Raw genomic sequence first — 72,089 nt, 5'->3', positions numbered from 1 at the left:
TTAAAAAAAATTAATATTTATTTTATCGTATTTTTATTTTAAACTCCATATTTAATCCAAAATCCTTATCATACAATTTCCAGTTGACTTTCATAGTTGCCTCCAAGTTTTATGACGTAGTATTCATAATTGTATATATATATATATATATATATATATATATATATATATATATATATATATATATATATATATTTATTTATTTATTTATTTATTTATTTTATTTTATCCTTATCATCCAATCATACAATTTCCAGTTGACTTTCATAGTTTTATAGATAATGCCGGTTGCTTTTGTATGTTCCCATTACTTTTATTTTATTACTTAGTAATCATTACTTTTACTTTATTTATTTATTTATTTATTAACAAAAGAAACCGTTTAATCACTCAGTCACTTACATATCACACATGTGAAAATCTGCATTTTTTTTTAAAAAATTTATATTTTCGTAGCTATTTATCAAGGGCATTATTTCAAGAGAAAATACACTTAAGCCGCGTGCACACGTGGCGGACTGTCTGGCCAACTTAGTCCGTCAGACAATCCGTCGGACAGTCCGTCATACTTTCGAATGAACGGACTTGCCCACACACGGCACTTTTTGAGCGGACTAATACGGCGGACTAAGTCCGCCATACTATCCGCCCTACTTTTGAAATGAACGGACTCGCCCACACACGCGGAGAAAAGTCCGCTCATTTCGAGCACGTCTCCAGGTAGGCGGGTCCCGCGAAGGAGACGTCGCTGACCCCGCCGCCTGGTATGGACTTAAAGGGGAACCCCAACGCCGAAAAAAAATCGGCGTGGGGGTCCCCCCCAAGTCCACAACAGACCCTTGTCCGAGCACGCTACCTGGCCGGCCAGGAAAGGGGGGCGAGCGAGCACCCCCCCTCCTGAGCCGTACCAGGCCGCGTGCCCTCAACATGGGGGGGGTGCCTTGGGGAAGGGGGGGCCGCGTGGCCCCCCCACCCCAAAGCACCTTGTCCCCATGTTGATGAGGACAAGGGCCTCTTCCTGACAACCCTGGCCGTTGGTTGTCGGGGTCTGCGGGCGGGGGGCTTATCGGAATCTGGGAGCCCCCTTTAATAAGGGGGCCCCCGGATACCGGCCCCCCACCCTATGTGAATGAGTATGGGGTACAATGTACCCCTACCCATTCACCTGTGAAAAAAAGTACAAAAAAAACACAACACAGGGTTAAAATATTTTATTGCACAGCTCCGGGGGTCTTCCGTCTTCGGGGGTCTTCTCGCCGGACTCCTCCGCTATCTTCTTGTAGCTCTTTTGCTAGCGGAGGAGTCCGGCTTTCTTCCTCGCCGCCGGCCTCTTCTCCCGACTTCGGGGGTCTTGTCCCCCTCTTCGGTTCTTCTGCCGGGCCACCGCGCCTTCTTATAGCTCTTTTACAGGCGGTGGCCCGGTCTTCTGTCGCTGCCGCTGCCTTCCGTTCTTCTGCCGGGCCACCGCGCCTTCTTATAGCTCTTTTACAGGCGGTGGCCCGGTCTTCTGTCGCTGCCGTCGCCGCCGCCCGTTCTTCTTCTTCTTCTTCTTCTTCTCCAGGAGATGTTGCCTCAACGCTCTCTCCGGCCGGAATGCCAGGGACGCGCTCCGCTGCCACTTATATAGGGACAATGGGGCAATGGGGCGGTGTCACATGGCTTCATGTCACATGGGTTGGTCACATGGTGACCCCGCCCCCTTACGATGTCATAGTCCCCATGTGACATCAACCCATGTGACCAACCCATGTGACATAAAGCCATGTGACACCGCCCCTTGTCCCTATATAAGTGGCAGCAGAGCGCGGTTCCAGCGGACAGTATTTCCAACATTCCGAAATACTTAGTCCGCCAGACTGCACGCTGAAAAAGTCCGCTGAAGCCCACACACGAGTGGACTGTCCGCTGAAATGTGTTTCGGCGGACTAAGTAGGCCAGACAGTCCGCCCGTGTGTACGTGGCTTTAAAGTAATTTTTTTTTATTTTTTTATTTTATCTTGTTTTATTTTACAATTCCATATTTAATCAAAAATCCTTGTCATCCAATCAAACCAGTTGACTTTCATAGCTACCCCCAAGTTTTCTACAGCTTAAAAAAGCTCTATGGATAATGCCAGTTGATTTTGTATGTTGCCATTACTTTTAAAATTAAAATATGAAAGATTGAGTTGTGTTGAGTAAATAGATACCAAACATGTCAAGTCTTACAATTGCTATTAATTACTGTAACCCCCCCCCCAAAAAAAAAATAATAATATTTTTTTTTGGGGGGGGGGGGGGTTAGAGTAATGTGTGTATATATATATATATATATATATATATATATATATATATATGTAAATAAATTAATAAATTAATAAAAAATAATAATAATAAAATATAAATAAATATATATATATATATATATATATATATATATATATATATATATATTTTTTTTTTTTTTTTTTTTTTAAAGCAGACACCCTGGGGAATAAAATGGTGGTAACTGCAGTTTTTTTATACGCTGCATAATATTTGCATAGCTATCAAATGCATATTTTCAGTAAAAAATATACTAAAATGAATTTTACTGCAAACAAACACAATATGATGCCCACATTTTTCGTAAAAAAAAAAAAAAAAAAATTAAATTAAGTATTTTTTGGAAAACAATTAAACATTTGCCCTCTCTATTTGTCCTGATGGCCAATTTTTCCTGGACCAAAAGTGAGGGAAAATCTCGAGTTGTCACCTCAACTGGAAACCTGTAGTGAAACCTTCCAAAGGGGACACCTAAGAGGGGAATTTTTCTCACTTTGCAAAAAAAAATTTTTAACCTCATTTCCTGTTATGTCTTTGACACAGGAAGTGAGGGAAATCTCCGCAAATGGACACAGGGAAAAAAAATATATGGGTGGTAACCAGGGCTGCTGTTAGAAACCACGGGGCCCCATACAGCACAGGGCTGCCCCCTCCCCCCCCCTCAATAAACACAGTTTACTATGCCTCAGTTATGAATGAATACCGCGATGACTGATGCTGATCACTCATTGTGTTCAGTCAGGAAAGGAAGGCGATGGTAAATATGACTCTGACCATATTAAAGGATCCTATTGTGTGCTTGCAGCTGCCAGCAGGAAGGAGAGAAGCCAGCACTGCGATCCAGTGATTCCCCCCCCCCCCCCCCGCCGCACCGATTCCCCTTCCTGTGCCCCATACATTTCCCCCTACTGCCAGCAGGAGGGAGAGGAGAAAAAGCCAGCTTCCAGCTGATGCAGAGAGATCCATACAGGGGTATCCATTTCAGTGATTGCCCCCCCCCCACCACACCGATTACCCTCCCTGTGCACCATACATTTCCCCCTACTGCCAGCGGGAGGGAAAGGAGAGGAAGCCAGCATTCTGCTGCTAAATCTGCCCGCGTTGCGAATGGAGCCGGCGTTCCTCCGATTCATCGAATTCCTTGCCGCAGGTGTTTATTTTATCCTAAAGAGTGCCTACTTCAAAGCGGTCATTGTGTGCCGTACGCCACCGGACTCCGCGGCCCATTCCAGTGCCCTCCCCTGCCCCCCACACCTGCCGCTTTACAGACACCATAAAAGCAGCAATAATCGCAGTTCCGGCTCATTTCATGTGTCGGTTATTTCATATTTTACAGCTCATTAGTCCTCATTACCGCCCGACAGCCATCGCGTAGCGCAGTCCCAGAATTTTCCGCCTCTCGCGCTGTTCCCACACCTCAATGTCTAGTTAACTATGGGGGGGGGAGTGGGGGGCCGGGGGGGGGGGTGTTTCCCATGCCTCTCCGCACCGTAATTCAGTTTTTAGTGGAATCCGGCGGCGCAGTCGGATTTTCTGGGAGCAGCCAGAGAATCTCGCTGTTTTGGAGATAAAGTGAGTTAACGTGTAATGAGTTTCAGCCGCCTCTCCTCCCCCTCCCCCTCCACCCCCCCCGGGATCCCCTTAATGAGGTTAAAAGTGAGCAGAAGTGGCTGCGGGCTGCAATCATGACGCAGCGTATTCATGTTATTAAAATGTAATGGGCGCGGCGACACGCCGGGGCTCCGCCAATAACCATATTAACGCCTTCGGGGGTGGCGGCAACACATTTGGAAGCGGTTAGAGGGGTTTAAGGGGCATTAAGGTGAAGTGATGTCAGGAAAATGTGTAATGCCTTCGTGTAACGCGGCTAAGAAGGGGGGTCGTGGGGGGGGGGGGGGGGTCCGACAGATCCCGACCCAGATAGGACCTTTATAAGCTCAGATATATTAATATTATACAATTGGATACATCGCAACATTTTCCTGTCTGAAAATGATACTTTATTTCCCCCCTGAAATCTCTCTTAAAGAGCTCCGGTCATGATATTTCCAGTGTCGGCTCTTCCCGTTAGCAGCCGATCAGACCAATCGGTCCATATACCGGGGTTCCCCATGGGACCCCTTCACATCTATTTATTTATTTTTTCAGCCGCTGCATTTTTATAAAGCGTCAGGGACTTTTTTAAACGCTCAACAGTGTGTTTTTGGTTCAATAGACTTTAATTGAAATGCTCCAGAAAAGCATGTAGTCCATTTTTTTTTTTTTTTTTTTTTTTTACATAGTGCAGTACAGCATTGTAATATAACTTATGTGGCAGTGATCAGGGACACTGAGTGGTGACAGTATGTAAAAAAAAAAAGTAAAATATTTAAATAATATTATTCAATTTTCTAAACATTTTTTTCTTAACTTTTTTTACTATTTTTTTAAATAATTTTTTTATTCAGTTTTCTAAAAAAAAAATTCAGTTTTCTTTATTTTTATGACATTTTTTGTGATTTTTTTTAAACACACTGTGATCAGAGTGATATAATAAATAGTAACAATGTACTACTCTGGTGAAGTTTTTTTTTTTTTTTCATATTATGATTGCTTATGCTAGTGAATTTTCAGTGGTATAAGCGACCTTTTTTTACTGAATGAGACTGCGAATTCGGGGTGTTATTTTACTATTTTTTTAACTCATTTTTTTATTCAGTTTTCCCCCCAAAAAAATCTGTTTCTTTATTTTATTACTTTTTTTGTGATTTTTTTTTTAAACACACTGTGATCAGCATGATAAAGTGTTATTGTAGTAAGAATGTACTACTCTGGTGAAGTTTTTTTTTTTTTTTAATTATGATTGCATATACTAGTGAATTTCGGTGTGTTATTTTACTATTTTTTTTTTTTACTATTTTTTTATTCAGTTTTCTAAACATGTTATTTTCAGTTTTCTTTATTTTAATATTTTTATAAAATGTTTACATTTTTGTGTGATCTTTTAACGCACTGTGACCAGAGTGATACAGTGTTACTATAGTAACAATGTACTACTCTGGGGAAGTTTTTTTTATATTATGATTGCTTATACTAGTGATGAATTTTCAGTGGTATAAGCGGCCTTTTTTTTACTGAATGAGACTGCGAATTCAGTGTGTTATTTTACTATTATTTTTAATCATTTTTTTATTCAGTTGTCTAAACATTTTTTCTCAGTTTTCTTTATTTTTATTACTTTTTTTGTGATTTTTTTTAACACACTGTGATCAGAGTGATAAAGTGTTATTTTAGTAACAATGTACTACTCTGGGGAAGTTTTTTTTTCATATTATGATTGCTTATATCAGTGGTATAAGTGACATTTTTTACTGAATGTATGTGTTATTTTACTATTTTAACTATTTTTTTAAAAATCTTTTTTATTCAGTTTTCTAAAGAAAATGTAATTTTATTACATTTTTTTGTGATTTTTTTAAACACACTGTGATCAGAGTGATAACGTGTTATAGTAACAATATACTACTCTGGTGAAGTTTTTTTTTTTTTCATATTATGATTGCTTATACTAGTGAATTTTCAGTGGTATAAGCAACCTTTTTTTACTGAATGAGGCTGCAAATTCGGTGTGTTATTTTACTACTTTTTTTTACTATTTTTTTATTCAGTTTTCTAAACATGTTATTTTCAGTTTTCTTTATTTTAATATTTTTATTACATTTTTAAATTTTTTTGTGATTTTTTAACACACTGTGACCAGAGTGATACAGTGCTACTATAGTAACAATGTACTACTCTGGGGAAGTTTTTTTTATATTATGATTACTTATACTAGTGATGAATTTGCAGTGGTATAAGCGGCCTTTTTTTTACTGAATGAGACTGCGAATTCAGTGTGTTATTTTACTGTTTTTTTTAATCATTTTTTTATTCAGTTTTCTAAACATTTTTTCTCAGTTTTCTTTATTTTTATTACTTTTTTGTGATTTTTTTTAACACACTGTGATCAGAGTGATAAAGTGTTATTTTAGTAACAATGTACTACTCTGGGGAAGATTTTTTTTTCATATTATGATTGCTTATATCAGTGGTATAAGTGACATTTTTTACTGAATTAAACTGTGAATTTGGTGTGTTATTTGACTATTTTTTTTAAAATCTTTTTTTATTCAGTTTTCTTTAATTTTATAAAAAATTTTGGTGATTTTTTTAACACACTGTGATCAGAGTGATAAAGTGTTATAGTAACAACATACTACTCTGGTGAAGTTTTTTTTTTTTTTCATATTATGATTGCTTATACTAGTGAATTTTCAGTGGTATAAGCAACCTTTTTTACTGAATCAGATCGCAAATTCAGTGTGTTATTTTTTATATTTTTTTTATTCAGTTTTCTAAACATTTTTTCAGTTTTCTTTATTTTTATTTTTTTATTAATTTTTTTAATTTTTTTGTGTTTTTTTTTAACACACTGTGACCAGAGTGATACAGTGTTACTATAGTAACAATGTGCTTCTCTGGGGATTTTTTTTTTTTATATTACGATTGCTTATACTAGTGAATTTCAGTGGTATAAGCAACCTTTTTTATTGATTGAGACTGTGAATTCAGTGTGTTTTGTTGTTTGTGATTAGCTGGGACCGGCCCTGTCTGTAACATGTGATCACTGTGACCAATCAGAGCTAGCAACACAAGTGTACACAATGGATGTTAACAAAGGAAACACAAGGTCCCCGGTTCCCGGACATAGCCAGGGACAGATCGCATCCTAGTGCGCCTCGAGAGAACGTCCACCCAGAAAATCATTAGAGTTTTTGCACACACGTTATTCATGCGTTTTTCATGCGTACTTTGGCACTTTTTGTGTTTTTTATGCTTTTTTTTTTAGTTGTTGGGCAGATAAACCAGTTCCACCCAGGCTTATAGTCACATGACAGCCGATTGGAAACTGGTTAATCTACCCAACAAATTGGCCAAAAAAAGCATAACAAAATACAGCCAATCAGATCGATCTGTGTCTGATTGGATGCACTGGAGACCAGAGGAGAGATATAATAGACCCCAGATCTCCCCATAAAGAGGACCATAAAGAGGGGGTGTCACCTTTACTCCAAGCTAAACCCAAACACTTTAGCGGCTTATGGCAGTTTTTTTTCCACATAGTATACAGTGGGTGTGGCCAAATTGCTTTTGCTGACATCATCCCCCACCAGTGATGGCGAACCTGCCCACAGACAGCTGCCCGCAGCTCCCAGACAGCAACAGATTTGTGTGTTAATCTCGGTTACTTGGGGAGCCACAGCCTGGTTTGAATAGTGTGTCTGGGCGGAAAACCGGACACGATTCAAAATCTGGACTGCGAATCCTGGACAGGTGGATACCCTAGCCACGGCCCATGCTGTCACTTATCCATTGTGATAGCAATAAAGTTAAAGCAATGTTCCACCCAAAAGTGGAATTTTGGCTTTAAGGACTCCTGACATTCCACATTTGGCATGCAATTGTTTTGGAGGGAGGGGGTACCTAGTTTTAACAGGAAGTGTCCTCTCCCCTCCTCCCTCCCTGTAATCTTTGGGGACACATCATAGGTCAGGACATGTAGCATGACTCGCACATGTGTAATGCGCACCCAGCTGGTGCTGCATCGCTGCAGCCTCACTATTGCCCATCGTTGCATCCTGATCAGTGCCCATCTGCAGTCTTGACATTGCCCGTCAATGCAGCCTGATCTGTGCACATCTGTAGCCTTGACATTGCCCATTAATGCAGCCTGATTGGTGCCCATCTGCAGCCCCTCCATTGCCTATTAATGCAGCCTGATCAGTGCCCATCTGCAGCCTGGCTATTGCCCACTAATGCAGCCTAATCAGTGCCCATCAGCAGCCTCTCCATTGCCCGATAATGCAGCCTGGTCAGTGCCCATCTGCGGCCTCTCCATTGCCCAACATTGCAGCCTGATCAGTGCCCATCTGCAGCCTTGACATTGCCTTAAATGCAGCCTGATCAGTGCCCATCTGCAGCCTTGCCATTGCCCATCATTGCAGCCTGATCAGTGCCCATCTGCAGCCTTGCATTTTTCCATCAATGCAGCCTCTTCATTGCCCATCAATTCAGCCTCTTCATTGCCCATCAATTCAGCCTCACCAGTGCCCATCATTGCAGCCTGATCAATGCCCATCTGCATCCTTGCCATTTCCCATCATTACAGCCTGATCAGTGCCCATCTGCAGCCTTGCCATTGCCCATCATTTCAGCCTGATCAGTGCCCCTCTGCAGCGTTGACATTGCCCTTCAATGCAGCCTGATCAGTGCCCATCTGCAGCCTCTTCATTGCTCATTAATGCAGTCTGATTTTTGCCCATCTGCAGCCTCGACATTGCCCATCATTGCAGTCTGATCAGTGCCCACCTGCAGCCTTGACATTGCCCATCATTACATCCTGATCAGTGCTCATCTGCAGCCTTAACATTGCCTATAAATGCAGCCTAATTAGCATCCATCTGCTGCCTTGACATTGCCCATCATTGCAGCCTGATCAGTACCTATCTGCAGTCGTGCCATTGCCCATCATTGCACCCTGATCAGTGCCCATCTGCAGCCTCTCCATTTACCATTAGTGCAGCCTGATTTGTCCCCAGTGGCAGCCTTGTCATTGCCCATCATTGCAGCCTGATCAGTGCCCACCTGCAGCCTTACCTTTGCCCATCATTGCAGCTTGATCAGTGCGCATATGAAGCCTCTCCATTGCCCATTAGTGCAGCCTGATTTGTGCCCATCTGCAGCCTTGACATGGCCCATCATTGCAGCCTGATCAGTGCCCACCTGCAGCCTTGTCATTGCCCATCATTGCAGCCTGATCAGCGCCCATCTGCATCCTTGCCATTGCCCATCATTACAGCCTGATCAGTGCCCATCTGCAGCCTTGCCATTGCCCATCAACGTAGCCTCTTCATTGCCCATCAATTCAGCCTCACCAGTGCCCATCAATGCAGCCTGATCAGTGCCCATCTGCAGCCTCACCAGTGCCCATCACTGCAGCCTGATCAGTGCCCATCTGCAGCCTTGCCATTGCCCATCATTTCAGCCTGATCAGTGCCCATCTGCAGCCTTGACATTGCCCTTTCCATGCAGCCTGATCAGTGCTCATCTGCAGCCTCTCCATTGTCCATTAATGCAGCCTGATTTGTGCCCATCTGCAGCCTCTTCATTGCTCATTAATGCAGTCTGATTTTTGCCCATCTGCAGCCTCGACATTGCCCATCATTGCAGTCTGATCAGTGCCCACCTGCAGCCTTGACATTGCCCATCATTACAGCCTGATCAGTGCTCATCTGCAGCCTTAACATTGCCTATAAATGCAGCATAATTAGCATCCATCTGCTGCCTTGACATTGCCCATCATTGCAGCCTGATCAGTACCTATCTGCAGTTGTGCCATTGCCCATCATTGCACCCTGATCAGTGCCCATCTGCAGCCTCTCCATTTCCCATTAGTGCAGCCTGATTTGTGCCCAGTGGCAGCCTTGACATTGCCCATCATTGCAGCCTGATCAGTGCCCACCTGCAGTCTTGTCATTGCCCATCATTGCAGCCTGATCAGTGCCCATCTGCAGCCTTACCTTTGACCATCATTGCAGCTTGATCAGTGCCCATATGCAGCCTCTCCATTGCCCATTAGTGCAGCCTGATTTGTGCCCATCTGCAGCCTTGACATGGCCCATCATTGCAGCCTGATCAGTGCCCACCTGCAGCCTTGTCATTGCCCATCATTGCAGCCTGATCAGCGCCTATCTGAATCCTTGCCATTGCCCATCATTGCAGCCTGATCAGTGCCCATCTGCAGCCTTGACATTGCCCTTTCCATGCAGACTGATCAGTGCCCATCTGCAGCCTCTCCATTGTCCATTAATGCAGCCTGATTTGTGCCCATCTGCAGCCTCAATATTGCCCATCATTGCAGCCTGATCAATGCCCACCTGCAGCCTTGACATTGCCCATCATTGCAGCTTGATCAGTACCCATCCGCAGCCTTGACATTGCCCATCATTGCAGCCTGATCATTGCCCATCTGCAGCCTTGATATTGCACATCAATACAGCCTGATCAGTATCTATCTGCAGTCTAGCCATTGCCCATCGTTGCTGCCTGATCAGTACCTATCTGCAGTCGTGCCATTGCCCATCATTGCACCCTGATCAGTGCCTATCTGCAGCCTCTCCATTTGCCATTAGTGCAGCCTGATTTGTTCCCAGTGGCAGCCTTGACATTGCCCATCATTGCAGCCTGATCAGTGCCCACCTGCAGCCTTGTCATTGCCCATCATTGCAGCCTGATCAGTGCCCATCTGCAGCCTTACCTTTGCCCATCATTGCAGCTTGATCAGTGCCCATATGCAGCCTCTCCATTGACCATTAGTGCAGCCTGATTTGTGCTCATCTGCAGCCTTGACATGGCCCATCATTGTAGCTTGATCAGTGCCCACCTGCAGCCTTGTCATTGCCCATCATTGCAGCCTGATCAGCGCCCATCTGCATCCTTGCCATTGCCCATCATTGCAGCCTGATCAGTGCCCATCTGCAGCCTTGCCATTGCCCATCAATGCAGCCTCTTAATTGCCCATCAATTCAGCCTCTCCAGTGCCCATCAATGCAGCCTGATCAGTGCCCATCTGCAGCCTCACCAGTGCCCATCACTGCAGCCTGATCAGTGCCCATCTGCATTCTTGCCATTGCCCATCATTGCAGCCTGATCAGTGCACATCTGCAGCCTTGACATTGCCCTTTCCATGCAGCCTGATCAGTGCCCATCTGCAGCCTCTCCATTGCCCATTAATGCAGCCTGATTTCTGCCCATCTGCAGCCTCAATATTGCCCATCATTGCAGACTGATCAATGCCCACCTGCAGCCTTGACATTGCCCATCATTGCAGCTTGATCAGTACCCATCTGCAGCCTTGACATTGCCCATCATTGCAGCCTGATCATTGCCCATCTGCAGCCTTGATATTGCCCATCAATACAGCCTGATCAGTATCTATCTGCAGTCTAGCCATTGCCCATCGTTGCTGCCTGATCAGTGCCCATCTGCAGCCACTGCATTGCCCATCATTGCAGGCTGATCAGTGCCCATCTGCAGCCTTGACATTGCCCTTCACTGCAACCTGATCAGTGCCCATCTGCAGCCTCTCCATTGCCCATTAATGCAGCCTGATTTGTGCCCATCTGCAGCCTGGACATTGCCCATCACTGCAGCCCGATCAGTGCCCATCTGCAGCCTTACCATTGCCCATAATTGCAGCCTGATCAGTACTTATCTGCAGCCTCACCAGTGCCCATCAATGCAGCCTGATCAGTGGCCATCTGCAGCCCCTCCATTGCCCATCACTGCAGTCTGATCAGTGCCCATCTGCAGCCTTACCATTGCCCATAATTGCAGCCTGATCAGTACTTATCTGCAGCCTCACCAGTGCCCATCAATGCAGCCTGATCAGTTCCTTTCTGCAGCCTTGACATTGCCCATCAATGCAGCCTGATCAGTGTCCATCTGCAGCCTCTCCGTTGCTCATTAATGCAGCCTCGACTTTGCCCATCATTGCAGCCTGATCAGTGCCAATCTGCAAGCTTGACATTGCCCATCAATGCAGCCTGATCAGTGCCCATCTGCAGCCTTGATATTGCCCATTAATGCAGCCTGATCAGTGCCCATCTACAGCCTCTCCATTGCCCATCATCGCAGCCTGATTGGTGCCCATCTGCAGCCTTTCCATTGCCCTTCATTGCAGCCTGATCAGTGCCCATTTGCAGCCTTGACATTGCCCATTAATGCAGCCTGATTAGAGCCCATGTGCAGCCTCGAATTTGCCCATCATTGCAGCCCGATCAGTGACCATCTGCAACCTTGACATTGCCCATCAATGCAGCCTGATCAGTGCCCATCTGCAGCCTTGACATTGCCCTTTAATGCAGCCTGATCAGTGCCCATCTACAGCCTCTCCATTGCCCATCATTGCAGCCTGATCGGTGCCCATCTGCAGCCTCTACATTGCACATCATTGCAGGCTGATCAGTGCCATTTGCAGCCTTGACATTGCCCATCTGCATCCTCTCCATTGCCCATTAATGTAGCCTGATTGGTGCCCACCTGCAGCCTTGATATTGCCTATAATTGCAGCCTGATCAGTGCCAATCTGTATCCTTGCCATTGCCCATCTTTGCAGCCGGATTAGTGACAATCTGCAGCCTTGCCATTGCCCATCATTGCAGCTTAATAAGTGCCCATCTATAGCATTTCCATTGCCCATTAATGCAGCCTCTCCATTGCCCATCAATGCAGCCTCACCAGTGCCCATCCATGCAGCCTGATCAGTGCCCATCTATAGCCTCTACATTGCCCATCATTACAGCCTGGTCAGTGCCCATCTGCAGCCTCTCTAATGCCCATTATTACAGCTTGATCAGTGCCCTTCTGCAGTCTTGCAGCCTGATCAGTGCCAATCTGCAGCCTCTTCATTACCCATTAATGCAGCCTGATTAGTAAACCAAAATGTTTTTTGTGTGTTGCGCTGCTGGGTTATATATGTCCAGGATGGGGGGAGGCTTGTGGGAAAATGGAGGGGAGAAAAATGGGATCGGGAAATAAGGGGTATATACTGTGGTTTTGGTGTATAACAGTATTAGGGTTTCAGATCTGCTGCTCCATAGAATTTTGCAGTTCTTAGTAAATATGGCAGATAATATAGCAGATAATAGTCAATAAGTAGCTGGCAGGTTTTGATGTAAAATCATAGGTTGTAGCCAATAGTCAATAGTTATAAGAATAGTTAGTTATAGCCATAGGGAAAGGAGGATTTTTTAGCACATTAGTGTCCATCTGCAGGCCATCTACAGCCTCTCCATTGCCCATCATTACAGCCTGATCAGTGCCCATCTGCAGCCTCTCTAATGCCCATTATTACAGCTTGATCAGTGCCCATCTGCAGTCTTGCAGCCTGATCAGTGCCCATCTTCAGCATCTTCATTACCCATTAATGCAGCCTGATTAGTGTCCATCTGCGGCCTTGACATTGCCCATCATTTTAGCCTGATTAGTGCCCATCTGCAGCCTTGACATTGCCCAGCATTGCAGCCTGATCAGTGCCCATTTGCATCCTTGCCATTGCCCATCATTACAGCCTGATCAGTGCCCAACTGCAGCCACTCCATTGCCCATCATTGCAGCCTTATCAGTGCCCATCTGCAGCCTCACCATAGCCCATTAATGCAGCCTGATCAGTGCCCATCTGCAGCCTCACTATTGCCCATCAATGAATCCTGATTAGTGCCAATCTGCAGCCTTGACAGTGCCCATCATTGCAGTCTTATCAGTGCCCTTATGTAGCCTCTCCATTGCCCATTAATGCAACCTGATCAGTGCCCATCTGTAGCCTTGACATTGCCCATGAATGCAGCCAGGTCAGTGCCCATCTGCAGCCTCACCATTGCCCATCAATGCAGCCTGATCAGTGCCCATCTGCAGCCTTGACATTTCCCATCAATGCAGCCTGATTAGTGCCCGTTTTTTTGACTGGCCAAGCATGTTTCCAGACCTAAACTCTATTGAGCATCTGTGGGACATCCTCAAATGGAAGGTGGAAATACGCAAGGTCTCCAACATCCACCAGCTCCGTGATGTCGTCATGGAGGAGTGGACGAGGACTCCAGTGCCAACCTGTGAAGCTTTGGTGACCTCCATGCCCAAGAGGGTTAAGGCAGTGCTGGAAAATAATGGGGGCCACACAAAATATTGACACTTTGGGCCCAATTTGGACATTTTCACTTAGGGGTGTACTGACTTTTGTTGAGTTATTTTGAGGGGACAGCAAATTTACACTGTTTTACAAGCTGTACACTCACTACTTTACATTGTAGACAAGTGTCATTTCTTCAGTGTTGTCACATGAAAAGATTCACAAAAATGTGAAGGGTGTACTTACTTTTCTGAAATACTGCATATTTATATATATATATATATATATATATATATATATATATATATAGAATGTATGGAGGGGGGTTTAAGTAATTTTCTAGCAAATAAATACAGATTTTTACTTGTAAACAAAAAGTGTCAGAATAGGGCTGGAGCTGAAGAGGAGGAAGGGGATCGTCGTTAACCCCCTGCTGTCCACACACCTCTAATAAAAGCCAGGACTGTGTGCCACTCCAGGGGGGGGGGGGGGAACAATCCCTTCAATTATCCTGATTGGATAATGACCTTGAAGCCTCACTCCTGTATGTGACCTTCACGGCATCCATAATGAGCGCGAAGAGACCACCTCAGCATGCCCAATGATTTCTAATGCAAAAAAGCTGCTTGGCTTTGTCGGTGAGCGTCCGCACTGGAATGGTGCCACCCCTGGGGAGGGGGGGGGGGGGGGTGCGCACGCTGACACCTCGGCCAGACGTCTGGACAGGCGACATCGGAGTCGACTTTGAAGTGGGTGACACCGAGGGCAAAGGAGCTCCCCCCATCCATTTCATCCCATTGCTGGGTTATATAATCCAGGATTTGGGCCCCATTCACACCTCTGTGTTTTGTAGATTGAAGCTCCAAAACGCTGAAAATTTGGGCAGCTTTGTGCGTTTTTGCACATTTTTATTCCCATAGAAATGAATGGACACGTGCCATTTGCGCATTTTTATGCACATTTGCCCATTTTGTTGCGCGTTTTTGCGCAATTTTCTGCTCAAGTGAATTAAAAAGAAAAAAAGAATAGTAATCATATATAAATAATTAAATGTAGAAATAAATACACAAATAACTAAAAATCACCATAAATCAATAATAAATAAATAAATATATATTTTTTAAATATTAAAATATTATAATATAATAATTTATAAAATATTATAATATAATAATTTATAAAATATTAAAAATTAATAATTAACCCCTACCCTTAAAAAATATTATAAATAAATTATTATTATTAAAATAGTAATAAATAAACACCCAAACCTGAATAAAGAATAAATAAATACATTATTATTATTATTATTATTATTATTATTATTATTATTATTATTATTAATAATAATAATAATAATGATAATAATAATTATAGTTTCTTTATAATATTTTTAATACTATGTAATAATAAACAAATAATTAACCCCTAACCCTTAAAATAATAATAATACATTTATTTTGTGTTAGGGTGTTTAGTTATTATTATTTTATGATTATTGTTATTTTTTAAGGGTTAGGGGTTAATGAATACTATGTAATAATAAATAGTAACCCATAACCTTAACCCCCTAACCCTTAAAATAGCAATAATAATAATAATAATAATAATAATAATAATTTATTTATTTTGTATTAGAGTGTTTAGTTATTATTATTATTATTATTATTATTATAATTATTATTGCTATTTTAAGGGTTAGGGGTTAAGGTTAGGGGTTACTATTTATATTATTATTATTATTATTATTATTATTATTATTATTATTGTTTTAAGGGTTATGTGTTACAGTTAGGGGTTATTTATTTATTATTACATAGTATTAATCTATTGTATTTATTTATGATTTCATAAAATTATTGAAATCAAATATAGTCCAAAAACATGTACATTTCACAGTATGCATGTTTTTGGACTGTATTAGATTTCACTATTTTTTTTATTAGTTTATTGAAAGTAGCAGCATGGGAAGATCAATTGGTTCATGTACTCAGGACCGCAGTGCTCACATATTTTATATTTATTTATGATTATTTTTTATTTGTGTATGTATTTTACATATACTTATTAATTTATTATTATTATTAGTAGTAGTAGTATTAACACTCTAACCCTAAGAAAAGATAAATAAATAATAAATAACCCTAACCCCAACCCCTAATCCTAACCGTAACTTAACCTTACTCTAACACCTTACCCTGACAAAAATAATAATAATATATGAATAGTAATAAAAAAAAAGAAATAAAAGCTAATGGAAAAGCTAAAAAAAAGCAGAAAAAAACTATCAACAAATGCTGTTGACTAAATAATAATTAACCCCAACCTTAAAAAAAAAAAAAAATGATAAAGTAATAATTATTATTTTTATAAAATAATAATAAATAAACACCAAAACCCTTACAATTTTTTATTATTATTAATACTACTACTACTACTACTACTACTGCTTCTACTACTAATTTATTTATTTACTTTGTGTTAGGGTGTTTAGTTATTTAGTATCATTGTATTATTTTTTATATTATTTTTTTTTTTAAGAGTTAGGGGGTTAATTATTTATACAATATTACATAGTAGTGATTTAATGCATTTATTTTTTATTTATTTATGATTATTTTTACTCGTGTATTTATTTTACATTGATTTGTTATTAGTAGCAGTAATGGTAGTAAAAACATCCTAACAAAAAAGAAATAAATAATAAATAACCCTAACCCCTAATCCTAACCTTACCTTAACTCTAACCTCTTACCCTTACAAAAAAATAAATAAATGAATAAAAGAATAATAATAATAATAATAAATAAAAGCTGATGGAAAAGCTAAAAAAGCTGAAAAAACTAGCAACAAATGATGCAACTGATGATAGTTTTTCTATTGGCTAGTAAAAAAAAGCACTGCATAAAAATGAACAAAAAAGCCGGAAAAACGCTCAGGTCTAAACGCAGCCTTAGGATTGGATTTTAAAATATTAAGAGCACATTACTGAGATTCTTCTTCACTTCCTGTTCCGGTGACCCCCGTAAAATAAATGGGGGGAAAGGTTGTCACCGGGACGGAGAGCCAGCCATTAAACATAAGTTCTGACCCTCCCCCGCTCAACTAAAAATGTGGATTATTTTGTCCTAACAGGAAATCTCCCCCCCATGGGGACAACTGACAGAGCCTCTCTCTGGGGAAAAAGCTGCTCCAGGCTCCCTTCAGTGATCCCCGCATCTATTCTGAGCTCGATCTTCCACCGTCAGCAGAGGTCATGTGATTGGATGACTAGGTATGGAGTGCGGTGTCACCGGGTCACATGGTCAGTACTGGAGGGAACCTGGAGCAGCGGTATCCCCAGTAAAAGGAAACATTTTCACAGTTGTCCTCCTGAGTGCTGGAAGCCGAAGTCACTGCGTGCTGGAAAATTGATATGGGATGGATAGTTGAGTGGGCGGGGCCTCTACTACGTGCTGGAAAATCGATATGGGATGGATATCAGAGTGGGCGGGACCTATAGTGCGTGCTAAAAAATCGATATGGGATTGATAGTGGAGTGGGCGGGGCCTCTACTACGTGCTGGAAAATCTATATGGGGTGGATAGTGGAATGGGTTGGACCTCTACTGCGTGCTGAAAAATCTATATGGGTAGGATAGTGGAGTGGGCGGAGCCTCTATTGTGTGCGGAAAAATACATAGGGGATGGATAGTGGAGTGGGCGGAGCTTCTACGGCATGCTGGGAAATCTATATGGGATGGATGGTGGAGTGGGCGGGCCTCTACTGCGTGCTGGAAAATCTATATGGGATGGATGGTGGCGTGGGCGGGCCTCTACTGCGTGCTGGAAAATCTATATGGGATGGATGGTGGAGTGGGCGGGCCTCTACTGCGTGCTAGAAAGTCTATATGGTATGGATGGTGGAGTGGGCGGGGACTCTACTGCATGCTGGAAAATCTATATGGGATGGATAGTGTAGAGGGCGAGACCTCTACTGCGTGCTGGAAAATCTATATGGGATGGAAAGTGGAGTGGGCGAGACCTCTACTGCATGCTGGAAAATCTATATGGGATGGATAGTGGAGTGGGCGGGGCCTTTACTGCGTGCTGGAAAATCAAAATGGGATGGATAGTGGAGTGGGCGGAGCCTCTACTGCGTGATAGAAAATCTAAATGGGATGGGTAGTGGAGTGGGCGGAGCAAAATCTATATGGGGTGGATAATGAACTGGGCAGGACCTCTACTGTGTGCTACAAAATCTATATGGGATGGATAGTGGAGTGGGCGGAGCCTCTAGTGCATGCTGGAAAATCTAGATGGGATGGATAGTGGAGTGGGTGGGCCCTCTACTGTGTGCTGAAAAATCTATACGGGATGGATAGTGGAGTGGGCGGAGCTTCTACTGCATGCTGGAAATCGATATGGGATGGATGGGGGAGTGGGCGGGGCCTCTGCTGCATGCTGGAAAATCTATATGGAATGGATAGTGGAGTGGGCGGAGCCTCTACTATGTTCTGGAAATCTATATGGGATGGATAGTGGAGTGGGCGGATCCTCTACTGCGTGCTGGAAAATCTATAGCAGATGGATAGCCGAGTGGGCGGAGCCTCTACTGCGTGGTGGAAAATCTATATGTGATGGAAAGCGGAGTGGACGAAGCCCCTACTGCGGAGTGGGCGGAGTCTTTAGTGCATGCTGGAAAATCTATATGGGATGGATATTGAAGTGGGTGGGGCCGCTACTGCAGAGTGGGCGGAGACCCTACTGCATGCTGGAAAATCTATATGGGATGGATAATGGAGTGGGCGGAGCCTCTACTGCGTGCTGTTAAATCGATATGGGATGGATAGTAGAGTGGATGGAGCCTCTACTGCGTGCTGGAAAATCTATATGGGATGGATAGTTGAGTGGGTGGGGCCTCTACTGCGTGCTGAAAAATCTATATGGGTAGGATATTGGAGTGGGCGGAGCCTCTATTGTGTGCGGAAAAATACATAGGGGATGGATAGTGGAGTGGGCGGTGCTTCTACTGCATGCTTGGAAATCTATATGGGATGGATGGTGGAGTGGGCGGGCCTCTACTGCATGCTGGAAAATCTATATGGGATGGATGGTGGAGTGGGTGGGCCTCTACTGCGTGCTAGAAAGTCTATATGGAATGGATGGTGGAGTGGGCGGAGATTCTACTGCATGCTGGAAAATCTATATGGGAAGGATAGTGGAGAGGGCGGGACCTCTACTGCGTGCTGGAAAATCTATATGGGATGGATAGTGGAGTGGGCGTGGCCTTTACTACGTGCTGAAAAATCTAAATGGGTTGGATAGTGGACTGGGTGGAGCCTCTACTGCGTGCTGGAAAATCTATATGGGCTAGATAGTGGAGTGGGCGGAGCCTCTACTGCGTGCTGGAAAATCTATATGGGATGGCTAGAGGCCCCGCCCACTCCACTATCCATCCCATGTAGATTTTGTAGCACGCAGTAGAGGCCCTGCCCACTCTACTACTGCGTGCTACAAAATCTACATGGGATGGATAGTGGAGTGGGCGGAACCTCTAGTGCATGCTGGAAAATCTAGATGGGATGGATAGTGGAGTGGGTGGGCCCTCTACTGCATGTTTAAAAATCTATATGGGATGGATAGTGGAGTGGGTGGGGCCTCTACTGTGTGCTGAAAAATCTATATGGGATGGATAGTGGAGTGGGCGGAGCTTCTACTACGTTCTGGAAATCTATATGGGATGAATAGTGGAGTGGGCGGGGCCTCTAATGCGTGCTGAAAAATATATATGGGATGGATAGCCGAGTGGGCGGAGCCTCTACTGCGTGGTGGAAAATCTATAAGTGATGGATAGCGGAGTGGACGAAGCCTCTACTGCGGAGTGGGCGGAGTCTCTAGTGCGTGCTATAAAATCTATATGGGATGGATATTGAAGTGGGTGGGGCCGCTACTGCAGAGTGGGCGGAGACCCTACTGCATGCTGGAAAATCTATATGGGATGGATAATGGAGTGGGCGGAGCCTCTACTGCGTGCTGTTAAATCTATATGGGATGGATAGTAGAGTGGACGGAGCCTCTACTGCGTGCTGGAAAATCTATATGTGATGGATAGCGGAGTGGGCGGAGCCTCTACTGCATGCTGAAAAATCGATATGGGATGGATAATGGAGTGGATGGAGCCTCTACTGCATGCTTCAAAAATCTATATGGAATGTTTAGTGGAGTGGGAGGAGCCTCTACTGCATGCTGGAAAATCTATATGGGATGGATAGTGGAGTGGGCGGGGCCTTTACTGCGTGCTGGAAAATCTATATGGGTTTGATAGTGGAGTAGGCGGAGCCTGTACTGCATGCTGGAGAATCTGTATGGGATGGATAGTGGAGCGGGTGGGGCCTCTGCTGCATACTGGAAAATCTATATGGGATGGATAGTGGAGTGGGCGGGGCCTCTACTACGTGCTGCAAAGTCTATATGGGATAGAGAGTGGAGTGGGCGGGGCCTCTAGTGCGTGCTGACAAATCTATTATTATTATTATTATACAGGATTTATAAAGCGCAGACAGTTTACGCAGCGCTTTTCAACATTAGGGTAGACATTACAATACAATACAATTCAAGACAGGAGGAATCAGAGGGCCCTGCTCGTTAGAGCTTACAATCTAGTATATGGGATGGAAGCGGAGTTGGTGGATCCTCTACTGCGTGCTGGAAATTCTATAGGAGATGGATAGCGAAGTGGGCGGAGCCTCTACTGCATGGTGAAAAATCTATATGGGATGGATAGTGGATTGGGTGGGGCCTCTACTGCAGAGTGGGCGGAGCCTCTAGTGCTTGCTGGGAAATCTATATGGGATGGACAGTGGATTGGGTGGGGCCTCTACTGCAGAGTGGGCGGAGCCTCTAGTGCGTGCTGGAAAATCTATATGGAATGGATAATGGAGTGAGCGGAGCCTCTCTATATGGAATGGATATTATTAATAATAATAAAAATATATTATATGTAATAATAATAATAATAATCATGCTAAATATAAATAATAATAATAGTAATGATAATAATAATAATATAATAATCATAACACCAACAACAACACCACAATATTACAGTGGTGTGCAAAAGTGTTTGCCCCCTTCCTCATTTCCTGTTCCTTTGCATGTTTGTCACACTTAAGTGTTTCGGAACATCAAACCAATTTAAACAATAGTCAAGGACAACACAAGTAAACACAAAATGCAATTTGTAAATGAAGGTGTTTATTATTAAAGGTGAAAAAAGTACCAGTTACTTACCGGTAACTGTCTTTCTGGGAAATCTTCCAGGACGGCACACCTGAGAGATGAGAGGCTCCTCCCTACAGGAAACACAATCAATCGACAGCTGTTTTAAGTCCCCACCCTTCCCCTTGATCCTCAGTTTGTAGAGAAGTAACTCCTGAACCAGGTTCACAAGGGAAATCATTCCTCATAGGTACTCACCTTCTAGTGTTCTAGAATTTTCCCTCCTCCAACGGGCGGGAAGTAGGCCTGCCGTCCTGGAAGATTTCCCAGAAAGACAGTTACCGGTAAGTAACTGGTACTTTTCTCAAGTCATCTTCCAGGACGGCACACCTGAGAGGATAAACAAGTACCTCAGGCCTACCTTAGGGTGGGGCCACTGCAAAACCCTCTTGGCGAACCTTGGCTCTGCAGTGAGCTTTACCTCCACTCCATACGCTCATATGCTTGATGAAGGCATCTTAGCTGGATCATGCGGCTGATCTGCAGGTCTGCTCCACAGATGTTCCTGCCTTTTCCGCTTCAGATGCAGTATCTAGGTGAAATGGGCTCTTAAAAATGGAATCAGAAAACATGTTAAACTTGTAGGTTAGCAATGTTGCCTATCTCACACATCTAACAACCATGGCCTATTATGCCTGTAGGTGCTACTTAGAACCACTAAAAAGATAAATCAGAGACCTGTGTAAGACAAGGACACTACATTAATCAATAAGAGGGCCTGTCTTAACACTATCCTGTTGAGGGAAATAAAACTGCTTCCTTTTTATCTTTATGTCAGCAAAAGACTAAAGGGAAGCCTACTTAAGGGAAATAGATTAACAGAAGCTTGAACCCTGGGTTTAAGGCATGCCCAATCTATGTCCTTACTTACGCCTGAGAGCCTTCTTCAGGAGATTAAAGTCCCTAGCAGGAGTAGACTACCCATATTGCTATGTCTAGTTTTGCTAAAAGGGCGAAATGAAGGCCATGCACCGAGCCGAAACCTATTCGATCGGGTATACATCTTTATACTTCATCCTCAGGCCCTAATACTCTTCTGAACATAACTCTCCAAGTTCTTACTAAACAGGGCGATTCATTATCCCCTTCCTCCAGTGTCCCATAACCCTACAGGGCTTCAACCCTAGGAAATGGTTCTGGCATCCCTGAATGCAAGTGGTCAAGGTTTTCTGACATGTGGCAGCTGCAGCCCGAACTCCTGGCCCCTCCATGGAAAAGAAGGCTGAAATACAAAAAGGTGATACATGCATTAATAATATCACAAATAAAATGATCATAGATTGTGGGCACGGCACAATAGATTTAGACAGAAAGGACACAAGCATAGACAACAATGTTGTGTGCCTGAGTGTGACTAGCTAAACCAATATATCAAATATGGGAAGAGACCCAAATCTGAACCTCAACGTAGACAAACAGTCCTCACAGTCTGGTTTTCTGATGTGCTGCCAAGACGTAAAAACATTAAGACTCAAGCAAACCCTAAATGCTGCGTATTTCTTTAGTGCAGCTAGCTAGGTCATAACTGATATATAAATACGGAAAGGACAGGAACCCCCTTTACTGTTGTGCTTTACCTATAACAAAATCTATAACAACAATATTGCGCAAATGGAAAGAAGAAAAGAAAAATATATAAGCGATCGGCTGCTGACACGCTAAAATTAGGGACCCTTTTAGCTGAGAGATATGTCAAAAGTGTAGTGTAAGCGCTCTGCTTATATGACTTAAGATGATCCAAAATGGTATGTGCTCATGTATACTAAAACATGAAAAAAATATAATAACCCCCAAAGAGACAGGGGTGATGCTACAAAGTAACAAAAGTTTGAAAATACATAGAAAGTGACCTCTAAATATGTGTATAGACAAAAAATAAATATCAAAATATGTGTATAAACAAACAATATTTGTATAGAAACTGTATAAATAATTATCCCAGTGATAAGACAACCAAAAACTGTAAATGAATGATCACAGTAATAAAGTTCATAGATGTGCATATAGTCCAGATAAACATGCAATTTATCAATCCGGATGTATTGTGATGACAACAAAAATTCCTGTGGTATTGTGATCGAAGAGAATAGTATTTCACCCTGTGACGATCCCACCACCTTATAGGGCACGAGCTTACCAGATCTAAATGACCCTAGTAGACATACGCCTCAGGGGTCAAACAAAGCTTGTGATCTCAGCCAGTGTAATGGATATACCGATCATGGCATTTGCGACTCCAACAAACGACTAGATGAAGTAAGAATTCCTCAAGTACAAGTCCGACAACAACTCAGGCATGGGGAATGAAAAAATAAAGCCAACATGGCATAATAACGTTTTTAAAAAACTCTTTAATAAAAATATGGCTAAAACTCACATTTCCAAGATGGGTAATACAGCATATCAGAGAGAAAAAGATGGCAGTAGCAGAGTAGCAGAGGACTCTGCTACTGCCATCTTTTTCTCTCTGATATGCTGTATTACCCATCTTGGAAATGTGAGTTTTAGCCATATTTTTATTAAAGAGTTTTTTAAAAACGTTATTATGCCATGTTGGCTTTATTTTTTCATTCCCCATGCCTGAGTTGTTGTCGGACTTGTACTTGAGGAATTCTTACTTCATCTAGTCGTTTGTTGGAGTCGCAAATGCCATGATCGGTATATCCATTACACTGGCTGAGATCACAAGCTTTGTTTGACCCCTGAGGCGTATGTCTACTAGGGTCATTTAGATCTGGTAAGCTCGTGCCCTATAAGGTGGTGGGATCGTCACAGGGTGAAATACTATTCTCTTCGATCACAATACCACAGGAATTTTTGTTGTCATCACAATACATCCGGATTGATAAATTGCATGTTTATCTGGACTATATGCACATCTATGAACTTTATTACTGTGATCATTCATTTACAGTTTTTGGTTGTCTTATCACTGGGATAATTATTTATACAGTTTCTATACAAATATTGTTTGTTTATACACATATTTTGATATTTATTTTTTGTCTATACACATATTTAGAGGTCACTTTCTATGTATTTTCAAACTTTTGTTACTTTGTAGCATCACCCCTGTCTCTTTGGGGGTTATTATATTTTTTTCATGTTTTAGTATACATGAGCACATACCATTTTGGATCATCTTAAGTCATATAAGCAGAGCGCTTACACTACACTTTTGACATGTGCTTTACCTATGTACAGCAAAACAAGGCTATAAAGACAGAAAGACCCAAACTTCTATGTTGTGTATTTCTGACAAACCCCCACAGTTATAAGATTAATATGAACACCAACTCCCGTGTTGTGCATTTCTGCTATGCCACAGGGAAAAATATGGAACACAAGACAATCCTTTCTGTCATGCACTTCTGTAGTGTAGTTCAGATAGAACCAACACTGAGAAAGGACACAAGCAACCTGCAGCATTGTGTTTTTCTGAAACAGAAAGCACCAACAAGCTTCAATCTTGAGTATTTCTGCTGTGCAACAACATAAAAGCAGACACTGAGGAAAAAGACAGACAGCCTTTACAGCTGCAATCTTTCTGGTCTGCTGCAAAATAAAACAATAACGCCATGATGAGTATTCCTGCTGTGTAGCAAAACCTCAATCAGAAGGGACAGATAAGTTTAGGGTTCCCACACCCGTGCGACCCAACCTGCGACTTGGGACTGCAAGACGCATGAGAAGTCATATACTATGGCTTCCAATGGGTACCATTTGTGTCTGTGCGACACCAGCAGTCCCTGATTCCTGGATCCACAGACCTCAAGATTACACAGGTCGCAGGGAAAAAAAACAAATAGCAATTTTCAGGTCGAACAAGTAAGGGGTCCCCAATGCTGTGACTCCCTGGAGGATTGCAGCCAACAAACCCCTGCTGTGTATCCCTAAGATGCAGAAAGGTAGATCCATGAGAAACACTGCTTAGCCTGATATACAAACGATAAGGCAGTAAATATAGAACATACAGGACACAAACATTCAATCTTTGTGTATGTCTGATGTGTAGTAATATACCAATACTGAGCAGAGAGACCACCATCCTCAATGTGTCTCTCAGCTGAGCAGCAAAAACAAAATCAGAAAAAGACAAGCAACCTTCACTGCTGTGTCCTTTCTGATATGCAGCCAATAAGGCAGTATATGCAAGACATAAAAGGACAGACAACCTTCAATCTTGTATATGTCTGATGTGCAACAATATAACAATTCTGAATAGAGATAGCACATCCATATTGAAGCGATTTGGCCTTGCGACTCAACATGTCAAATCACATGGCTAAAATCAGCACAACACCACTTTGTGGTGCTACAGGGATTACCAAAGGCAGTATATGTACTACACCTGGCAGGGGTTCAATTTGTATTTCTACTATGTAGCCCAACAAATTCGAACCATCAATTTTCACTGCTGCCTGATAAGGCAGTAATACAGGACACAAAACCTCACAGACCTTAATGCTGTATAAATCTGATGTGCAACAATAAAACACTATGAATAGAGATAGCACATCCATATTGAAATGATTTGTCATGCGACTCAACATATCAAATCGCATGTTTAAACTCGGCAGCCATTGCTGTTAATAGCACTGTCTGAATCAGCACAGCGCCACGCAAATCAGGACCATCAGACTTCACTGCTGCCTTTCTGATAAGTAACCAACAAGGCAGTAAAACAGGACACAAAGCCCCACAGACAGACCTCAATCTTGTGTATGTCTGATGTGCAGCAATATAACCATTATGAGCAGAGATGTCACCAGACACAATGATGTGCATTTCTGCTGTGCAACACAAAACCAGAAAGTACAGACCACCTTCACTGTTGTATTTTTCTGATCTGTAGCCAAACAAAGCAGTACCTTTAGTATATAAAGGACAGCAAACAAGCTTCAGTGCAGTGCATTTCTGATGTACAGCAATATAGCCCTTATAAGCAGAGATGTCACAAATCTCAATGTGTATTTCTGCTGTGCCACAAAAACATCCCAGCAAGGACAAACCTTCACTACTGAGGTCTACTGGTGTGCAGCCAATGAGGAGTCATGGTCTATCCCTTTATGAAATAACCAACAGGCAATTTATTTCATAGGCATAGCCTGGGCTGTAGATACTAAACCTTCACCACCAGAGAAGGAACAGATCCTAAAATGGTTGGACACCCTACTATTAGTAGTAGTTGTTGTCCTACCTTACCTCCATAGACTGAGCAAACGCTAGCCAGCACATATCCAGGTGGTGCTGATTAGCAACTAAAGTCTCAATGAGCCCAGCCCTAGAGACCAATTTAAGACCTCTCTAGAAGAGGTGGTTACCAGTTTAGCCTGGGAGGTAAATAGCTATTTGCAGGCTTCAAACAATTAATTATGTAGCTCTTGCATAGGTTTGCACAGAAAATCCTCAATTAAAAGGATGTAGGGAGCGATCTATGGTGAATCGCCTTTAGATCTGCCACTGAGTGGATTGTAGCCCAAACCAATTAAAAAAGTTTCTTCTTACCTCTTACACTATAATATAAACACAGTGTAAAGGTGGAGTGGGAGGTTGGAGCTTATGAAAGTTAACTATAGCAAGCAACCCCCAAAAGGAGGATCTGTGACAAGGGAACCCCTACCATGCCACACAGAAGCTTGGTCTCTGCCCATCCTTGAATGTTAGGTCAGCTTTTAAACATTGTGAAGCAACTTCAGATTCCTAGCAGCTGGGCTAATAGGGCCGGTAACCTAGTGCACCTGCTGACCAGGGGAGCTTCTGAATCCACCAACCACTGCCCAATTAATAACCTGTTCAGTGGTATACCTGGCCTGTAAGTAACTTTGTATCTACCAGGTCCCCTCTGTACGCTATATTCATCCCTACTAAATGTACCACAACTGGGCATGTAGGGAGAGGCTGGCAACCTACTGCTGCGATAACCACAGTGTCTCTGCTGTAAGAGGGAGCTGTGGCTGGTGGTTTTAGCAGTGGCGTCTGCGCTATTTGTATCCCGACCCCAGGTTCTGCTCTGCACCAGTCAGTATATACACGGGGAAGGGGGAGCAATGGCCTACCTACCTCTTTCTCATCTGAAGGGGTTTAGGCACACTCGTTCCTCTGCACCACCTGTCCACCATACAGCTTCTCTGATGTAAGAGGGGCTGCAGCTGGTGTTTTTAGCAGAAGCTTAAGGGCTATTTGAATCCAGACCCCAGGTGAGATCTCAAATGCCCAGGAACCCTCTGGCTGGAATTGGGGATTTTGCAGCTAAATTCCCACGGCAAAAGGAAAGTAAAGTACTCACCGTTGTCGTCTTCCTCTTTTTGCCACAGCCAGCGGGCTTGCTTTTCCATCCTTATGGTCCACACGCAAGGAGGATAGCCTCCAAAGTGCTCCCCCCCCCAACTGCTGTCCCCATAGGGAAGTCAGTCTATATACATGGGGGGGGGGGGGGGCAATGCCTTCCATTCCTCATTCCCATCTTCATATCTGAGGTGGTTAAGGCAGACATCCACCGTAGTAAACTGGTGCCTCCTCGCTCTAGAGAAAGGAGGATGTGGGCGCCTGCTCCTACTGACTCTCAGCCTTCCCTCCTGGGTAAGAACGCCGCTGCCATTTTCCCAAAGTTTGAAAATGACGCGGGTGCTTGTTGCCACGCCCTCTCCGGCAGCCCACGCGAGCTACCGGGGACCCAGGAGTCGGGGACAAGCCCCCTAGAAAGAACCGATGGCCAGCACCCCCGTCTGAACAGCCACCTGTACAGGTAAGGAGGGGGGAGACAGGATAATGGCCCCTGAAGTTCTGGGTACACCACTGTACCCAGGGTCCTTCAGCTCTCAGGGGGGCTTTTCCAATTTCTGCTGCCCGCCCTGAGGAAAAGATAGGGGAACCCCCCAGGAAGGACAAGAATATCCTACCAGACCCAGAGGCTTCCCAGGCTTGTGGTCCGGCTCCCAGGGGAAGACCACCAGCCCCAGGCTTCGGGTCATTTGGAAAAAACAAACAGTTTCGCTGTGTAGGGAGAAACACAATCAAAAACTGAGGATCAAGGGGAAGGGTGGGGACTTAAAACAGCTGTCGATTGATTGTGTTTCCTGTAGGGAGGAGCCTCTCATCTCTCAGGTGTGCCGTCCTGGAAGATGACTTGAGAAAAAATCCAAACCATCATGGCCCTGTGTGAAAAAGTGATTGCCCCCTAAACCTAATAACTGGTTGGGCCACCCTTAGCAGCAACAACTGCAACCAAGCGTTTGCGATAACGTGCAATGAGGCTTTTACAGCGTCCTGGAGGAATTTTGGCCCACTCATCTTTGCAGAATTGTCCTAATTCAGTTACATTAAAGGGTTTTCGAGCATGAACGGCCTTTTTAAGGTCATACCACAACATCTCAATAGGATTCAGGTCAGGACTTTGGCTAGGCCACTCCAATGTCTTCATTTTGTTTTTCTTCAGCCATTCGGTGGTGGACTTGCTGGTGTGTTTAGGATCATTGTCCTGCTGCAGAACCCAAGTTGGTTTCAGCTTGAGTACACGAACAGATGGTCGGACATTCTCCTTCAGGATCTCTTGGTAGACAGCAGAATTCATAGTTCCTTTTATCACGGCAAGTCTTCCAGGTCCTGAAGCAGCAAAACAGCCCCAGACCATCACACTACCACCACCATATTTTACTGTTGGTATAATGTTCTTTTTATGAAATGCAGTGTTCCTTCTACGCCAGATATACTTGGACACACACCTTCCAAAGAGTTCCACTTTTGTCTCATCGGTCCACAGAATGTTGTCCCAAAAGTCTTGGGGATCATCAAGATGTGTCGTGGAGAAATTGAGACGAGCTTTGATGTTCTTTTTGCTCAGCAGTGGTTTTCTCCTTGGAACTCTGCCATGCAGGCCATTTTTGCCCAGTCTTTTCCTGATGGTGGAGGCATGAACGCTGACCTTAACTGAGGCAAGTGAGGCCTGCAGTTCCTTGGACGTTGTTGTGGGGTCTTTTGTGACCTCTTGGATGAGTCGTCGCTGCGCTCTTGGGGTAATTTTGGGCGGCCTGCCACTCCTGGGAAGGTTCACCACTGTTCCATGTCTTCGCCATTTGTGGATAATGGCTCTCACTGTGGTTCGCTGGATTCCCAAAGCTTTGGAAATGGCTTTATAACCCTTTCCAGACTGATAGATCTCAATTACTTTCTTTCTCAATTGTTCCTGAATTTCTTTGGGTCTCGGCATGATGTGTAGCTTTTAAGGATCTTCTGGTGGACCTTACTGTGTCAAGCAGCTCCTATTTAAGTGATGCCTTGATTGTGAACAGGTGTGGCCATAATCAGGCCTGGGTGTGGCTAGAGAAATTGAACTCAGGTGTGGACAACCACAGTTATAGTATGTTTTAACAAGGGGGGCAATCACTTTTTCACACAGGGCCATGATGGTTTGGATTTTTTTTCACCTTTAATAATAAACACCTTCATTTACAAATTGCATTTTGTGTTTACTTGTGTTGTCCTTGACTATTGTTTAAATTGGTTTGATGTTCCGAAACACTTAAGTGTGACAAACATGCAAAGGAACAGGAAATGAGGAAGGGGGCAAACACTTTTTCACACCACTGTATATGTATATATAAGAACAATAATAATAATTATAATAATAATACAATATTATATGTATATAATATATATAATATATAATAATAATAATAGTAATTTTAACACAATAGTATCATTACTATTTATTTATCTATTAATACTATTATTATTATTTTTATTATACATAATATTGTATTATTATTATCATTACTATTATTATTACATATATTGTATTAGTATATAACAATATTAACAATAATAATAATAATAATAAAAGTAATACAATATAATAACAACAACAACACAATATTATATGTAACAATTCGGGGGTTATACGGACATGATGCCCACAGCTGCCAACATCATCCCGGGTCCCGTTTTTTAGAGCGGGCGATCGGCTTTCCAGGGATAACAACCAATACAGCTAAATGCTGCTCGACTTATCCCGGAGAAGCGGGAGGGGACGCCCACCCTCTCTCCCGCCGATCTTCCCGGGCCTCCCAGTGACACGGGAGAGCCGATCGACGATCCGCCGCTTCCGGCGGCTAGAGACAGACTGGAACGAAGCCGTAAAGAATGAACCCGGAGGCGGCTTTATTCCAGTCTCCTGGATGTAAACACGGAAGCGACGTCACAACGTCATTTCCCGTTTCCTCGGCTGCCAATGGCGCCGGATTATAAAAAAATTATAGTATTCAGAATCGCTGTTTTCGGTGATCTGAATACATTGAAGTGTAAAGGAGCGGTGGGGGGACCCCCGATCCCTCCATAAAGAGGACCTGTCACCACCTATTACTGTCACAAGGGATGTTTACATTCCTTGTGACAGCAATAAAAGTGATCAAATAAAAAATAAAAAAATAAAAACACAATTTAATAATATAAAAGATAAATAAATAAATAAATAAGAATAAAAAAACTTCAAAGCGCCCCCCCCCCCCCCGTCGCCGTGAGCTCGGGCAGCAAAGAAAACGCATACGGAAGTCGCGCCCGCGTATGTAAACGGTGTTCAAACCACACATGTGAGGTATCGCCGCGATCGTCAGAGCGAGAACGATAATTCTAGCGCTAGACCTCCTCTGTAACGCTAACCTGGTAACCGTAAAAAAAATTTAAAGCCTCGCCTACGGAGATTTTCAGGTACCGTAGTTTGTCGCCATTCCACGAGTGCGTGCGATTATAAAGCGTGACATGTTTGGTATCTATTTACTCAGCGTAATTTAATCTTTTTACATTATACAAAAAAAAAATTGGGATAACTTTACTGTTTTTTGTTATTTTTAAAAATTCACAAAAGTGTCCCTTTTTCCAAAAAGTTGTGTTTAAAACACCGCTGTGCAAATACAGCGTGACATAAAATATTGCAACACTCGCCATTTTATTCTCTAGAGTCTCTGCTAAAAATATATATATATATATATATAATGTTTGGGGGCTCCAAGTAATTTTCAAACAAAAACAAAAAACAAAAAAATAAATAAATAAATAAATAGGGATTTTAATTTGTAAACATATATAATAAAAAAATAACAATAATAGTGAAAATAACAATAATAATAATAAAAATATTAACACAATATTATATGTAAACATAATAACAATAATACAAATAATACAGTATAGTAATAATAACAACAACACAATATTATAGGTAATAATATTATTAATAATAATAATAATAATAATAATAATAATAATATATATATATTATAATACATAAAAATGCTTATATTTCTTGACATTGCTGATATTTTTATTAATTAGGTAATATTATATTAGTAATATTGATGAGGATGATGATGGTAAATGATTACAATGGATACCTTGTACCTTGGTAGAATTATAGTGGTGGGAAGTCTGATGACAGTGATGGGGAGGAGTTACAATGAATAGAATGATGATGATTGGAGGAGGAGGATGAACTCTGAAGCTCTGTGGGGAGCTGTGCGGGTCACATGACCCGAGGGGGGGGGAGGTGTGGCCGCTCTGGGTCGCCGACGTGACGTCACCAAGATGGCGCTGCCCATACTCCGGCGTGCGGTGGTGTTCCGGTTGCGGAGAGGGCACCGGGCTGTGAGCACCGAGAGCCCCACCGGACCCCAGGTACCGGACATGTCATACCGCCAACACAGCTGGACCCGCCGACAGCATGATGGGACTTGTAGTCCTCCTATAATGATCACACAGGACCTGCCGGGACTTGTAGTCCTCCTATAATCATCACACAGGACATGCTGGGATTTGTAGTACTCTTCATAATCATCATCAGGGAATGCTGGGACTTGTAGTCCTTTTTAATAATCACACAGGACATCCTGGGACTTGTAGTCCTCCTGCAATGATCATCAGGACATGCTGGAATTTGTAGTCCTCTTTATAATCACACAGGACCTGCTGGGACTTGTAGTCCTCCTGAAAGGTGCCAATTGTGGCACTGGAGAGGGGGGGGGGGGAGGGAGGGATCAGATGAGCGGAACTTCCACTTCAGGGTGGAGGTCCGCTTTAAGGCAAACAACAATGATTTTTTTTTTTTAAAGTAATATTTCTTTATTATGGCTGTCGTATCAAAAATGAGATATAATGCATTGATGCACAGTAAAATGTAAAATGATTATGTAAAATAAATGATATATTTATAGATAATACAATTCAAACGTTTTCTTTCTCGCATAGAATAAACTCCCCTGAAGAAGACTGTTATATATATATAGGTCGAAACGCGTAGGGAATCATCAATGCATTATATCTCATTTTTGATACTACAGCCCTAATAAAGAAATATCACTTTAAAAAATTTGTTGCTTGCCTTAATACCTCTTTGCTGCTATAATGATCATACAGGACATGGTGGGACTTGTTGTCCTATAATCACACAGGACATGCTGGGCCTTGTAGTCCTCCTATAATGATCACACAGGACATGCTGGGACTTGTAGTCCTATAATCACACAGGACATGCTGGGACTTGTAGTCCTCCAATAATTATCATACATGACATGCTGGGACTTGTAGTCCTCCTATAATGACCGCACAGGACATGCTGGGACTTGTAGTCCTCCAATAATTATCATACATGACATGCTGGGACTTGTAGTCCTCCTATAATGATCGCACAGGACATGCTGGGACTTGTAGTCCTCCTATAATGATCGCACAGGACATGCTGGGACTTGTAGTCCTCCTATAATGATCACACAGGACATGCTGGGACTTGTAGTCCTCCTATAATGACCAGAGAGGACACAGTGGGACTGGTTTGATCATACATGCAATGTAATTGGTTGGTGATTGGCCGGTGTGTGTTGTGATTGGCTCTGATGTCTTCTCTGTCAGTGAATATGTCAGATTCTTCATGTTACGGGGGGGGGGGGGGGGGAGGGGTAGATAATTGTGGGGGGTTGTCGGGTTGCTCCCCAGACAGGTGAAGCTCATTAATCACCCCCCTTGTAGATGGCGGCTTCTCTGTCGGCACTTCCCCCCCCCCCCCCCCCCCCCCCCGGCCGGCACCGGGAGACCCGCCATCAATCACTGCTGTCAGACGGATCAGCGGGGGATGTGTTCCCCCCCCCCCGGCCCCCCACACACACTGAATGGACAGATGGCGGTCTGCCTGTGTACATCACTCAGCTGCACTCGCTGTGTATATATATATATATATATATATATATTTATTTATTCCCTGCCCCCCCCCCATATACAGTCCCATTATGACAAGGAGGGCGTTTTTCCACCAATCCAATATATTTTCCATAAACACTTCTGCTGGATTTCTGGATTTGTCCACCGGAGCGCCGCAGTGCGACCGTTATATATCTATATAAAGGGGATTTTTATTGTTTGTTATTTTCTATTCCCGTGAATGGGATCAGATTAACCCCTTCATAACCAGAGGGGTATCTGCTCTGCTCTGACACGCCCCCTTCCTGTACACAGAAATGATTGGACATTGTTTAGGAACATTTTATTTGTTACAATGTTTCAGTAATTATCCTGCGTTCCATCCCCCATTCCTGCACTGTCCGGGCGCCACTCCCACACCATCCTGTACAGAGCTGGACTAACGGGGACCACTGGTCCTACATTGTACGTGAAGACAAGAGGGGCATGGCCAGTCAAGTCAGCCGGGGGGGGGTGGGGTGGGGGTACAGGGACTGACCTGCTGGAAGAGGGGGGCACAGGGACTGACCTGCAGGGAGAGCAGGGGCACAGGGACATGGTCTGACCTGTGGGAAGATGGGGGTACAGGGTCTGACCTGCGGGAAGATGGGGGTACAGGTATTGACCTGCAGGAAGGGGGGGGGGGAGGGCACAGGGACTGACTTGCAGGAAGATAGGGGCACAGAGACATGGTCTGACCTGCAGGAAGAGGGAGGTACAGGGACTGAGCTGCCGGAAGACGGGGGTGCAGGGACTGAGCTGCCGGAAGACGGGGGTGCAGGGACTGACCTGCAGGAAGATGGGGGTGCAGGGACTGAGCTGCAGGAAGACGGGAGTGCAGGGACTGACCTGCAGGAAGACGCGGGTGCAGGGACTGACCTGCAGGAAGACGCGGGTGCAGGGACTGAGCTGCCGGAAGACGGGGGTGCAGGGACTGACCTGCAGGAAGATGGGGGTGCAGGGACTGACCTGCAGGAAGACGCGGGTGCAGGGACTGAGCTGCCGGAAGACGGGGGTGCAGGGACTGACCTGCAGGAAGACGGGGGTGCAGGGACTGACCTGCAGGAAGACGGGGGTGCAGGGACTGAGCTGCCGGAAGACGGGGGTGCAGGGACTGACCTGCAGGAAGATGGGGGTGCAGGGACTGACCTGCAGGAAGATGCGGGTGCAGGGACTGACCTGCAGGAAGACGCGGGTGCAGGGACTGACCTGCAGGAAGACGCGGGTGCAGGGACTGACCTGCAGGAAGATGCGGGTGCAGGGACTGAGCTGCAGGAAGACGGGAGTGCAGGGACTGACCTGCAGGAAGAGGGTGTACGGGGGCTGACCGGCAGGAGGAAGGGGGCTTCTCCGGGACTGACCTGCAGGAAGAGGGCTTATGGGGACTGACCTGTAGGAGGAAGGGGGCATACCGGGGACTGTTCTGCAGGAAGGGGGCATCCCCGACATTGACCTGCAGGAAGGGGGCATACGAGGCCAGACCCCTCAGTAACAGCTCCTTCTCTTTGAGGGGTTAATCGGATCCCCACCTCAAATCGCAGCTTTTTCAGCTTAGACACCAATCTCCCCATCTCCAGCATAAAAAAACTCCCCATCCCCCCCACTGACACCCTCATTCATCATAGCCGCCTCATCATGATGTCACAGGCGGGCCGGTCCCAAGAGCTCACACTCTAGCAGAACTTTGAAAACACAATACGAATGTAGACGAAGGAAAGGAACTGCTGAGCTCATAATGACACTGGGAATAAAATCATCCATTATGTGTCACGGGAAGATGGCGTCACCTTTCCATCCAGTCACGGTAACGTCCGTCGCCTCGCATTGGAATTTGCACAGCGAGACGTTCGCCAGGAGAACGTCAAGAACACCCCGCGACGTTCGGTTTGTAGATGTTGGACTTTGCCGTGTGAGGGGATGTTGTACAGCTGGTGACGGCCGGACGCAGCCGCGTTCGGAGGGAGAGAGTTCTTGATTCTGGCAAAGGTCGGGTGATGAGGGCAGCACCACCTTCAGGGGGCGCCATTTCCTCTAGCTTCGCCATTGGCAAGAATCTCATCCCCCTTTATATAAAGTAAACCTATGAAATGGGTGAAGTGACAGGTTCTCTTTCCTTAGTCTGTGCCCCTGCTAATTGTCCTGTTTGAGGATTTGCTTCCATTTTCACTCTTATTAGATTCTTACCCCCCCCTCCCCCCCAAATCCGTTTGGGATGAAGCATAAAATGGGCAAGACTTGCAGAACTGAGCCTAGAATCCTGGCGCTGCCAGGCCGTATAGCCCACCATTGCCCTGTCTGCTGTAGTAACATTGCTCGTGTTTTATGTTGCAGGATGCCACCCCCCGCGTCTTCTCCGGGATACAACCCACCGGGTTCCCTCACCTGGGGAACTACCTGGGCGCACTCCAGAGCTGGGTGAAGCTGCAGGATGAGTTCAGCTCGGTACTTTACAGCATCGTGGACCTGCACTCCATCACCGTCCCCCAGGACCCCCGCAGCCTGCGTGAGAGCATCCTGGACATGACCGCCTGCCTGCTGGCCTGCGGGATAGACCCGGAGAAGAGCGTCCTCTTCCAGCAGTCTCAGGTCAGTGTAGATTTGGGGGGGGGGGGCGGTTGTATAATGTGCCTGTCAATGGCTGAGATTGTGAGTTATCATCGGATCGCTCAGTTCACAGACGCAGTGTACAGAGCTGATCTGAGCAGCTCTGTACCATATGACCAATCACAGCTATCACAAATGTAAACGGTGTACTGTTTACATTGAAGAGCCCGCCACCTTCTTACAGTGGAGGGGAAGAAAAGCTAATGGGTGAGTGATTGGGGGGTGTTTACATTCCAAAAGGGTAATTATGGGGGGTTCAGGTCAGACGCGGTGTACAGAGCTGATCTGAGCGGCTCTGTACCATAGGATAACCAATCACAGCTATCACAAATGTAAACCGTGTACTGTTTGCATTGGCGAGCCCACCACCTTCTTACAGTGGAGGGGAGGAAAAGCTAATGGGTGAGTGATTGGGGGTGTCTACATTCCAAAAAGGGGTACTTATGGGGGGCTCAGTTCACAGACACAGCGTACAGAGCTGATCTGAGCGGCTCTGTACCATATGACCAATCATAGCTATCACAAATGCAAACCGTGTACTGTTTATATTGGCGAGCCCACCGCCTTCTTACAGTGGAGAGGAGAAAAAGCTAATGGGTGAGTGATTGGGGGGTGTCTACATTCCAAAAGGGTAATTATGGGGGGCTCAGGTCAGACACGGTGTACAGAGCTGATCTGAGCGGCTCTGTACCATATGACCAATCACAGCTATCACAAATGTAAACCTTGTACTGTTTACATTGAAGAGCCCGCCACCTTCTTACAGTGGAGGGGAGGAAAAGCTAATGGGTGAGTGATTGGGGGGTGTCTACATTCCAAAAAGGGGTAATTATGGGAGGCTCAGTTCACAGACACGGTGTACAGAGCTGATCTGAGCGGCTCTGTACCATATGACCAATCACAGCTATCACAAATGTAAACCTTGTACTGTTTACATTGAAGAGCCCACCACCTTCTTTGGCTGGATTCACATCTATGGCATTTTTAGTGCATTTTGCAGATTTGCACTACAGAACGTGTTCCATAAGAAACCATGTTAAATGGACTGTAGTGCAAATCTGCAAAAAAGCACTAAAAATTCCATACGTGTGAATCCAGCCTTACAGTGGAGGGGAGGAAAAGCTAATGGGTGAGTGATTGGGGGGTGTCTACATTCCAAAAAGGGATCATTATGGGGGCTCAGTTCACACACGGTGTACAGAGCTGATCTGAGCAGCTCTGTACCATATGACCAATCACAGCTATCACAAATGTAAACAGTTTACTGTTTGCATTGAAGAGCTCGCCACCTTCTTACATTGGAGGGGAGGAAAAGCTAATGGGTGAGTGATTGGGGGGTGTCTACATTCCAAAAAGGGGTAATTATGGGGGGCTTAGTTCACAGACACGGTGTACAGAGCTGATCTGAGCGGCTCTGTACCATATGATAACCAATCACAGCTATCACAAATGTAAACCGTGTACTTTTTACATTGGCGAGCCCACCCCCTTCTTACAGCGGAGGGGAGGAAAAGCTAATGGGGAGTGATTGGGGGGGGGTGTCTACATTCCAATAAGGGGTCATTATGGTGGTGGTCATAGTGTCCTGGAGTGATAGCGAGGAGGGGGGGACTTAGAGGGGTAACTGAACATTCAGAAAATACATAGCGGGGGTATTTATTAAAAAAATTAAATAAAAGCATAGCTCTTTATTCATCAAAACTGCATATAAATGTGTTCTGTGCAATTGGGTCAAAATCGAGTGTTCTCCAGCTGTTTGTTCTCTGCAGATCGAACATTTCTTTTTTTGTACCTCTTAGTGACAGGTAGATAGTTTGTAGCATTATATAGGAGTATGAAGGCATTTATGTACAGTGCCCCCGTCTGCCATGGGCGGGTATAACGTGCTGCGTTGTCCTTCCAGGTGCCGGAGCACGCTGAGCTCGGTTGGGTTCTCGGCTGTCTGACGTCGATGCCGCGGATCCGCCATTTGCCTCAGTGGAAGGTGAGTAACGGAAGTTCACAGTCACATGACCACACTGTCCAATGAGCACACCACTCGCCCTGTGTTCTGCGATGTTCCTATAGGAGGACCTTGTTACGTGTTTGCTTACCGGCCTCCCTACCGCCGTATTATAGTTGGAGGTGCGAATCTATTTTTGGAGTGCCGTTTTGTAGACGTGACTTCCGAAATCGACCTTTGGGCGGCTTTATCCCTGTGATTGTGAGGTCGCTCAATTCACACACGGTGTACAGAGCTGATCTGAGTGGCTCTGTACCATATGACCAATCACAGCTATCACTAATGCAAACCGTGTACTGTTTACATTGAAGAGCCCACCACCTTCTTACAGCGGAGGGGAGGAAAAGCTGATGGGTGAGTGATTGGGGAGTGTCTACATTCCCAAAAGAGGTCATTATGGGGGGCTCAGTTCTCAGACACGGTGTACAGAGCTTATCTGAGCGGCTCTTTACCATATGATAACCAATTGCAGCTATCACAAATGTAAACCGTGTACTGTTCACATTGGAAAGCCCACCCCCTTCTACCAATGGAGGGAAGAGAAGCTAATGGCTAATAGATGAGTGATCCTTGATGCTGGGGTGTCTACATTTCAAAAAGGAGTCATTATGGGGGCTCAGTTCAGACACTATGTACAGAGCTGACCCGACAGGCCCTATACCATGTGATAACCAATCACCACTATCACAAATGTAAACAGTGTACTGTTTACATTGGCGAGTCCGCCCCCTTCTTCTAACAAAGGGAGGGAGGGGAAGCTAATGAATTAGTGATCTTGGGGTGCCTACATTCCAAAAAGGGGGTCATTATAGGGGGGCTCAGTTAGACATTGTGTACAGAGCCAATCCGAGCGGCTCTGTACCACGTGATCACTGGTTCTAACAATCGCCGCTATGACAAATGTAAACGGTGTACTTTTTACATTGGAAACCCTTCCCCCCCAACAATGGAGGAAAGAGAAGCTAATGGATGAGCGATCATTAACCTTGGGGTGTCTACATTCCAAAAAGGAGTCGTCGTGGGGGGTGAAGTTCACAGACGCTATGTACAGAGCTGATCTGAGCAGCTCTGTACCATGTGATCACTGTTATAACCAATCACGGCTATCACAAATGTAAACAGTGTACTGTCTACATTTGGAAAGCCTGTCCCCCCCCCCCCCCCCTTAGCAGTGGAGGGAAGAGAAAATAATGGATGAGTAATCATTGACCCTAGAGGAGTCTGCATTGTAAAAAGAGGTCATTATAGGAGCTCAGTTCACATATACTGTGTACAGAGCTGATCTGAGAGGCTCTGTACCATGTGATCACTGTTACAACCAATCGCTGCCAATCTGTGACCACCAGTGCCACCTATCAGTGCTGCCTATCACTGCCCATCAGTGCCACCTATCGGTGCAGCCTCACCAGTGCCACCTATTAGTTCCCCTTAGTGCCACCTTATCAATGCCCATCAGTGAAGGATACAAAATTACCTGTTTGCAAAATTTTATAAGGCCTCATGCACACTGGAGGTTATAATAACGTTATAAAAAAAGGGCAGTAGCTGTGCAGGAAGTTTCAAAGTTTTTGCAATATAGTTTTTTTTAGCATTTTTTTATTTAAATTTTTTCAGTTATTTTATTATTTTTTTTATTTTTTTCAATGGATCAAAAAACGCCGGTGAGCCGTGCTTTTGAGCGTTTATCTGCGTTTTTAGGCGTTTGTTGGCGTTAGTGCGTTTTTTTGCAGCTGAAAAACTCTTCTCAGAACCCACTAGTTTTGTTTTTTTTACAGTAAAAAAAAAAAAAAAATAAAAAACGCCCCAGCCAAAAATAGTTGATAAGAACCTATGGTGTGCAGGGACACATAGGATAACATGCTGGAGAGTTTATTGGCTGTGGCAAAAAAAATAAAATAAAAAACATCTGAAGCCAAAAACAGCCGCTGTAAAAACGTCCAGTGTGCATCATGCCTGAGTTTTTTTTTTTTTTTTTAATTTTTTTTATTAATTAATTTATTTATTTTTATTTATTTTTTTATTTATTTTTTTGTTTTGTTTTTTCAAAATTGCCAGTCTTCGTTTATTTAGCAAAAAAATAAAAACCCCAGCGGTGATTAAATACCACCAAAAGAAAGCTCTATTTGTAGGGTAAAAAAAGATTTTAAAAAAAAATCTCATGTGTGTACAGTGTTGCACGACCGCGCAATTTGTCGTTCAAAGTGTGAGAGCGCTGACAGCTACACGTTGGCCTGGGCAGGAAGGGGGTAAAAGTGCCCGGTAGGCAAGTGGTTAAAGCATAAGTGGCGACTATCACCGGGGGGAGGGGGTTATTTATCCACTTGCCGACTGCCCGCCGTCGATCGGCGTCACTCCTGCGCAAATCGCCATAGCTGTATGGCGGGCGCTTTAAGGAGTATAGTGGGCGGCGTGTCCCTAAGGAGCTAGCTGATGCACTTGCCCAGCGGCTACAATGTCCACTGGGCACCCGCGATCGCTCCTGACATAGCAAGAATAGGGATCTGTCGATGTAAACAAACAAATCCACGTCCTGTCAGGGGAGAGGCGACAGATCGTGTGTTCCTAGTATATAGGAACAACGATCGGTCTCCTCCCCAAGTTAGTCCCATCCCCCCCCCACAGTTAGATAGAACACACAGTCAAGGAACACAGCCCTGTGATCGCCCCCTAGTGTTAACCCCTTCCCTGCCAGTGACATTTACACAGTAATCACTGCATTTTTATAGCACTGATCGCTGTATAAATGTCAATGGTCCCAAAAAATGTGTCCAATCTGTCTGCAATGTCGCAGACCCGATAAAAATCGCAGATCGCCGCCATTACTAATAAAAAGAAAAAAAAAAAATAGTAAAAATGGCATAAATCTATCACCTATTTTGTAGACGCTATAACTTTTGCGCAGACCGATCATTATACGCTCATTGCGATTTTTGATTTATTTTTTATTAATTTATTTATTTTTACCAAAAATATGTAGAAGTATACATATCGGCCTAAACTGATAAAGAAATTATAAAAAAATAAAATAATTGGGATTATTTGGGATATTATAGCAAAAATTAAAGAAAAAAAAGGAAAGGAAAAAAAAAAATATATATATATATATATATATATATATATATATATATATATATATATATATATATATATATATATATATATATATATATATAAAATATAAAAAAAAAATATATATATATATATATATATATATATAAATATATATATAAAAAAATTATATATATATATTACAAAAAAAAAAAATATATATATATATATATATATATATATATATATATAGAGAGAGAGAGAGATATAAAAATATATATATAAAAAAAATTATATATATATAATACATATATTTTATATATATATATATATATATAGAGAGAGAGAGAGATATGTATATATATATTTTTTTTAATATATATATATATATATAATTTTTTTTTTTTTCAAAATTGTCACTCTTCTTTTGTTGTAAAAAAAAAAAAACAGAGATGATCAAATACCACCAAAAGAAAGCTCTATTTGTGGGGGAAAAAAAAGACATACATTTTGTTTGGGTGCGTCGTCGCACAACTGCGCAATTGTCAGTTAAATCGACGCAGTGCCCAATCGCAGAAAATGGCCTGGTCAGGAAGGGGGCAAATCCTTCCGGGGGCTGAAGTGGTTAAAAACAAAACAAACAAAAAAAACCCGCCTGGGGCTCTACTTTGAGCCAGTCATAGACCTATCAAAATTCAAGAATTGGCCGAATTTCGATCCATCTATGGGACAGGCTGTTTGTACGGAAGCCGATCGATAAACCGACTTCAATGCCTGACGGGTTATTTATTTATTTTTTCGTACGATCGCTGCCACTGGCAATAGCCGGCGGCAGTGATCATTGTATTCTGACAGCGGTTGTCAGAATACAATAGTGTTCCCTTATGGACACGGATTGTATTTAATGGAAATTTGGTGATTTTTCTTTCCTTCAAGCCGTGGTTGACAGAACATTTTATAATGTACGTCCTGCCTTAGCCCCCTGCAATGCTGGGTGTTGGTGTCCTAGAATGCTGCGGGCAACGAATACATTATTCTCGCCGCCGTGAATATCCACGAAGGATGCGTTACCCTAAAATAGGTATGAGGTAACTGATCAGGTGGGGGGGGAGGGGAGGTGAAGGTCGGCTCTAAATACCACCAAAGGAAAAGCTCGATTAGTCTCAAGAAAATCATCTAAAATTAATTTGTGTACAGTGTTACATGGCAGGCAGAGTACTTGTCAGTCAAACTATCGCCGAAGAATAGCCTGGACAGGAAGGTTCTTTATTACTATTACTGTATGTTGGAGATTTAATCCCGGAGGGTTTGTGGACTTGGCTGCTCTGGAACTTGGCCTCCTATGGCTTCTCCTGGAACGTGGACACCGGCAGAAAGTGCCTTCAGCCTCCTCAGTCTCTGTGGCCGTATTAGGTGGCTGTGACTTTGGGGAAGGGTCTAGCACAACGTCGTCTGCATCTCAGCCGTTCCAGATCCCATTCTTTGGATGTGTGTGTAGAGGACTCGCCTGGTGCCAAAGTTCAACTCTCTTGAAGGGCTTCTTTTTTAAACATCTAAGAGCATCCAACACGGCCAACGTGTTTCGCGTTTTCTCTCATCCTCAGGGCTTGAGCAGTTGATGGCAGGATGGCATACACTACGGGACCTGTGTTAAGGCTTGATGAAGACCAGCGTCTCCCGATTCTCATTCTGGAGCTGATTGTTGGCGGGGTGCAGAATTTGCACCAGGATAGGATGGGGCAACTTTATTGGCCCCTGGGCGGCATGTTGGGGTATGGACGGAGCATGGATGTCAGAGGAGCTGGATACACTTTGGTATTATTAGTGTATTCGTTGAAGGATGTCAGTCAGGTGCTCACGGAACACAATATTTCCGGAGAAGCTGCACCCAACAAAAATTCTTCCTCCCTCCCCCCCCCCACCAACTAAGGGACACAGATTGAATGTCTCCATGTATACAAGATGTGACGGGAGTCACTTTTGGACGGGGGGCTTGTGGAACCCAGCTTACCTTGGAGAGCTCTGGAAACCTATTTTCCAGCTCCACCGGGCCCTCATATGTATAAGTTATCCTTTTGTCTAGGGGTGCAATGGATCAAAAAACTCACGGATTGGATCGTTCCTCGGATCAGAGTCACGGATCGGATCATTTCTCGGATCAGCAAATAATAATTGAATTTGCAAAAACCTGTGAAAATTCCACCACCATATAGTGCCCATTGTAATATCCACATCATCTCCCCCACTGTAATGGACATCTCCCCTACTGTAATATTGGCTGGGTATCACTGAATATGGCTGGGTACGGCTGGGTATTGCAGAGTATGGCTGGGTATTGGGTATTGCAGGGTATGGCTGGGTATTGCAGAGTATGGCTGGGTATTGGGTATTGCAGAGTATGGCTGGGTATTGGGTATTGCAGAGTATGGCTGGGTATTGCAGAGTATGGCTGGGTATTGGGTATTGCAGGGTATGGCTGGGTATTGCAGAGTATGGCTGGGTATTGGGTATTGCAGAGTATGGCTGGGTATTGCAGAGTATGGCTGGGTATTGCAGGGTATGGCTGGGTATTGCAGGGTATGGCTGGGTATCACCGAGTATTGCAGAGTATGGCTGGGTATTGGCAGGGTGGCGGAGCGATCACATGGTAAACAGCGGCCGGGTGTACAAAGATGGCTGCTGCTCTGTAGCTAGGCCGAAGCTGCGGCCTTTCCTAAGGCCGAGGCAGCAAAGCGCTCCCCTGATCGCGTGGTGTGCCGATCCGAACAGGTTGACCCATTCGGATCACGGATCGGTGGCGATCCGTTGCACCCCTACTTTTGTCTTGTTAGGGGCATAGGATGACCGAGAACCCCAGTCAAGTCTGCACTAACCAGACTCGCCGTACAACCACACCGGACTCAGCAGTTTGTTTTACCCCTGTTATCCTGGATTCTATATGTGTGGTTTGTGTTGAGAGAATGAAGGGGTTCTTTCACTCGGGACAGTCATATTTCTGAACAATATCCCTCAAGAAATATATGAAGGTAAATGAATTCCACCTTTCCAACTGCTGGAATATTGTATGGGCTTGGTCTCGTAGACTGTTGTAGATTTTTTACCAAGTAGTTTGAGGTGGGGGGGGGTGGTTTAAGTGGCTGTATCCCATTGTTCTATTGTTTCTATCTGCCTTAGGAGCAACCTGTTATGGGATGTATATGTGGATTGGCTGCTAGAGGGGAGGGGGGATTTCTCCTGCAGCCCTTCCTAAAGACTGTCTGTCATGTTACTGAATGTATTCCCCCCCCCCCACCCACCCTGTGTCGTCATGCAAAAGAAGGGGGGATTGTCCCCTGAGTGTATATCTCTCTGTGCCTGTGTTTGAATAAACAGTCCTATGTTCATTACCAACCTACACTGATGTCTCGACAAGTGACTGAGTGGTCTAGGGGATCTTGGATCGGGTTGGTACCGGCAAGGGAAGCTTATACAGCGGACATACTCCTCTTGAGTACGGGGGGTCCATCACACAAGGGCTCAACAAAACGCTGGGTCATACCTAGGAGCCCAAAATCTATACTCCCTTGTAACAAAAAACATCAGAGCGACCAACAATGCGTTTCATCAGGGCTTGAGATATTTACCAATTGACCTTCAAAAGATCACCTCTGCGGTTTATATTTTTTGCGCTTTAAGCAAAAAAAAGACCGACATATAGTCTGTAGGAAGGTTATAGAGACCACAAACTATGGGATATAGATATCTGAAATTCGATCGTTCTTGACGTACTGACGGGCCGATCTCATTTCTTGATCCCTGAAAATGCCAGGACAGTACAAATACCATCCCAAATTACCCCTTTTTGGAAAGTAGAAATTCTGAGGTATTTAATAAGAGGCATGGTGTGTGTGTTTATTTTTATTTTTTGTAATTTTTTTTTTTTTTTTGAAAGTTGTAATTTTTTTGTCACAATTTGTTTCAAAGAGATGTAAATGATTTTTTTCACAATTTTTTTTTTTACGTTTTTTTTTAATTTTATTTTTTAACTGTCACCAGTGCAGCGCAGCGTCATCGTATGACTACAAGTTTTTTTTTTTTAAGTTGTATGTTTTTGTCATAACTTTTTGAAAAATTAAGAAATTAAAAAAATTAAATTCACTGGCTTTGTTCAATTTGTTTTTATTTTTAAATTTTTTTTTTATTTATTTTTTACAACGCACTGTAACCAGAGCAATATAATGTTCCCACAGTAACACTGTACTACTCTGGGGAAGTGATCAATATTATTTTTATTTTTTACTTATTATGATTTGCTTTATAGCCGTGAATTTCATTGCTATAAGCAACTATTTTTCTGAATGAAACTGATTCATTCGGTTTGTTTTGTTATGATTAGCTGTGATTGGCCAAAGCTGATCACATGGTACATATAAATCAAGAATTTTAACCGCGCTCTCACATATAGTAAATCATAATACAAAAAAATGAACACCCAAAAATTATAAGAAAAACATATAAATAAAAATACTGTGTATACACCATAAATGATCAAAATCTAGTGAAAAAAATACAAATAAGTGAATAAATAAATAAAAATATACTCAATAATTTTAAATTCATGCAATATTAAAGTGCAACAGAATTTGTATAAATAATCACAGATACTATAAATAAAGTGCTCAGAAAATGTGTATAAACGACAGTTCCTCATAAAGATGTATCAGGTGCAAAAAAATATGTGCAAAAATATATAAAATATAAAATATATAGGTGCAAAAATATAAATATACAAAAAATATATATAAAAATATAAATATACAAAAATATAAATATAAAATATATAGGTGCAAAAATATAAATATAAAAAAATATATATAAAAATATAAATATACAAAAATATAAATATAAAATATATAGGTGCAAAAATATAAATATAAAAAAATATAAATATACAAAAAATATATATAAAAATATAAATATACAAAAATATAAATATAAAATATATAGGTGCAAAAATATAAATATAAAAAAATATAAATATACAAAAATATAAATATAAAATATATAGGTGCAAAAATATAAGTAAAAGTAAAATAAAATAAAAGTAAGAATGCACGCTTACCAAAATCTCAAATCAAAAAGGCATTTGTTATCAGAAATCTTAAGGGGGTCATCACACCGGAGCACCAACTCGTTTTCCGCACGGTTGAACCATTCATAAAAGGCAAGTAGAAACTCCCATAGCGTAAGTCCGTAAACAAAATCTTTTATTCAATAATAAAAAACATACTCACAAACATAAAGGTCAAAACAGCGTTAAAAAAGCCTGGCCGGTAAAGCGAACGCCCAAATGTCACGTGATTTGCGTCAAGCACGTCAAGACCACCCTACGTACGTTTCGCCATATGTGGCGTCGTCTGGGGCATGGGCGACGCGCTGACGCATCACGTTTTATATACATGAAATAGAACCAAGCCTCGTTTTGAGCTGAGGGGAGAAAACAGGAAATAGCGGAAACCCGGAAGTGCGTCACACCAACATGGCAGCCACATGACACCCGCAGGCTCCATGTTAAGTGAGGGCAAAGGTAAAATAGCCAATAAAAAAAAAAAAACAGAAATATCAAAACCGGAAGTGTGGAAAACGAGTTGGTGCTCCGGTGTGATGACCCCTTAAGATTTCTGATAACAAATGCCTTTTTGATTTGAGATTTTGGTAAGCGCGCATTCTTACTATTGAACCGCACGGTGTTAGTGAAGGATATCTCCTTTTTTTTTGCACCTGCACAGGATCTCTTTGGAAGAAATATTTCCGTTTATTGGACTGTTATACTCCTGATACATCTTTATGAGGAACTGTCGTTTATACACATTTCCTGAGCACTTTATAGTATCTGTGATTATTTATACAAATTCTGTTGCACTTTAATATTGCATGAATTTAAAATTATTGAGTATATTTTTATTTATTTATTCACTTATTTGTATTTTGTCACTAGATTTTGATCATTTATGGTGTATACACAGTATTTTTGTTTATATGTTTTTCTTATAATTTTTGGGTGTTAATTTTTTGTATTATGATTTACTATATGTGAGAGCGCGGTTAAAATTCTTGATTTATATGATTTATAGGTGTGTATCACGTCGTATTAATCGCAGCTTTTAGGTATTTGGATTTATTTTTTAGCGCAGTACTTTTCTCACATGGTACAGATGGGCTGTGATTGGCTCCGTCTGCACTATGCAATCCCTGTGACCAATCGCAGCTAGGAACATAATTGAAACGCAATGGATGACGTGAAACACATTGTGCACAGCTGTCATGTGATCTGCTGTGATTGGTCAAAGCTGATCACATGGTACAGATGGGCTGTGATTGGCCCCGTCTGCACTATGCAATCCCTGTGACCAATCGCAGCTAGGAACATAATTGAAACGCAATGGATGACGTGAAACGGATTGTGCACAGCTGTCATGTGATCTGCTGTGATTGGTCAAAGCGATCACATGGTACAGATGGGCTGTGATTGGCCCTGTCATTACCAGGTGATCACTATGACTAATCACAGGTAGCAACACAGATTATATAATGGATCAAAGCCATCCATTGTTTACAACTGTCATGTGATCTGCTCTGATTGGCCACAGCGATCACATGGTACCGGCACCGAGCCGGTACACTGATTAGTAATTGGCTATGTCCTGTGTGATTGTTTCTTGGGAGGAGTTATGCAAAGATTGCAATGCCTTAATGGGTGGTGGGTGTCAGCCTTTGCGGAGTGGGTGTTCCTAGGCAGGCTACATTTGCATAGGTAATGCCCACCTGTGATGCTGAGCGTCCATGATTGGAAGAACTGAAATCCAATGAATAAAAAGGACGGGTCAGGACCAATCAGGCTGTGTGAGAAAGGGCTGGATTGCTCTTGCTGCAGCTTCTAATGCACATTGTGAGAAGCTCACAGTGTACGGTGAAATCAGAGTAAACCATTTCAGTCCAGGAGAGGAGCCGGTACAACTGTGCAAGACTGGAGAGAGACCGGGGTGGGATTTACCTCCTTATGAAGGATAAATGATCCCCCCGCTTGAGCTTTTGGGCTGGTACTTACCTTGTACTGAAAGCATCAGGTCTCAAAGTCAACAATCTCACGCAAGTATTTCCCGCACTCAGCAGCAGAAATAGTCATTTGTATCTGATTCTTATTTTATCGGGTTTCCTCTGTTTCTTATCAGATAAAAAGTCAGACCCAGAAGAACGAAGGCAGCGTCGGGTTGTTTACATATCCTGTTCTCCAGACAGCCGACATCCTCCTGTACAAGTAAGTCCTGCTGGGCCGCAGATAATCCTTTCCGGGTCCTGGTCAGAAATGTCACCAAAGGTGCTTGGAGAGGTGGGGATGGAGAGACAGCAGTACACTGATCTTCCCAGTGAATGGCTGTGCAGGTAGGGAGGGGGGGGGGGGGGGTGTCAGCAGAAGTCTTGGCCGTTGAAGAACAGGCAGGTTGAAGGTTTTGATGAGTTGTTAATTCTGTAATTTATTTTTATTTTTTAATGCATTTGGGTTTTTCTCCCAGGTCCACCCACGTTCCGGTTGGAGATGACCAATTGCAGCACCTGGAGCTCACTCAGGACACGGCTCGGATCTTCAACCACCGATATGGACAGTTCTTTCCCATTCCCAAAACCTTGACGAGTAAGTGACCCTCTCAAGATCTAACCCCCAACCCCTGTAGTCCCTATGTCTTTTCATCACACCCTCTTTTCCTCCCATATTAACCTATCCAGCCATGTGCCAATTTTCATCCTATTTCATCCACTTTCTAACCACCACGAATGTCAAATGCAATCACGCGTCATCGCCAAAAACGAGGCAACCTACTAGCCACATGTTAGATTGACTCTTAAGTCACTTGTGAAGTCAAACCTAGGCAAGAAACATCAAATTTGATCTTCTTGCCCACATGGGCTCCAGCGAAGGCTGCCTGCCATGTCTCGGGGAGGGTTTCCTGTTGGTGACAACAGTGGACCATGTTAAAATGGCCACTTGTGGTCTCCAACAGAGGCCTGTGTGACAGGGTGACAACGCAGGAAGACAGAGGAAGAGTGGTCACACGGTTGTGAGCAGGACACAGAGGAAGACCACTTCTTCCCAATGTCTACTTCAAATTGGTACAGTGCTAATAAGCGCAAAGGGGGCAACAAAGGTTTCCAATCTCCATAAAGGAAGACCTAGAAAATCGGGTGCACCGCAAAATCCCTTGTGGTCTTGGGGACTCTAAAGGACCCACGACTGGGAACAGCACTGGTAGAAAGCAGTAGGCTGATCCTCTTCTTTTTTTTTTCCTTGAGTAGTGCACACCCAGAGGTGTAACTAGAACCTACAGGGCATCGGTGCAAGAGAACATGACCCGCGGCCGGGGCCCTTCCCTCGGAAGTATGACGTTTGTGAACCTGGTAGTTCTGCCACTGGTATCAGTAGGTTTAAAGTTTTGTTGTTTATTTTTTAGCTGTTTTATTTTTATATAAATTTACATTGTTGTTTTTTTACAATTTTTTTTTTTTTAGGAGTCCCTTTGGGGGACTTTGAGATATCAGGGGTCTAAACCAACCTCTGATGTTTAACTTTTAAGAAGGGTGATTGAGGACACAGCTCTCGGTCTCCATCTGATCTGTTGCAACCACGTGGTGGTAAGGCAACTGCACAATGCTCAGGTTACCAGGCTAGGCCTCTCAGCTGGTCATGAGACCAAAATGCTGGTAGCGGGGGAGGGTCAGATGGCCAGAGGTGACCACGATCGCTGTAGGCGGGCAACAGGAACGGACTGAAGATGAAAGTTCATGTGGCTCTTTGCAATGCAGGAGATACTTCCCGGGGGGATTGGTGGGGAAAGAGACCACTCCGACCCATGATGTCAGTGCTCAGTCCCTCAAGTTCACCCCTTCTGCATTAGCACCTAGCAGGAAGTAGACCTTTTTAAGCACCCAGTAACTCAACTAAGGAGGTAGCTTCTGGTGTTCAGGCTCAGCCTGATTGGTCTACTCAGAGTCGGTCCTCAGAGGGCAAGCACTGAGGCACAGCCAATGGCTCTGGACCTGGTTGGTACTCCATTGTGAACTTGTTACCACAACAGGGGCTAGGTAGCATCTTGCACAGAAACCAATGCCTGAAGGTCGCTTCTAGAACGTGGGGGCTAGGAAGCATCTGTCAGGGAACCTGATGCCTGAAGGTCGCTTCTAGAACGTGGGGGCTAGGAAGCATCTGTCAGGGAACCTAATGTCTGAAAGTCACTTCTAGAACGGGGGCTAGGAAGCATCTGTCAGGGAACCTGATGTCTGAAGGTCACTTATAGATCAGGGGCTAGCATCTTGCACAGAAACCAATGCCTGAAGGTCGCTTCTAGAACGTGGGGCTAGGAAGCATCTGTCACGGAACCTGATGTCTGAAGGTCGCTTCTAGAACATGGGGCTAGGAAGCATCTGTCACGGAACCTGATGCCTGAAGGTCGCTTCTAGAACGTGAGGCTAGGAAGCATCTGTCACGGAACCTGATGCCTGAAAGTCACTTCTAGAACGGGGGCTAGGAAGCATCTGTCAGGGAACCTGATGTCTGAAGGTCACTTCTAGAACGGGGGCTAGGAAGCATCTGTCAGGGAACCTGATGTCTGAAGGTTACTTATAGATCAGGGGCTAGCATCTTGCACAGAAACCAATGCCTGAAGGTCGCTTCTAGAACGTGGGGCTAGGAAGCATCTGTCACGGAACCTGATGTCTGAAGGTCGCTTCTAGAACATGGGGCTAGGAAGCATCTGTCACGGAACCTGATGCCTGAAGGTCGCTTCTAGAACGTGAGGCTAGGAAGCATCTGTCACGGAACCTGATGCCTGAAGGTCACTTCTAGAACGGGGGCTAGGAAGCATCTGTCAGGGAACCTGATGTCTGAAGGTTACTTATAGATCAGGGGCTAGCATCTTGCACAGAAACCAATGCCTGAAGGTCGCTTCTAGAACATGGGCGGCACAGTGGTGTAGTGGTTAGCACTCTCACCTAGCAGTAAGAAGGTCACTGGTTCAAATCCCAACCATGACACTACCTGCCTGGAGTTTGCATGTTCTCCCTGTGCCTGCGTGGGTTTCCTCCAGGTACTCCGGTTTCCTCCCACAATCCAAAGACATGCAGGTAGGTTAATTGGCTTCTGGCTTCTGTCCAAAATTGGCCCTAGAATATGAATGGGAACCTTGGATTGTGGGCTCCTTGAGGATAGGGACCAATGTGGGTGTAGCAATGACAGGGAAAAGGACAATTGTGGACACTCACTCAGGTTGAACTGGATGGACTGGTGTCTTTATTCAACCTAACTAACTATGAAACTATGAAACATGGGGCTAGGAAGCATCTGTCACAGAACCTGATGCCTGAAGGTCGCTTCTAGAACGTGAGGCTAGGAAGCATCTGTCAGGGAACCTGATGTCTGAAGGTCACTTATAGATCAGGGGCTAGCATCTTGCACAGAAACCAATGCCTGAAGGTCGCTTCTAGAACGTGAGGCTAGGAAGCATCTGTCACGGAACCTGATGCCTGAAGGTCACTTCTAGAATGGGGGCTAGGACGCATCTGTCAGGGAACCTGATGCCTGAAGGTCACTTATAGATCAGGGGCTAGCATCTTGCACAGAACCCAGTGCCTGAAGGTCCCTTCTTGGCTATCCCCAGAATGTCCGGGTCAGCTGGACTCCAAAGATAAGCTCAGGAACGCCCGCTGCCATTGTAGAGACCAGTTTTAGCAGCAGTGTAGGGAAGAGTCTGGACTGAAGAGAAATTAAGAAAAAAGTTGAGCTGAAGACTAGACATCCATCCTCCTAAACCTCCTAGAACACTAGCAAAAGACTGGGACATGCTTGTAGTGGGAGGGGCTATCCTGGACTAGCCTATGTTTTTTTTTTTTTTTTTTTTTTTTTTTTTGGATTGCAGGTGTCCACTCCTCCTGTAGGTGGCAGTATAACCTGAAGGTTTCCTGTGTCCCTCGCTTTTTATTAGAACAAACTTTCCATTGTAGGAAGCCAGTGATCAGAGCGGTAGAATTGGTTTCCTTCCTGCGGTTTTATCTGTTATTTCTCACCACTTTTCAGCCACCTCCAAGAAGATCCGTTCCCTTCGAGACCCCTCGGCCAAAATGTCCAAGTCGGACCCCCAGAACCTGGCGACCGTGCGCCTGACGGACTCGCCGGACGAAATCTCGCTTAAGTTCCGCAAGGCGGTCACGGACTTCACCTCCGAGGTGACCTATGACCCAGAGGGCCGCCCAGGAGTCTCCAACTTAGTGGCCATCCACAGCGCCATGACGGGGCTGACGCCAGAGGACGTGGTAGAACAGAGCCGCGGACTGGAGACGGCGCAGTACAAGCTGGTGGTGGCGCAGGCGGTTATTGAGAAACTGACGCCGATTCGGGAGGAGATCCAGAGACTTAGAGCTGATGAGGGGTTCTTGAGGGAGGTGTTAAATCGAGGGGCGGTGGGGGCGAGGGAGGTGGCGGCTCCTGTGTATGACGCGGTCTGCAGGTTGGTGGGCTTCAGGTGAGAAACTTGGGGGAGGATTTGGTCACACCGAAGGTTATAAAAAACATTTTTCCAAGCAGGTAATAAGGGATTTTAGAATACGGAAAATGAAAGAAGACAAAACCCCTTTATACTTTGCCCCTCCCAGAATGACTGGGTACGATGGGAGGGCTGGAAACTAAGCCCCGAAACTGAAGTCACACTTTTTTATTTTGGTGCCCCGTGTGAGGAAATCACACCACTTCTTTTTTTTTTTTTTGGTGCCCCGTGTGAGGAAGTCGCATCATTTAAAAAAAAAATTTTTGGTTCCCCGTTTGAGGAAATCACGGCGCTTCTTTTTTTTTTTTTTTTTGGTGCCCCGTGTGAGGAAATCACACCACTTCTTTTTTTTTTTGTGTTTTTGTGCCCCGTGTGAAGAAATCACGCCACTTCTTTTTTTTTTTTTGGTGCCCCATGTGAGGAAATCACACCACTTCTTTTTTTTTTTTTTGGTGCCCCATATGAGGAAATCACACCTCACTAATTCTAAGTGGATGACAGGTGACTCCTAATTGAAGAAGAAACTGTTTAGATCAAGGATCCCTAGAAAGAATCCAAGACATCGCAGATTACAACCACATTGTACAATCTGTTATGTTTTTGGTCCAATTGTACACAAAGCTTTATGAGTACCCTCCTAAATAATGCCGTTCAACCATAAAAATTGCCTACGGCTGAATAAAAGGTTATTAAATAGACTGGATTTTTTTTTTTTTTAGATATTAATTGCAAATTGCTTCCTTGCTTGTACAGTGTGTGTGTGTGTGGGGAAGTCTTCCAATCAGCACTGCACTGAGCAGTGTTCTTAACCACTTCAATACCGGACACGTTCTTTGGGGAAAATATCCCAAATCGGTGTCTATTATTTAGTCTGTAGGAAAGTTGATCAATCCTGATGTACTGATGACTGATCTCATTTATGAGGACAGGACAGTAGAATTCTCCACCCCCCAATGACCCCTTTTTGGAATGTAGACAGTCCAAGGTATTTGGTAAGAGGCATGGAGATTTTTTTTTTAAGTTGTAATGTTTTGTCACAATTTTTTTTACGAAATGTTTTTTTTCACTATTTTTTATTTTTTTTCTAATTGTCACCAGTGCAGCACAGCGTCATCATATGACTGCAAGTTTTTTCAAAGTTGCAATTTTAAGGGGAAAATAAAGTAAATAAACATACATGCAAGTTTTTTAAAGTTGCTTTTTTTGTAATTTTTGGGCGGAAAATAAAGTCATTAAACATACCATTATTTTTTCACTTTTTTTCTTTTTTGTTATATACTATCACTGGTGCAGTACAGCATCATCATATAACTGGTGTGACAGTGATCAGAAACACTGACTGGTGGCCGTATTTATTATTATTATTATTTTTTTTTTATTATTACTTTTTTTTATGATTTTATTTTTACTCCTGTGACCAGATCAATACAGTGTTGCCATAGTAATATTGTACTACTCTGGGGAAGTGAGCAGGATTTTTTTTTTTTTTTTTTTTTTTTAACACATTGCTTATACCGGGGAATTTGCCTGATATAATCAACCAATTTTGCTGAATGTAACCAATTTTTAATTTAGTGTGTGTTGTTGTGGTTAGTTGTGATTTGGCCACAGCTAATCACATGGTACAGATGGGCTGTGATTTGGCCACAGCTAATCACATGGTACAGATGGGCTGTGATTTGGTCACAGCTAATCACATGGTACAGATGGGCTGTGATTTGGTCACAGCTAATCACATGGTACAGATGGGCTGCGATTTGGCCACAGCTAATCACATGGTACAGATGGGCTGTGACTGGATGTGATCACTGTGACCAATCACAGCTAGCAACACAATTGTACACAGTGGATGGCATGAAAGGAAGCAATTCATCTACTAATTGTCATGTGATCTGCTGTGATTGGTCACTGGGATCACAAGGTACCGGAAGCAGGCCAGTAAACTGAGGCTAGGAGCCCTCCTTCCAGAGGGTCGTCGTATAACACATTCACCCCGAATGAAGAAAGCCCCGCCCCCTCGTCATTTTACAATAGGCTGGGGGGCGGGGACTGATTGATATGTTTAAAGTAGTATTAAACTTTCAGGATATTTTTATTTATTTTTATTTTTTTTAGATTTAATACACTGAGTTCAGTAAAATAAAACATTCCTTAGTGAACGATTTTGTTAAAATTCTTACCCCAGCACTTGCAGTTTACATCGTTCAATGTTGCCGCCTCCTGCTCTCTTGGTGCCGCTTCCCTGAACTTCCGGTCTTCACAGGAAAAAGGTAAAGTGATCGTGAAGTCAAAACATCTTTTTTTTTTATAAAAACAACAAACATGATATACTAAGAGCCCATTCACACAGGGGCAACTCCTGATCCGACTTCAGGTCGCCCCAAGTCGCCTCAGGTCGCCTCAGGTCGGACAACATTTAAAAAGCAATGTAAGTGAATGAGAGCCGTCTTAATGCACACTACTGAAGTCGCTCCGACTTCAGAAAAGGTTCCTGTACTACTTCTATCCGACTTGTAGGCGACCGGTACCCATTGATTTCAATGGAGATCGCCTCCAAGTCGGATCTCCGTCTATACGGAGGCGACTTTGACAGAATTATTAGCTCTGAAGGGGGAACTCCACGGCAAATTTCTGAAAAAAATTTGGCGTGGGTTCCCCCTCCGAGAGCATACCAGGCCCTTAGGTCTGGTATGGATTCCAAGGGGAACCCCCTACGCCGAAAAAACGGCGTGGGGGTCCCCCCCAGATCCACACCAGACCCTTATCCGAGCACGCTACCCGGCCGGCCAGGAAAGGGGGTGGGGACGAGCGGGCGCCCCCCCCCTCCTCAGCCGTACCAGGCCGCGTGCCCTCAACATGGGGGGGTGCCTTGGGGGAGGGGGGGGCGTGCGGCCCCCCCACCCCAAAGCACCTTGTCCCCATGTCGATGAGGACAAGGGCCTCTTCCCGACAACCCTGGCCGTTGGTTGTCGGGGTCTGCGGGCGGGGGGCTTATCGGAATCCGGGAGCCCCCTTTAATAAGGGGGCCCCCGGATACCGGCCCCCCACCCTATGTGAATGAGTATGGGGTACAATGTACCCCTACCCATTCACCTGTGGAAAAAAAGTACAAAAAAAAAACACAACACAGGGAAAAAATATTTTATTGCACAGCTCCGGGGGTCTTCCGTCTTCGGGGGTCTTCTCGCCGGACTCCTCCGCTATCTTCTTGTAGCTCTTTTGCTAGCGGAGGAGTCCGGCTTTCTTCCTCCCCGCCGCCGGCCTCTTCTCCCGACTTCGGGGGTCTTGTCCCCCTCTTCGGTTCTTCTGCCGGGCCACCGCGCCTTCTTATAGCTCTTTTACAGGCGGTGGCCCGGTCTTCTGTCGCCGCCGCCGCCTTCCGTTCTTCTTCTTCTTCTTCTTCTTCTTCTCCAGGAGATGTTGACACGACGCTCTCTCCGGCCACAATGCCAGGGACGCGCTCCGCTGCCACTTATATAGGGACAATGGGGCGGTGTCACATGGGTTGAGGTCACATGGGTTGGTCACATGGGTTGATGTCACATGGTAAGGGGGCGGGGTCACCATGTGACATCAACCCATGTGACCAACCCATGTGACATCAACCCATGTGACACCGCCCCATTGTCCCTATATAAGTGGCAGCGGAGCGCGTCCCTGGCATTGTGGCCGGAGAGATCGTCGTGTCAACATCTCCTGGAGAAGAAGAAGAAGAAGAAGAACGGAAGGCGGCGGCGGCGGCGACAGAAGACCAGGCCACCGCCTGTAAAAGAGCTATAAGAAGGCGCGGTGGCCCGGCAGAAGAACCGAAGAGGGGGACAAGACCCCCGAAGTCGGGAGAAGAGGCCGGCGGCGGGGAGGAAGAAAGCCGGACTCCTCCGCTAGCAAAAGAGCTACAAGAAGATAGCGGAGGAGTCCGGCGAGAAGACCCCCGAAGACGGAAGACCCCCGGAGCTGTGCAATAAAATATTTTTTCCCTGTGTTGTGTTTTTTTTTTGTACTTTTTTTCCACAGGTGAATGGGTAGGGGTACATTGTACCCCATACTCATTCACATAGGGTGGGGGGCCGGTATCCGGGGGCCCCCTTATTAAAGGGGGCTCCCGGATTCCGATAAGCCCCCCGCCCGCAGACCCCGACAACCAACGGCCAGGGTTGTCGGGAAGAGGCCCTTGTCCTCATCGACATGGGGACAAGGTGCTTTGGGGTGGGGGGGCCGCACGCCCCCCCTCCCCCAAGGCACCCCCCCATGTTGAGGGCACGCGGCCTGGTACGGCTGAGGGGGGGGGGCCGCCCGCTCGTCCCCACCCCCTTTCCTGGCCGGCCGGGTAGCGTGCTCGGATAAGGGTCTGGTGTGGATCTGGGGGGGACCCCCACGCCGTTTTTTCGGCGTAGGGGGTTCCCCTTGGAATCCATACCAGACCTAAGGGCCTGGTATGCTCTCGGAGGGGGAACCCACGCCAAATTTTTTTCAGAAATTTGCCGTGGAGTTCCCCCTTGAGCTCATTCTCTGCTTGGCCTCGGCAAAAGTCGCCTGGCCTGGGGCGACTTGTAAGTCGTCCCAAGTTGGGCTTGAAGTCATCACAAGTCGTTTTGAAGTCGTCCCAAGTCGCGCTGTGATCTTAACTCAAGTCGTGTCCAAGTTGCCTGACTCAAGTCGCCTACAAGTCGTGTTGCCCCTGTGTGAATGGGCTCTTACCTGCTCTGTATGGAGTGGCCCCGATCTTCCTCTACTCGGCCCCCCCGTTGACTCTCCTGGCTCTTCCTCTTCTCTGTGTATCCAAAGCCGCTTTGGTTTTATTTCAACCACTTCCTGCAAACCGCCGTCGCCGTCGTACGTCAGTACTTTGACGTAGAATACCGGGGTTATGGCAGCAAATCGCTGCCATAACCCTGGTATTTTCTTCAGCGGTGGGCGGTCCTCTTTCGGATAAATGTGGTCTCCATGACGGGTTCGCCACGAGATCACTTTTATCGGTGGTGGGAGAGGTGCCTCCGCCGCGCTCCAGTTGTCTCCCCCGCTTACAGGGGTCGCCAGTAGCGGCGAGGACGATCCGATCCGATCCTATCCCCTCAGTAGCATGGAGCTGAGTGAGGGAAAGATGTCCGCCCGCTCGGCCTCATACCATTGGATGACGGAAGCGACGTCAAGGATCACTTCCACCCATTGGTCCTAAAGGGTAAATTATTATTATTATTTTTTTAATACATTTTTTATATTGCATTTTAGTGTAAATATGAGATCTGAGGTATTTTTGACCTCACATTAAAGAGGTTTTTTTTTTTTTTTTTTTTTTTTTTAAAGGACAGTGTGAAAATAAAAAGTAAAATAAATACGAAAAAAAATAAAGAAAAAACTTAAAGGCCCCCACTCGACTCAACGCCATTGGATGATGGAAGCAACGTCAAACGTCACTTTCACCCAATAGTCTTAAAGGGGATTTTTTTTTTTTTTCAATAACAAAAAAATTACTTTTTCTTCAATTTTTTTTTATTTATTGCATTTGAGTGTAAATGTGAGATCTGGGGTATTTTTGACCCCAGATCTCATATTCAAGAGGTCCTGTCATGCTTTTTTCTATTAGAAGTTACCCAAATACTTTTTTTTTTTTATTTTTTTTTATTTTTTAAAGGACAGTGAAATGTGAAAATAAAATAAGAAAAAATAAATAAAAATGTAAAAGCTCCCCGTCCCGCCGAGATTGCGCTTGCAGAAGCGAACGAAGAGGTAAGCCGCGCCCGCATATGAAAACGGTGTTCAACTCACGCATGTGAGGTATCGCCGCGATCGGTAGAGCGAGAGCAATAATTGTAGGCCTAGAACTTCTCTCTTTCTCAAAAGTGGTAACCTGTAGAAAATTTTAAACGTCGCCTATGGAGATTTTTAAGGGTCAAAGTTTGCCGCCATTCCACGAGCGGGGCGCAATTTTGAAGTGTGACATGTTGGGTATCAATTTACTCGGCGTAACATTATCTTTCACAATTTAAACAAAAATTGTGCTATTTTTTATATTTAAAAAGTGTTTTTTTCCCCCCAAAAAACGGCGTGACAAAGTATTGCAACGACCGCCATTTTAATTCTCTAGGGTGTCTGAAAAAATATAAAATTTGGGGGTTCTAAGTAATTTTCTAGTAAAAAACAAAAAACAGATTTTAACTTGTAAACCAACAAGTTTGTAAAATAGGCCCGGTCCTTTAAGTGATTAAGTAATCCAGCCATGTTTAATTTTTTATTTTTTATTTTTGGCTGTGATCCTGATTTTTTATTTTTTTTTTCCCTCACTTCCTGTCCCAGAGACGATGGTTTTACCTGACAGGAAGTGAGGGGAAAGCTGACAACAGAGACACAGAAATAAAAAATGAATATGCATGGAATTGAGATTGAAGTGCTAGCCCAGATGCCAATTAATTCCTATATAAGATTAGATAGAAAACTTTTTTAAAAAGAACCGACACATTTCAGGGGCCGGAACACTCTCCCGCTTCCTCAGGGCTAGATAAATCCAGGATATAGTTCTACATTGGACTTGTAAAATGCAATCGATGCATAAAATGCAAATTCCATGTTAATCAAGAATTAGAAAATTGCTGGTAAGTAACTATGATCGGAGACGGGGGCAGGATGTGGGGGGTACATGTGAGGGCCCTGGGCACAGTGGTCAGATGTCCCCCCCAAACCCACAGGAACGCTATTGAATCAGGACTGTGCAGGGCTTGCCCACCCATCCCCCATAACTGCTGACATTTTACACCCCTGGCCCTAGACTGGAAAAATTACAAACTTTTGCCCTTGGGACATTAAATGAGTTGCGGCACGCCGAATGATGAAAATATAATATGCAGGTTTATTGGTACATACATTGTCAATGAGTGGACAGGTACCGTATTGTCAAACAGATTTGTGGCGTTGTACCGTACCCTTCATAGCCAGGGTACGGTATTCCATAGAACAATCCATAGCAGGTATAAGAATGCATCCTAGTATCCCGACGCGTTTCGTCAACAACCCTTTACTTCTTCAGAAGTTGATGCAAACACAATATCTATGAAATAAAACGGTTTAACCACTTCCCGCCGCAAGGCCATCGGATGACGTCCTAGACTTTGAGTGGGGATATCTGAATTATGGGTGCAGCTGCATCATTCAGATATCTTTATTTTTTTTTTCATCCGTCAATTCCCTGCACCGTAAGAGCGATCATTCTTAGAGGTGGCAGGACGGACAGATGGTCCCCGGGAGTCTCTATGATCTTCGGAGGCCCGGGCACGACATTATGACGTCACACCCGAGCCTGGCAGTTGTAAATACTGCCGTGTACTCGGCTGGAAAGGCCGAGATGTTTTTATTTCTTTTTCAAAGATTTTATTCTCTTTTTTTTTTTTTTCAAATAAAGAATGTACAAATAATTAAATTCATTGAATAGTACAGCAAGGGTACAATATCCAATAGTTTATACAAATATATTGCAAACACTGAATAAACGTTTTCAAAATTTGCAAGTAAAACAATATACTGGAACATGGAAATCTAAGCCCTTGTACACACGGTCGGACATTCCGATGGAAAATGTCCAATCGGACCGTGTTGTCGGATAATCCGACGGTGTGTGGTCTCCATCGGACTGTTTCGGTCGGAATATCCGACGGACAAAGTTTTAGAGCTGGGCTATAAAATTTTCCGACAACATGATCCGATCGGACTTTGTCCGATCATTTGTAGAGAATTCCGATCGGACAAAGTGCCACGCATGCTCAGATCAAATTCCTAGACCAAAGCTATTGGCTACTAGCCTGAACGTAGTCCCGTCGTAACGAAATAACGTCATCACGCTCTGAACGATCGGATGTGCCCCTGTCCCCGCGTGCTCGCATACATAAGTCACGCCAACATATGTAAACGGCGTTCACATCGGCTCGATCGTTGGAGCGTTTGCAATAATTCTAGCCCAAGACCTCCTTTGTAACTCTAAACATGTAACCTGTAAACATTTTTAAAGGGATGCCTAATGGGGATTTTTAAGTACCGAAGTTTTGGTGTCATTCCACGAGCGTGCGCAATTTTAAAGCGTGACGTGTTGGGTATCTATTTACTCGCCGTAACATCATTACAAAAATAAATTAGGCTAACTTTTTATTTTTTTATTTTTTATTTTTTTATTCGTGAAACAGTTTTTTTTTTGTTTTTTCAAAAAAAAAAATGTTTGAAAAAGTGCTGCACAAATACCATGTGACATAAAAAGTTGCAACGACCGCCATTTTATTACCTGGGGTCTCTGCAAAAACAAAAAACAAAAAAAAGCATAAAATGTTTGTGGGTTCTGAGTAGTTTTCTAGCAAAAAAAATGATGATTTAGATGACTGCAATAGGCCCGGTTTGGAAGGGGGTTAAGGCATGCAATAAAGATTTATAGATGATGTTCTACTAGTACAAAACACTAAAGGGCCACTCAGGGGGCCCATACTTACAAATTTGTTGAAGGAGAAATCGCAGGCTCGTATTCCACTGTCTGCCGCTAGGAATGTCTATGATCCCTAGACTGCGCCTGTCCCAGCAGCAGAAAATGGGGGGGTTCAAAAAACCTTACAAAGTCCCGTTTTGGCAGCCAATGGCATTGCTAGTTCTGGACATCCAGGGCATCTGAGGGGTGGACCCCTCTCCCGCCGCCGATTAAAAGTGATCTCGGGGGGTGAACCTGCCGCAGCGACCACTTTTACCTGAAAGCACACCGCCCACCGTTTTTTTTAATAAATACCGGGGTTATGGCCGCTGTCTGCTGCCAAAAAAACAAAACGGTATTCAGCGTCAGACTACCGACCGAGTAAAGATGACGGACGGTCCGGAGGTGGTTAAATCTACAATAAAAAAACAAAATGTAATGATTTGCAAATCTCATAAACCCGGATTTTATTCACAATGGTAATTAGAAAACATATCAAATGTTTAAACTGAGAAAATAGACACATTTATTTTATTTTTTTGGGGGGGGGGGGGGTGGGGGGTAATTTTGCAATTGATGGCAGCAACACGTCTCAAAAAAGTGTGGACAGGGCAACAAAAATCTACTAAGAAAGAAGAGCTGGAGGAACATTTTTGCAACTAATGAGGTTAATCGGCAACAGGTCATGATTTGGGTATAAAAAGAGCATCTTAGAGAGTCAGAGCGTCTCCGAAGTCAGGATGGGCGGAGGATCTGTCAAAAGCTGCATCTAAAAATGTATCCAACAAGTTCGGAATAATGTTCCTCAACGTAAAATCAAAGACTTTTACCACTTCAATACCGGGCGCTTTTACTCCCCCACCCCCGCTCAGGCCAATTTTTTTACTTTAAGACCCCTTTCACACTGGGGCGTTTTTCAGGCACTTTAGCGTTAAAAAAAAGCGCCTGTAAAGCGCTTGAAAGAAGCCTCATCTGCAGTCCCAATGTGAAAGCCCCGAGTGCTTTAAGAGCCCTTTCACAATGTCAGCGCCCGAAAAATGCTCGTAAAGCGCCGCTTAAACTAGCAGCGCTTTACCAGCATTTTTCGAGCGTTATTGGGGCGCTTTTAACCCCTGCTAGTGGCCAAATAAAGGGTTAAAAGCGCCCACAAAACGCTGCTGCCAATAGCGTTTTTCAGGCGCTTCCCATTGATTTCAATGGGAAGGGGCGCGTTACGAGCGGTGTATTCACCGCTCCAAAAGCGCTGCAAAGAAGCTGCTTGCAGGACTTTTTTTGATGCTCTGCCAGCGCAGCACCTCGGTGTGAAAGCATTTGGGCTTTTACATTGGGATTGCAGTTGCAACTTCTTTCAGGCGTTTTTTTTTTAACGCTAAAGCGCCTGAAAAACGCCTCAGTTCGGTGTGAAAGCACTCGGGCTTTTACATTGGGATTGCAGTTGCGGCTTCTTTCGGGCGCTTTTTTTAACGCTAAAACGCCTGAAAAACGCCCCCAGTGTGAAAGGGGTCTTAGCGCTTTGTTGTCGCACTTTGACAATTGCGCGGTCATGCAACACTGTACCCAAATGTTATTTATTTTTATTTTTTTACACAAATAGAGTTTTATCATCACTGCTTTTTATTTTATTTTATTTTTTTATTTTTTTGCTAAATAAAATTAAAAAAAGACAGAAAATGTTGACGTTTTTTCCTTGTTTCTGGTTGAACATTTTGCAAACAAATAATCTTTCTTCATAAATTTAGGCCAAAATATATTCTCCTACTTTTCTTTGGTTGAAAGTGAACTCAAATCAGTTTCTTTTATTTAGTCTGTAGTGAAAGTTGTATAGAGTCCACAAACGATGATGTATGTACACTGGGGGGGGGGGGGGGCGGGGAATAACGATTTGATCCCCTGCAGATTTGGTAAGTTGGCCCACATACAAAGAAATGAACAGTCTATCGTTTTTATCATAGTTGTATTTTATATGATAGAGACAGAATATCAACCAAAAATCCAGAAAAAAAAAAAAACACAAAGGATACAAATGTTGTAAACTGAGTTGCAGTTCAGTGAGTAAAATTATTTTTTGATTCCCCTCACCAACCAACAATATTACCGGCTCCCCCAGACTGGCTCCAGTAGGTGCTCATGTGGTACACAGATTAGTCCTGTTAACCACTTCAGCCCCCCGGACCATTTTGCTGGTCAAAGACCAGACCACTTTTTGCGATTCGGCACTGCGTCGCTTTAACTGACAATTGCGCAGTCGTGCGACGTGGCTCCCAAACAAAATTGACGTCCTTTTTTTCCCACAAATAGAGCTTTCTTTTGGTGGTATTTGATCACCCCTGCGGTTTTTATTTTTTTGCACTATAAACAAAAATAGAGCGACAATTTTGAAAAAAACGCATTATTTTTTTACTTTTTGTTATAATAAATATCCCCCAAAAATATATAAAAAAAAACGTTTTTTTCCCTCAGTTTTAGGCCGATACGTATTCTTCTACATATTTTTGGTAAAAAAAAAAAACGCAAAAACCGATTATTTATTGGTTTGCACAAAAGTTATAGCATTTACAAAATAGGGGATAGTTTTATGGCATTTTTATTAATATTTTTTTTTTACTAGTATTGGCGGCGATCAGCGATTTTTATTGTGACATGGCGGCCACATCGGACAACTTTGACACATTTTTGGGACCATTGTCATTTATACAGCAATCACTGCTATATAAATGCAGTGATTCCTGTGTAAATGACACTGCCAGTTAAGGGGTTAACCAGTGGGTGGCAGTGTAGGGGTTAAGTGTTCCTAGGGGTGTGTTACTAACTGTGGGGGGGGGGGCTGGGCTTTCATTTAGTGAACACTGATCTCTGCTCCAATCGTTATGTGTATAAAAGACACCTGTCCAGAGAATCTCTTTCTTCCATTCATCCCATCATGGCCAAGGCCAAAGAGCTGTTAATGGACGTCAGGGACAAGACTGTAGACCTGCACAAGGCTGGAATGGGCTACAAGACCATCAGCAAGAAGCTTGGTGAGAAGGAGACAACTCTTGGAGCGATTATTCACAAATGGAAAAAATACAAAATAACCATCAAATCGCCCTCGGGTCTGGAGCTCCATGGGAGATTTCTCCTCATGGGGTGAGGATGGTCATGAGAAAAGTGAGGGATCAGCCCAGAACTACACGGGAAGAGCTTGTGAAGGATCTCAAGGCAGTTGGGTCCATAGTCACCAAACAAACCATTGGTGACACAATACGCCACCATGGATTGTAATCCAGCAGTGCCCGCAAGGTCCCCCTCCTCAGGAAGACACATGTACAGGTCCCCCTCCTCAGGAAGACACATGTACAGGTCCTCCTCCTCAGGAAGACATGTGTACAGGTCCCCCTCCTCATGAAGACATGTGTACAGGTCCCCCTCCTCATGAAGACACATGTACGGGTCCCCCTCCTCAGGAAGACACATGCACATGTCCCCCGCCTCAGGAAGACACATGTACAGGTCCTCCTCCTCAGGAAGACACATGTACAGGTCCCCCTCCTCAGGAAGACACATGTACAGGTCCCCCTCCTCAGGAAGACACATGTACAGGTCCCCCTCCTCAGGAAGACACATGTACAGGTCCTCCTCCTCAGGAAGACACATGTACAGGTCCCCCTCCTCAGGAAGACACATGTACAGGTCCTCCTCAGGAAGACACATGTACAGGTCCTCCTCCTCAGGAAGACACATGTACAGGTCCCCCTCCTCAGGAAGACACATGTACAGGTCCTCCTCCTCAGGAAGACACATGTACAGGTCCCCCTCCTCAGGAAGACACATGTACAGGTCCTCCTCCTCAGGAAGACACATGTACAGGTCCCCCTCCTCAGGAAGACACATGTACAGGTCCCCCTCCTCAGGAAGACACATGTACAGGACCATCTGGAGTCTGCCAATGAACATCTAAAGGATTCAGAGAAGGATTGGGAGAATGTTATGTGGTCAGATGAGACCAAAATTGAGCTCTTTGGCATTAACTTGACACACTGCGTTTGGAGGAAGAAAAAAGCTGACTATGACCCTAAGAACACCATCCCTACAGCCAAGCATGGAGGTGGAAACGCGATGCTTTGGGGTTGTTTCTCTGCTTAAGGTACAGGCCGACTTTGCCTCATTGAGGGATCAATAGATGGGGCCCATGTATTGTAAAATCTTGGATGAGAACCTTCTTCCCTCAGCCAGAACACTGAAAATGGGTCGTGGATGGGTCTTCCAGCATGGCAATGACCCAAAATATACCGCTAAGGCAACAAAAGTGTCTCAAGAAGAAGCACATTAATGTGGTGTTGCCACCAAAAAATTAAAAGCTGCTTAAAATTCGTAAAAAAAATTAAAATAAATAATTGGCAAAAAAAATAAAATTTTTTTACTCACTTCTAAATACCTGTTGCTAGGGGGTCCCTCGTAATCTGCCTTCTTCATTGCCCGGGCTGGTGACATCACTTCCCCTCGCGCCGCACATTCACCACGTGTCCCAGGTGACTGTACGGCGTATCACGGCGCCCTGTGCCGCTCGCGCGTGCGCAGTGGGTGCCCGGCTGTGAAGCCACAGCCGGGTGCCCACAGTATGCGTGACAGCGCCGCGAGCGGAGCAGGGAACGAGGGGGGGGGGGCTTCGTTCCCCCGCATCGCTGGACCCTGGGGCAGGTAAGTGTCCGATTATTAAAAGCCAGCAGCTGCAGTATTTGTAGCTGCTGACTTTTAATTTTTTTTTTTTTTTAGGGGGCACCCCACTTTAAGGTCATGGAGTGGCCCAGCCAGTCTCCAGACCTTAATCCTATAGAAAATGTATGGAGGGACGAAAACTTCGAGTTGCCAAGAGACAGCCAAGGAACCTTAAGGATTTAGAGAAGATCTGTAAAGAAAAGTGGACCAAAATCCTTCCTGAGATTACGTCAGTACTTTTTCGTTTTTGTTTTTTTTTTTCTTACATCTGCGCAAGGGTTTCTCCACCAAGTACTAAGTCATGTTTTGCTTGGGGATCAAATACTTATTTTACTCACTGAACTGCAACTCCATTTATAACATTTGTATCCTGTGTTTTTTTTTTTTTTTTTCTGAAGTTTTTGGTTGATATTCTGTCTCTATTATTTAAAATACACCTACGATAAAAAAAATCATAGACCCTTCATTTCTTAGTAAGTGGGCAAACTTACGAAATCTGCAGGGGGTCAAATCATTATTTTCATGAACTAATGAAAATTGATCAATCCTGACGTACGATCTCATTTCTTGAGGCCCAAAAATGGCAGGACAGTACAAATACCCCCCCCCCCCCCCCCCCAAATAATCCCCTTTTTGGGAAGTAGACAATCCAAGGTATTTAGTAATAGGCATGGCAATTTTTTTGAAGTTGGAAGGCAAGAGGAGACTTGGCAAAGATATATATATAATAGATAGTAATGAAGATTCTTTTATTGACGTATAGATGTAGACATAAATGTATGTTTTATTGGATTTTGTATAATGGGTTTTGTAAGTATTTTTTTTATTTTTTTGCTTTCTGAAAAATAAAAAGAAATTTGAACACATTTTTTGAAGTTGTAATTTTTTTGTAATTTTTTTGGGAAAATTAAGAAATTTTTATTTTTACAAAAATAAATAAATAAATAATGGCATTTTTTTAAAAACATTTTTTGCATACTGTCACCAGTGTAGTATAGCATTGTCATATTACTGATGTGGCGGTGATCAAGGACACTGACTAGTGACAGTATGTAAAAAATGTTTTTAAAAAATTCCATTATTTATTTTTTGTAAAAAAAAATTTTTCTATTTTTTTTCCCCCAAACAGTGACCAGAGCAATATACAGTGCATAACTCTGTACTACTCTGGGGAGGTGATCAGGCTTTATTTTAATTAGGTGATCGTGGTTTATTTTTATTTATTTTTTATACACTGCTTGCTTATAACTGTGAATTTTACAATTATAAGCAAACTTTGTTTTCTGAATGAAAACTATTCATTCAGTGTTTACTATTGTGATTAGCTGTGATTGGCCCTGTCTATACCATGTGATCACTGTGACCAATCACAGAGCTCATCACAGCGGTACACAATGAAAGGCATGAATCAAAGCCTTTCATTGTGTACAACTGTCGTGATCTATAGTGATCTGTCATTGGGCGACAGATTGCGGCGGAGTGCGACCCGTGGCCTGATCCTGGGAGGATGTCATCCGATGTCCTCCCAGGATAAAATCGCTCCTTCCCGGCCAAAATATATCATCATCTACAGTGCATTAAGTCATGAAAAGATTCAGAGAATCTGAAGAAAACTCTGTGAATGGACAAGGCTGAAACGCAATATTGGATGGCGGTGATCTTCGGGCCCTCAGACGGCACTGCATTAAAAACGGGTGTGATTTCTGTGATGGGCATCACTGCATGGGCTCAGGAATACTTCCACAAATCACTGTCTGTGAACACAGTTCGCTGTGCGATCCTAAAACAAAAGGTAAAGCTCTATCATGCAAAGAAGAAGCCATATCTGTACATGATCCAGAAATGCCGCCATCTTCTCTGTGCCAAAGCTCATTTAAAATGATCTGTTGCAAAGTGGAAAATGGTCTGTTGCAAAAGGGAAAAGGGTCTGTTGCAAAGTGGAAAATGGTCTGTTGCAAAGGGGCAAATGGTCTATTGAAAAGGGGAAAATGGTCTGTTGCAAAATGGAAAATGGTCTGTTGCAAAGTGGAAAATGGTCTGTTGCAAAAGGAAAAATGGTCTGTTGCAAAGTGGAAAATGGTCTGTTGCAAAGGGGCAAATGGTCTGTTGCAAAGTGGAAAATGGTCTGTTGCAAAATGGAAAATGGTCTGTTGCAAAGGGGCAAATGGTCTGTTGCAAAGTGGAAAATGGTCTGTTGCAAAATGGAAAATGGTCTGTTGCAAAGGGGCAAGTGGTCTGTTGCAAAGGGGAAAATGGTCTGTTGCAAAGGGGAAAATGGTCTGTTGCAAAGGAGAAAATGGTCTGTTGCAAAGGGGAAAATGGTCTGTTGCAAAATGGAACACTGCGCTGTGGTCAGACAAATCGGAATTCGATTTTTTTTTGGGCAACCATGGGTGCTGCGTCCTCCGGACTAAAGAGGAGAGGGACCTTCCGGCTTGTTATCGATGTTCGGTTCAAGTATCTGCATCTCTGATGGAATTGGGCAGCTTGCACATCTGAAAAGGCACCATCAATGCAGCATATGCTCCCTGACAATGTTTTTCAGGGAAAGCCTTGCATATTTCAGCAGGTCATTGCTAAACCGCATACTGCATGGCTTCCTAGTAGAAGAGTCCTGGGGCTTCACTGGCCTGCCTGCAGTCCACACCTTTCACCAATTGAAAATATTTGGCTCGTCTTGAAACAAAAAATACAACGACGAAGATCCAGGACCGTTGAGCAGTTAGAATCCTATATCAGGCAAGAATGGGTCAACATTCTCCTCGGTTCCCAGAAGTTTACAAAGTGTTGTTTTAAGAAGAGGAAATGCTACACTGTACTAAACATGGCCCCGCCCCAACTTTTTTGAGGCATGTTGCTGCCATCAAAACTGCGTCGCCCCCCACCCCCCCCTACAATTGGTAAATTTTCTCAGTTTAAACATTTCCTATATTTTCTATTTCCTACTGTGAATAAAATATGTGATTATGAGATCTTTAAGTCGGCGCATTCTGTTTTCATGTAGATGTTACACAGCGCCCCAATTTTTGTTATTTTTTTTAAAAATTGGGGTTGTAATTAACCACTTCAGCTCTGGACGATTTACCCCCCCCCCCCCCTCATGACGAGGCCATTTTTTGTGATACGGCACTGCGTTATTTTAACTGACAATTGCGCGGTCAATCGACACTGCACCTAAATAAAATTGATGTATTCCCACCCCCCCCCCCCCCCCCCCCCCCACAAATAGAGATTTCTTTTGGTATTTTATCACCTCTTTGTTTTTTATTTTTTTTGCGTTATGAACAAAAAAAAAGTAACAATTTAAAAAAAATTAAAAAAGTTTACTTTCCTGACAGGCTCCATGGCAGCATACGTGTGGGTTAGCCCCGCCTCCATAATTACCCAATAGGACCTCTACTCCCATAAATCTTTGCTCCAAGCTGCTATCCGTGTTCCTTTTTTGTCCTCCTCCATAGGACAGGTGTTTCCTATCTGAAGAGATCTTCACTACGATCAAGTCGGCCGACTATCAAGCTATTTTTCCTCCGATAGGCCCTGTCTGTTAAGCATGGGTATGGAGTGTATGGCAGAGTAGCGCTGAAGGCTTGGTTTGTCCGAAGATAAGTGCGCACGGCTTATTACCTGCTATGTAAGGTGGCCATTATCTGCCCGGTGGATCGGTGGTGTGTGCTTGAACCTGTTCGGCCAGATGATCGTTGGTGGAGTGGTGAGCTGTAAAAATTCCGTTTTTCATGGCAGCAGTGTTTATGTGTTTTTTTCTACCTGTGTCTTTTTCATATGCCAGCTGGTTCTTGTGCATAGGCGCTGACGCTTTCCGCGTTCCAGCAGCCTTTCTCCTCCTGTTTTCCGGGTCCAGCGCTGCGTTCTGCGCATGCGCGGACCCAAATCCAAAGCGAAGGCTTGGTTCCCGCGCATGCGCGCGGGCATCTCGCGTCTGACGCCGCTGATGACGTCATGAGCGCCATATTTAAAACGCAGTGAGAGATGTCCAGAATTTGGGAATGATTGCAGGAAATTCAGCGACTTCCCGGGGCTATTCTCTGGTTGGTGTAAGGTAGGTTATGATCTGCTCTGATGTATTGTTGCTCCTGTGTTTTGTATGGCTGCTTATGAGGGTCTATTGTTTGTTACAGTCAGCGATCTTTAGTCGTGGATGCCTCACTGCCTACTAGTGACCTGCCCGCTTGTAACAGGTATGTGCATGGCTGGATTGCTGTGTATATGTGGAGTATTCCTTAGCATTTGATACCAGCCTGGTCTGTATCTCTCTCTCTCTTTTGTATATTTCCTTATAGCCCTTCCAGGTCCGAACCGCATTACAGTGCGCATAGTCGCAGTGGATCGTCAAAATCGCACCACCGTAAATCATCGTCAAAGTCTGGTTACCATAGGTCTTCCAGATCTGAACAACGCAGTGGTCACTCGCGCTCAAGCAGAGGACCAGATAATTCATGTTGAGGCTGTAAGATGCCCATCCCATCAGACAAATTGCTTCTCTAAAGTCGCAGATGAAAGAGATGGTGCGGATCAACGCTTGGAATCTATGGTGAGAAGAGTGGTAAAGGAATCCCTGCAGCAGAGGGAAGCTCATCACTCTATGGAATCCCCCTCAGACCCATTATGTCCTTCAGGAGGTGAAGGGCTCTTACAAGAGACTGGGGAATCTTCTCAACCAAGCCACCACTCTATTCTCTTGTCTGACAGCGATTCGGATCCAGAGGATCCAGGAGTAGGATTTGATTACGCTTTAGTACCTGCTCTAGTCAAGGCAGTGAAAGAAGCTTTAAAATGGGAAGAACCCACTACTTCCCCCCCTCCCCAAACAAAGAACGTTTTTCAAACAACTCAAAAAGGAACGGCAATACTTTACTTTCCTATCTGAATTGGGAGAAATCATTACTGAAGAGTGGAGCAAGATTGATAGGAAGAGCTCCATGCAATCAAAAGTGTCTAAATTGTACCCCTTTAAGGAGGATGATGTGAAGCACCTTGAATCAGCTCCTCTGGTAGACGCAGGACTTATGCGTTTAGTCAAATACGTGACTCTCCCTTTGGAAGACACGGTGTCTTTCAAAGATCCGTTAGAGAGAAGAATTGACTCAGATCTGAAAAGAATTTATCTGACTTCAGGGATGGCTTGTAAACCAACTTTGGCTTTAGCCGCAGTCTCAAAGGCTATTGAAACATGGGCCGACAATGTTGAGGAGTTCTTGAGAGGTATCTCGGTGAATACGGCTAAAGACTCTCCCATTCAGGAGATCAGAATGGCATCAGCCTTTTTGGGGGAGGCATCTATTGACATTACCCGCCTTCTGTCTCGGGCTATGTTGGCAGCAGTCTCGGCACGCCGTGCTTTGTGGCTCCGTCCCTGGTTGGCGGATCCAACATCTAAGCAGGCATGGTGTCGTATACCATTTGAGAGAACCTTCTTATTTGGTAATAAACTAGATAGCGCCATATCCCGGGCCACGGGTGGGAGGTCTGGGTTCCTCCCTCAAGACAGACGTCTTCAAAACCAAAAATGTATTTTTCCAAGAAGGCAGACCTCGGATCGCGCTAGAGAAGCGCACAGTTATAGACCCGGCAGGGAGTTCTCTAGATCTTGGAGGTCCAGACAATCCTCCCTTAAGAAAACCTCAAAGGGGGCTTCCGCAGGTAACCAAGATTCTACTAAATCTTTTTGAAATTGGGCCCGCTCAAACATGTCAGTTGGGGCTCGCCTTCTTCACTACTGACATGTTTGGGCGGCATCAATTCAAGATTATTGGACCGAAACCGTTCAAGATGGTTTCCTCGGGTCACAAGTGGACTTTCATCAACACTCCGAGGTTGAGGTTCGTTCCCACAACAATTCCAGGTTCAGAGGAAAAGAAACAGGTCCCATTGACCTACGTAAGTTGTTTACTGGATCAAGGCGCAGCCGTGCCCATGCCGGAAGACGAACGTGGCGAAGGCATGTATTCTCCTCTGTTTATGGTTCAGAAAAGAAATGGCGCATGGAGGCCGGTGATAGATTTGACCCACCTCAATTCCTTCATTCGCAAGGAAAAGTTCAAGATGGAATCTCTTCTTACAATCCAACAGTCGGTGCAGCTAGGGGATTGGTTAATCTCAATCGATTTGAAGGACGCATACTTTCACGTGCCAGTAGCAAGGGATTTCCAGCAATTTCTCAGTTTCGCAGTTGGCGAGCAACACCTCCAGTTTACCTGTCTCCCATTCGGGTTGACAACATCTCCTC

The 72,089-nt window shown here is 44.0% G+C and overlaps 1 protein-coding gene across 1 annotated transcript; it reads left to right on the top strand.

Annotated features, from left to right (window-relative positions):
- Nucleotides 1-31,831: 31,831 nt before the first annotated feature.
- On the top strand, nt 31,832-53,411 carry WARS2 (tryptophanyl tRNA synthetase 2, mitochondrial). Its single transcript, XM_077479581.1, has 6 exons — nt 31,832-31,935; nt 35,821-36,075; nt 37,997-38,077; nt 48,355-48,440; nt 48,697-48,815; nt 52,248-53,411. Exons 1-6 carry the CDS (start codon nt 31,846-31,848, stop codon nt 52,694-52,696), a joined length of 1,080 nt encoding a protein of 359 aa, XP_077335707.1. The 5' UTR covers nt 31,832-31,845; the 3' UTR covers nt 52,697-53,411.
- The last annotated feature ends 18,678 nt before the right edge of the window (nt 53,412-72,089 follow it).

This window comes from Lithobates pipiens, unplaced genomic scaffold, assembly GCF_037356315.1.
Source record: "Lithobates pipiens isolate NorthernLeopardFrog02 unplaced genomic scaffold, aLitPip1_a1.2 Scaffold_16, whole genome shotgun sequence".
NCBI lineage: Eukaryota > Metazoa > Chordata > Amphibia > Anura > Ranidae > Lithobates > Lithobates pipiens.
This window is presented reverse-complemented; position numbering and strand designations above follow the sequence as displayed.

Excerpts from the sequence above, each read along its gene's own strand:
- WARS2 (XM_077479581.1), top strand. The coding sequence starts at position 31,846 with ATGGCGCTGCCCATACTCCGGCGTGCGGTGGTGTTCCGGTTGCGGAGA. Across the intron at positions 31,936-35,820 it reads AGAGCCCCACCGGACCCCAG|GATGCCACCCCCCGCGTCTT; the intron begins GTACCGGACATG and ends TTTATGTTGCAG. Across the intron at positions 36,076-37,996 it reads TCCTCTTCCAGCAGTCTCAG|GTGCCGGAGCACGCTGAGCT; the intron begins GTCAGTGTAGAT and ends TTGTCCTTCCAG.